The sequence below is a fragment of the Protopterus annectens genome, chromosome 7.part0 (genome assembly GCF_019279795.1).
Source record: "Protopterus annectens isolate FY-2018-M chromosome 7.part0, PAN1.0, whole genome shotgun sequence".
In the NCBI taxonomy this organism is placed as follows: Eukaryota; Metazoa; Chordata; order Ceratodontiformes; family Protopteridae; genus Protopterus; species Protopterus annectens.
The window spans coordinates 348280389-348352477 of record NC_056739.1 but is presented as its reverse complement, the minus strand read 5'-3'; positions in this window follow the sequence as shown (position 1 = coordinate 348352477).

The window sequence follows — 72089 nt, the reverse complement described above, 5'->3', positions numbered from 1 at the left end:
GGAGGACTTTATATGCACTTTTTATTTAACAGCTCAAAAAAGTTTAAATTTGTCAGTAAAAGTAATTTGCAAACCTGTTGTATAAACATGTCAAGTAATACTTCTCCAGTTAGGACATCAGTAAATCTTTAGTTTAAATTTAAAGCCTGGATAAAGCAGTCTAAAAACTATGTTCCAGAAATGTTCTTTTAAAGTTAAAGGTGATTAGTTCAGGAATGTTAAATATTTCTAAACACAAAAGGGTTAACTCACAGAAGCAGGTTATCAGCACAGTTTCAGACTTTAATAACAAATATTCTTGTGTACATTTAATTCAAAGTGGTGAATTATGTTGCATTATTAAACATACCGATGTAAACACAGTTAACGTACATAGCAGTGTCTCAATTTCACAGTTTTTCACACAGTTTCTTGTTTCCAGAAGCAAGTGCAAATTTTGCACTGGGGGGGGGGGGATAAGATCAATCAGAGTGCAGATTTTAATAAAGTAAATTCCAGTACAACTGAAAAACAGACTTCAGCGCAAATAAAATTGCTACCATTTCAGAGCAAAATAAAGAAAGAATGCATTCCATAGCCATGTATAAAGGGTGCATCAGTCTAGCACAAACCAGGGCATTAATCTGTCATTGTTTAAGGTTAAAAGAAATGACAATATTTCATTGTTTACAGACAAATCAATTTCAGTTACACATAGATCTTTATTAGGGGACGCAAATGTAGTTTTGTCAGGATTTAAAGGGTCAAGGATTACAACAGCTAACAGTTCAAAGTGTAACAGCTCTGTACTAGGTATGAACATGTCATTAGAGTTATGGATTCACTTCAAATTTCATATGATCGAGACCATATGATTGAAGTTTCAAAACTTCGAAATTCTGAAATGAATACAAAAAGAACACAAAACTGTATTCCTTAATGTTTTTGTAGGGGGGCAAGCCCCCCTGCACTCCCACACCACCTGCTATTTAAATATACCAACTCCGAGATCGCACTACAGCGAGGAAAAGGGAAAATTTCCCGTTCCGTGCTGCATGGAGATCTCCGTTCAGAATGTTCAAAGTTTTAAGACTTCGATCATATGGTCTTGACCATATAAAATTCAAAGTTTTCAAACTTTGACATTCTGAAGTGAACCCTAGAGTTATTTGCTGTTTTAGACTTCAGTGATAAGATTTGTGCAAATATACAGATTTTAAAGAATTGGTTACGATGGAAACATTCAGATTTATGGGTTAAAGATAAAATAAATTCCAGTTCAGTTGACACAGTTAAAGTGCTCAGAAAGACACATTGAGTATGGCCAGTTGGACAAAAAGGGCAACCGTATACACCTGTGTCTTATAAGGTATATCAGAAATGAAAGTCAAGGTAATTAGCAGAATAAAGGGTTTACAGTTACAGATTTGGCAAATTAATTTTTTGTGTTTTGTTTAGCAGTCATTAGTTAAGAGCTTTGTATTGGGCGGCCACGGTGGTGTAGTGGTTAGCATTGTCACCTCACAGCAAGAGGTTCTCCGGTTCGATTCTCGGCTGGGGGTGCCTTCTGTGCAGAGTCTGTCCACCCTGTGGTCACGTGGGTTTCCTCCGGGTGCTCCGGTTTCCTCCCACATCCCAAAGACATGCTGCAGGTGGATTGGACACTCTAAATTGGCCCTAGGTGCGAGTCTGTGTGTGTGTCTTCTGTGGAAGGTTGGGCGCCGGGCTGGCAACTCGACACTGTAAAACTCCACTGCCAATCATGAGCGGACAGGTGATCCATTGTGGCGACCCCTAACCGGGAAAAGCCGAAAGAAGAAGAAGAAGTTAAGACCTTTGTATTAAAGTGTTGCAATGCATAAACAATATCTTAATACAGACCGAGACAAAAAAACATTCATGAATAAAAATGGTACATCATGTGTGTCATTAAAGCCGCAGGTTCAGCTCTTATGTTCTAAAAGAACAGACAAGTAAATGCATAAAATCAGATCAGTTTAAATCTGGTAATAAATGTGTTCATGCAATCAGTTTAAGAATGTATATATTTCATACAGAAATGGCAGTTTACCAAGCATGTCAGATCAGATTACAGACAGCTTAGCAAGCTAAATTAAAGACAGTACTGTATGCCATAAGGCAGTATGGTAAAAATCAATTTAATGCTTTTACAGTTTTACTATATATCCAAGAAAATTGTAGGCAGTAATGATAAATTCTTGCAGCATTCAGTACTACTGAAAAGGTAAATGGTTGTCCGCTAAAGAAGCAGTTATGGTGAGACAGTGGATGGAGTTTCACTCACAGAACAGTATGTTAAAATCTGAGGGTCACAAGAGTAATTGTCCCGGTCCCCTTCAATAAATACATCACACCGAATGACGCTTGATGAGCTTTATTAAACTTCCATAACATAGCTTTGACAACCAGTATTTATTAATTACAACTGAACATAGTATAGCTGATTTTAATCACAGCATAAACATCCATGTAATGTTAATTAGGACAGCGTGACCTTACTCATCCTGAACCAGTAAGCAGCGTCCCACCACTCACTTCATATACCATTTATTGAATTACACATCCAACCAAATAAGCACCGTCCTTACCTCCGCTCGCTTATATTTACCACTTATTGAATTAATCATCCAAACCAATAAGCACCGTCCTTACCTCTGCTTCCTTATTTATCAAGCAACCTCCAACTGCTCACTTTCTTTTCCCAACTCATTGAAAGGAACATCCAACACCAGAGAGGGAAAAGGAGAGCGTGCCTGTCCCTCTTCTCAACTCACCAGCCTGACCAGGCTGTTCCCCCTCTGTCCTACCAGAATTTCAGCAACCTAATGACCCATACAAAAGGGGAGAGGTGGTTCAGCCAAACATCATTCGGTGTACCCGTCTTCTGTAAACCCAACTGGATCCCTATCAACAACACCAAAATCTGCCACCTGACTAACAGTTAAACCCAGTGATCCTTTTCCAATATTAAAATAATAACCATATCTTAGCATAACTTCTGTATATTAACTTCTCACTCATTCCAATATTAAAATAACAACCATATCTTAGCATAACTTCTGTAAATTAACTTCTCACTCATTCCAATATTAAAATAATAACCATATCTTAGCATAACTTCTGTATATTAACTTCTCACTCATTCCAATATTAAAATAATAACCATATCTTTGCATAACTTCTGTATATTAACTTCTCACTCATTCCAACCACCAATATTAACCTTGTAATGAACCCTGGGACATTACCTGCCATAGGCAACACCAAAACATTAAACCCAAAGCCACTTGAAACCACACAAGGGCAATTATCTACCATCATCCTAACAGCAGCCCCACATAAAGTCCAAAAGCAATCCTGCCATCCCTCCACCTATCCAGTGCAAGCGTAGCACATAATGACCATCCTAGACTTTGTTAACCCTCAAAACACTTTCAGAATGACTAAATACAGCCATAACATGAATGCCACAGAAACTGTAACCTGCTGAACTCCGTGATTATTGTGACTATACCCCACCTACCCCAAACCCCCACCAGTACTGACATGCCTTAATGAGCAATAAACACAATTTACCTGTAACCTCATTGTGCACCACTCCAACAACCGGAACCTTCACCCCAGCAGAATCCATTACCATAGAGATCCACTTCCTTCAAGCCAGTAGCTGTTGCCTACTTAGCACCCCCGCCCCCAGGTATGACCTCATAGCTCATCACTGTAGCGAGTGAGACATCCACTACAAAACCTGCTTCCATCATCTGAGACTTTGTTGGGAAATGCTACAGCTGGAACACCCATCACCATCTGCAAAAGACAAAGTAAAACTTTATCTCTCCCTGTCAGCCTTCCCCTTAGGAAATACCATCAAATATAACTCCCCCTACTTTCACTAAGGAACAGGTCTTTAATGCTCTCTATAAGACCAAGAACACTGCATCAATGGGCCCAGACAATATCACAAGATGGCTTCTAAATATCATGAAACATGACCTATCAGGCCGTATGGAATTGCTGTTTAACTGTAGCATCCAAACAGTCTTCATGTCTCATGAATGGAGAACAGCAACAGTCATCCTTCTGCACAAAGGTGAGCCATTTACAGACTCTGGATACTACAGACCCGTAAGTCTCAACAGTCTGATATGTAAATCCATGAAAAGAATTGTCATGGAAATGATCAATATAGATATAGTAAATCTCCGGATACTGGACCCAACCCAGTTTGGTTTTGTCAAATGCAGGTCATGCCTACTCAGCCTGGTGGACTTCTTTGAGAAGGTTACCAAAGCAATACGTGAGGGAAAAATGGTTCACACTGCCTACCTTGACCTGGCCAAGGCATTTGACACACACAAATTATGGGTCAAAAAATGAGTTGGGTACAAACCCGTATGTCACCCATTGGATAGTCAGCTGATTCACAGACAGGACCCAGGAAGTTAGAATTGGGGAGAACACCTCTACAAAGAGGCCAATCACAAGGGAAGTCCTTCGGGGATCAGTCCTTGGATTTCTCCTTTTTGGCATTTACTTCTCTGAAGTCAAGGCCAATGTCAATTTTCTCTGTCTGGCAAAATTTGCAGATGATTGCAAATTAGAAACTGTCATTGAACCATACACTGACACAAATGTTCTCCAGGAAGGGCTGACACAGATAAACAACTGGTGTCAGAGCCATGGACTAAAACTAAATGCCAAGAAATGTGTAATAGTATCCTTTGGGAAGTTATCCACCCCTGGTAACTATCATATTGACAACCCACCCCTAAGAGTTGACCCTGTAGTCAGGGGCTTAGAGACACACACAAACAGTAATCTAGACTTTGACAATTATATGTCTTCAGTAGTGAGGAAATCATTCTATGCTGCAGAACTTATAAACAAAGGTATGGCATTTAAGTCCAAGGAAGTCATTGTTCCACTGTATTCGGCATTCATCAGACCTATCATTGAGTACAGTGCCCTCTTTGGTATGTACCTAACCAGGCAAATCCAACAAATGGTTCTAAATTGGCTAGAGCTTCCTAATTATCTCGACTACCTTCAACTGAACACAGCCCACAAACTATTATTTAAATCCACTGCATGCCCTGCTCTAACAAACATATTACCCTCCTACACCCCACTCAGACCCCTTAGATCTGCCCAACAAAACCTACTCTCGGTATATAAACCTAAACGTCCCCCCAGCCAGCTTCTCCTTTCCCACTCACTTGCCAAAAAATGGAACTCTCTTCCATCCCTGCTAAGAATCACCTCAAACTCTGAACTCTTCAAATCCCAGCTCCATTCCCACCTCGCCCAGACCCGAAAATGCAATTGTAGTTTTCCTACCTAATTCCCTTAACTTCTACACTTATCTGTTCTCCCTTCTGTACCTTTACTCTTGCTGTTCCCTCTTCTGATGACCCTCTTGCGTCAATCGCATTATAAATCTAAATCCGTGAACAGCTTTCTGCAATTAATGCTTACACTTTCCAGTCCTAATCTCTGCTACTTGCTCTCCTTGCTAATAGCTCTTCCACTTCGTATGCTTGCTATGTAATGCCCTTCTCTCTCAAATCTTATGTTTTCTATATGCTTAAATCTATGAATAACTGTATAATAACTTCTGTTTCAAAATGCATAGTTCTATATATAACTGTATAAATCTAAAATGCTGGTATAATTATATGTATAACTTTACAAGTGTATAATGCTTATCAGCTGTATGTAATGCGGAGCTTTTCTCCCTGGGCCTCCACTGAAAACGGGCCCCCTGGTCCCAGTGGACCTCCCCGGTTATCAAACTGGAAATAAATAAAATAAATAAATGGCACGTCCACAGAGGTTCCTTGCTAAAACAATACAGGGTGTAAGTAAAATATCCTATGTAGACCGCCTCAGGGCCCTATCCCTGTATTCAGTCTTCTACAGGCTGTTGAGGGGAAATCTATGCCTGGCATATACAGGGCATTGTCAGACCCCACACTGATCGACCTTCTGCATATACACAAAACAAACAGCACCAGAATAACCCATTCTAAAGACTTAAACCTTGCCTGTGTAGGACCTGCTGGAGAGACCGGTATATGTATCCCAGAGACTACCCTGTCTCTGGAACAAGCTCCTCATCCATGTGAAGCAGAGTTCTTCTCTAACCCAATTTGAGTTCAAGTGCAGCTTGGACAATTGGATGGGAACCTGGAAATTCATTCCTGGTTTGGCACCTGTGTCTCTAATGGACACAGGTAACCTGTAAATGGTTCATCTCCCAGGCTCATGCTTATACTTATCAAGGGTATCAGAGCTTGTTATAGATTTGGGATGCATGGCTAGGCTTAAAAAGGCCCTTGTGGTTATTAGCCTAGTAAACACCTATGAAACTAAACCATCATCTATACTTTCTACTTTCACTTTCATCCACTCCTCTTCACTTTCGGGAATCAGGGTAGTATCTCCTTCATATCTGAGGTGGTTGTTATTTTTCCTAGCAATTTTGAATTCAGCATCTATTCATTTAACCGAGTATTTTCCATGATAGTTTTGCCTTACAAATTAAATAAGTAGGGTGACAATATACAGCCCTGTCGCATTCCTTTCCCATTCTTGAACCAGTTTTGACTTTGTATAGATTACGCAGGAGACAAATAAGGTAATCTGCTCTCCACAGTACAGTAACACCCTGACACTGTTTGTTAGGAACAAGCAAGCATCATGCTTTAGAATAGTCAACAAAAAAGCATAAGTAAATGTGTTTCGGTACTCCCTTGCTTTCTGTCTTATCCAGCAGATGATCACAATTTGATCTCTGGGGTGTCTGCTTCTTTTAAAACGTCTACTCAACTGTCATTTCTTTGTCAATATACTAGTGTAGTTTAGGTTGCAAGGTCGTAAGCATTATTTGGCTAGCATGTGAAATAACTACAGTTTCATCTGTCTTTATTAATACCCTTTTTGGGAGTGGAATATAAATTGATCTTTCATTCTAATGGCTAGTCTGTTATTTTCTAGATTTGCTTATAAGTTGCAGACAACACAGTAGCAATATAATTTTCTTTGTTTTATAAAATTCAGCTGAAATGCCATTTGTTGCAGTCATGTTATTGCTAAGGGTTTTTATTACCCCTTTGTGTTTACTGTCCAGGATGCCTGACTGTATATCAGACAGCAGAGATCTGTCATGAATATCCTGTGTGCTAAACATTTTGTGTGTTAGAGATGTCTGATGTGGATACTATTTATACTGACTTGGGTATGAGGCTTCGGATGCAAAAACACTTAGTTTTGCTTGGTGTCAGCCCTGGGTAACCATTTGGCTCACTCCTTTCACCACAGCAATAGCTCAAAGACCCATTTATTTGTTTCATGGTGAGAGCTAAATCCTCTCCACAGATTAGGGTTTCTTATAAGCTGTAAGTTCTTGAATGTGCATGCCCATTGACACTGAGAAGGGTGGCATTCAGTGTGCCTTATTAAGGACACATCATCACCTTCTGTGATTGACATATACCCTCAGAAGTATCTCCATGTAATCTTCATCCGCCTGGGGAATCAGGCATGACGTGTCCCACTGCATATGCATGCTGCATCCTACTTTTGAGAGAGATTTGCAGGCATTTCCCTGTCACTCCTCTCCCTCCTTTCACTAGTTCCACTTGCATACAGTTCTCCAAATAAACCAAAGTAACTGGGGCTATTCTCAGAGCTAAGTAAAGGAAGTCATACCTTCACATACTCTTTTACCCCAACCTTAGGGGACAATACTCTCCCCAGCAGTCCTTCTATTCTACATATTAACACTATATTTTTCAATAAACAACATCAGCCTACTTGCTATACATTACTAGGTGCTGTAGCCATCCTACCTGATTGTTTTTTGAACCACTCTAGCCTCCTCCAGTGGGGGCAAACCCGCTCCATTCGCCCTGGATATGCTTGAGCTCACTCCACTCCCCTACCCTACCCCCATTGCCACCCACTCCCACATCAATTACCTTTATACCAACACACCACACCCACCTCATTTGCACAACTCCAGCCTATCAAATCTCACCAAATAATTACCCTACACACACAACCTGACCCAAGCATCATCCATCACACCTATCCCTCCCCAAGCTAACCTCTCAATCATCAAACTAGTCAAAACAAACCATACCATTACTACACTACCCAAACACACATACATACACATCATAATATTGCTCTTATGTATATCAATCCTTCCACTGTTAACCTCTATCACCAACTGTCAAACACAGCTTAATTACGTCTATATACCAAGAAAAAACACCTCCACTAACATTACTACCACTCACCCTCTCACTCATTTAGCCCCATACCTCTACCAAAGCTCCTTTATTAACCACATTGCACATAGAATACAACCATCACACTACCAGTCCCAAACTACTTTAAAGTACTAATGAAATAAAAAGAAAGTGGTGGAACCAACAAACCCAAAAAATAAAAATAGTAAAAAATAAAAAGGAGTGGTGGCTGGAGAATAAAAAAAACTCACTTTTATTACCAATAAAATAAATAATTTAGGTAAGCACTTTCTATGTGACCCTCATCTTCAGACCTTAATAAAAACTTCTACAAACATACAGTTTAAATACAAGCGACAGCCAATAAAAATGCATAATGAGAATTAATGTGCCAAACCTCTTTTTCTTAACAGAGGTTTTAAAGAAACAGCACTGTTCAGACCAGGTGAAACATAAGCCTTAAAATCAACAATCCATCTCAGCTCTATATATTCAGTTTCATTATGTAGATCATCTCCTCTTAAGCTCTCATCAATTTTTTGTAAAACTAAGAATTTAAAGTTATGCTGTGTACCATAATCTGATAGATGTTTAGCCAGTGCATTTGTTGATTTATTATTACGTATGTCATTCAAATGTTCCATGACCCTCTCCTTCAGCATACTATTCATTTTGCCTATATAAAATGCGCTGCATGAATTACACTTGGCCAAATAGCCTATGTTCTTAGTACAACAGTCTGCCTAGAAAGAAAATTCTACTGGTTTTAAGTGCATCGGATGCATAACCATGCAAGTTGACCATATGTTGCAACAGATTTTGCAAGCCCTACATGCATATGTTGCTTTATGCTGTGAAATAAACCTTTCACTTATTCTGTTGTTCTTGTAATATAGCCGTTGCTTCAAATTCTTACTAATTTTGAAACTAAAGTGAGGAGTGGACCCTACAACTCTACTAATTTGAGGGTTTGTGAGTAAAATAGGCCAGTTCTTTTTAATTATCTCTCAGGTCCTGCTAACATCACTGGAAAAAGTTAAACACAACCTATTCACCATCTTAGCACATTTTCTCCCTTCATCATGTACATTTGCAGGGAGTTCTTCAGAGAAACAGTTTGGTTAAATTACTATCAAGATAGCTCACTTCTTTCATAGCCTTATCAATCTCATAGGATTTATAGCCCCTATTCATAAGATAAAAAAAAAACTAGGTCTACTCTGTCGCAATAAAAAATTGTCACCGACCACTCCAAAATTGCAATTGCCAGGACTCACCTATTATCCACCTTATTGTATGCCTTCCCAATACTTACAAATCTCCGCAAATCTGACCTAAACAAACTTGATAGTTGTTGCAATAAGATAGCTAAATTCACCTCACCCATCAGAACACACCACTGTGACTGCCTAAAATAATTCAACGGCTAGAACTACCACTACTACTTCAATCAACTAGCATTAGCCCACAAAATAATAAATTACCCTGATAACACTCCAGCCCTACAAAATCTCCTTCAACCCTATACCACTACCACAACCTTAAGGTCTAGCACACAAAACCTCCTCAAATTACCGAAATATAACAATGAGGTTGGCAAGTCTGTCTACAGCCACCGTATAGCACAAACCTGGAACTTCCTTCCTGCCCATATAACTAAAAGCAAATCCCACACCCAGTACAAGAAACTAGTCAAAACTAACTTCATGAATAACAGACTATTCTCCTGCATCACCCCTGGCTAATATCTCATTTCTGAAATTTCACCTTACTTAACTAAGACTGCAAACCTACCAAGTCAGAACTCTGCACCCACTTAGACTGTTAAACAATTGCACATCCTGATTGTCTAGTAGTTATTGTAAACTATCCCAGGAATGTTGTGCTTTCCACTATCTCCTAAAGTCAATACCTTATTGTACCAAGCATACATATCCTAACTTTTAAAACAAATTCCACATCATACTGATATCCTTCACATCTCTGTCCTGAAACACCTGCTCGCATGGACCTTCTCTTCTTCTCTTTTATTCTTTCCTGTGAACGTAAACTATTCCAGGAATGTCGTGCTTTGTGACATCTTCAAAAGCTAATAGTATACAGTAACAAATGAATGTATCTTATCTTCTATGAAATATTGTATGGCAAAGTCTTGTCTTTACATTTTTGTCTGTAATAAATTGTACTCTTCGAGTTTTTCTCCCCGGGCCTCCACTGAAAATGGACTTGTATCCAGTTGGACTCTCCCTGTCAACAAATGTAAAATAAATAAATTATCACAATACATCAAACTAGCAAAATGAGAATTTCCAACTTGCTAGAAAGACTCTGGGGACCATTCTTTTAGTGCAGAAATGTTTTCATTATGGAACAAATTCTGAATATTTTTAAGTAGAAACATTATTCGCTTGCACTAAAGAGAAGATACTGTTGATATTTTTCTTTTCAAAATAACTAAGGTCCATATAACAGGCGCAGAATGTCTGGACACTAGGCATAAATAAGGTCCTTATTACAGGCATATATGCACAGCACACAATGTCTGGACACTAGGCTTTACTAAGGTCCTTATTACAGCCTTATATGCTTAGCACACAGTGTCTGGACACTAGGCATAACTAAGGTCCTTATTACAGGTTTATATGCTCAGCACACAATGTCTGGACACTAGGCATAACTAAGGTCCTTATTACAGGCGTATATGCACAGCACACAATGTCTGGACACTAGGCTTTACTAAGGTCCTTATTACAGCCTTATATGCTTAGCACACAGTGTCTGGACACTAGGCATAACTAAGGTCCTTATTACAGGTTTATATGCTCAGCACACAATGTCTGGACACTAGGCATAACTAAGGTCCTTATTACAGGCGTATATGCACAGCACACAATGTCTGGACACTAGGCTTTACTAAGGTCCTTATTACAGCCTTATATGCTTAGCACACAGTGTCTGGACACTAGGCATAACTAAGGTCCTTATTACAGGTTTATATGCTCAGCACACAATGTCTGGACACTAGGCTTTACTAAGGTTCTTATTACAGGCGTATATGCTTAGCACACAATGTCTGGACACTAGGCTTTACTAAGGTCCTTATTACAGGTTTATATGCTCAGCACACAATGTCTGGACACTAGGCATAACTAAGGTCGTTATTACAGGCTTATATAATCACCACACAATGTCCGGACACTAGGCATAACTAAGGTCCTTATTACAGGCTTATATGCTCAGCACACAGTGTCTGGATACTAGGCTTTACTAAGGTCCAGCCTTATATGCTTAGCACACAGTGTCTGGACACTAGGCTTTACTAAGGTCCTTATTACAGGCGTATATGCTCAGCACACAATGTCTGGACACTAGGCATAACTAAGGTCCTTATTACAGGCTTATATAATCAGCACACAATGTCTGGACACTAGGCATAACTAAGGTCCTTATTACAGGTTTATATGCTCAGCACACAATGTCTGGACACTAGGCTTTACTAAGGTCCTTATTACAGGCGTATATGCTCAGCACACAATGTCTGGACACTAGGCATAACTAAGGTCCTTATTACAGGCGTATATAATCAGCACACAATGTCCGGACACTAGGCATAACCAAGGTCCTTATTACAGGTGTATATGCTCCGCACACAGTGTCTAAACAATAGGCATAACTAAGGTCCTTATTACAGGCTTATATGCTTAGCACACAGTGTCTGGACACTAGGCATAACTACGGTCCTTATTACACTCTTGTATGCTTAGCACAGTGTCTGGAAACTAGGCATAACTAAGGTCATTATTAAAGGCTTATATAATCAGCACACAACATTCGGACACTAGGCATAACTAAGGTCGTTATTACAGGCTTATATGCTCAGCACACAATGTCTGGACACTAGGCTTTACTAAGGCCCTTATTACAGGCTTATATGCTCAGCACACAGTGTCTGGACACTAGGCCTAACTAAGGTCCTTATTGCAGCCTTATATAATCAGCACACAATGTCTGGACACTCGGCATAGGAAGATGTATGACTTTGAAAATTATAATTTAATTTCCTTAGGAGATGATTGAGCCTACAGTAGTAATTTGCCAATGGTGTAATTGAGAATTCCATTGAGAACTTAATAATATTTTACCAAGTATCATTTTTGATGACACATTTATGACTTCCATGGCAGCGTAAAAAACACGGACTGAAGCACAGGTGTCTATTGGAAATATTCAAGAGGGAAAAATATTTTCTGGGAACCACACAATTAAGAGACTTTAATAGAAAGCAGTAGTATTAATTAAGGCAATATAGTGAATTTTCTCCAGATATAATGAACTTTGACAGTGATCCAAGTGCTTTGTCAGAGAAATAAATTATATTGGGGATCTGAGGACTACTAAGCCCCCAGACGCCATGGTGTTTATATGGTCTATGGTGTATTTTAGAGCAATTTTCCAATCTGCTGATGTGCCTCTCAAGTTTAGATGTCTGATAAAGAATTCTGCTCAGGGTATATATACGGTTATAGCTCTGAAAATAGTTTTACATTTTTTTGTCAACTTTTTGGACACAACTCTGATTATTAATTTACAGACAATAGTTACATTATGTGTTTGGATGCAGAGGTAGTTGATTTCTGAGTGCCAAGACACAATTTCCAGTAAGGTTTCCTGTTTTTCTATAACATGTCAAATGATGAAAAGCTTTACTTTCGGGGATAAAAATTTTAGTAGTGGTTAGTTCTAGTATTAAAAACAAATGTTTATGATTTTACAAAGTATGTGGTATTATGTGACAAAAGGCAAAATGCGCATGTTTTTTGTGAAATTACTCTAAAGGCATTTGCATTATAGGCTGTACATTTAAACTAAATTAACAGTTTGAACAGAAAAATATTGCTTGTGTCTTCGATGGGCTTCTAAATCTCCAACAAACACAAACATTGACTTCTGATATATATATATATATATATATATATATATATATATATATATATATATATACACACACACACACATTATCTCAGTGGAATGTGTTCCTTCTAACAGGGTGCATCAAATGTGAATAGGAAGAAGCCCCATAGAAAATGATCATAGGTTCATACTAGGCTATCTGCCCTAGGGCATTTATAAGCCTAGCCAGAGTGTGTTTGGCTTTCGCCACCCATTTTAAATTAATTTTGCTATGCCCTTTTTCGAGGTTAGTATACTGTGCCTCTGTCTAACAGTGACACAGAAGAGATACCCGGGGTAAACCTACGATCTCCCATCCACTCATCAAGATTCCTCCTGAAGAGCGTCAATGAGGGATTCTGCCTAACCTGGACTGGGATTTTATTCCAGAGTGAAGGGAGCCTCTGGGTTATGAATCTGTCCCTTCAGCATGTCCTATTTATTTCAGTGCTGAGGTTCAAGTCTCTCGAGCGCATAGCTCGATGGGATTTGGATTTTCTGAGGTGCAGCATGTCCATTAATTCCAGGTTGGACATGGCTTTATACATCAGGCACAGATCGCCTCTGAGCAGGTGGTATGCCACTGAGTAGAGCCGGAGTTTCTTTAACCGGGCAGCATATGGCATCTGTTTGAGCCCTTTGATCCTCTTGGTGAGGTACTTTTGGCGTCTTTCCAGTTGCTGCAGGTGTCTGGTAAGGTACATCCCAAAAGGGGCATTGTACTCAATTATGGGCCTGATGAGGGATGAGTAAAGAGGCATGATGACCTCCCCTGGTCTAGATGTGAATCCCTTCATGATTAGGTGGGCTATATAAAATGTTTTTCTAACCACTTTGGCCACGTGGTTGTCAAATGAGAGATTGCTATCAACTTGGGTCCCCAGGTCCCTAATTACTTCTTCTGTACTTAATGGATTACCACCTATGTGGTAATTTGTGGGCACTTTGTTTTTGACAAAGGGGATGACTATACACTTTTTGGCGTTTAGCTTGAGGCCATGGCTCTGGCACCAGTTGTCTGTTTCTATGAGGCCCTTTTGGAGGATGCTTGTGTCGGCTGGAGAGTCGATTATGGTGCCCAGTTTGCAGTCATTTGCGAACTTGGTCAGCCACAGTCCTTCTGTGTTGGCCTGTAACTCTGAGAAATATATACCGAACAAGAGAGGTCCCAGGACTGAGCCTTGTGGGACGCCACTTGTAACTGGTTTGGAGTCTGACATGGCTCCAGCAATTCTAACCATGTGGGTTCTGTCCTTGAGCCAGTTTGCAACCCATTTAGTGACATAGGGGTTTATATTTAAGCTGGTGAGCTTATCTATAATGCCTGAGTGGGGTATTGTATCGAAGGCTTTTGCGAGGTCCAGGTAGGCTGTGTGGACCACCTTCCCCTCGTCAATGCCCTTGGTGACTGTTTCAAAGAAATCAACCAGGTTTAAGAGGCAGGATCTGCCCTTAACAAAGCCGAACTGGGTAGGATCCAGTGTCTGCAGGTCCCCAATATCTTTATTTATGAGGTCCAGGATGATCCTTTCCATAGCTTTGCAGACCAAGCTAGTCAGGCTTATGGGGCGATAGTTTCCAGGATCCGTTGAGGCACCACCTTTGTGGAGAGGGACCACTGTTGTTGTTCGCCACTCTTTGGCTACATGTCCTGTAGTAAGGCTGAGATTGAACAGTAGTTTTATGTTGGGTTTAGCTCTTCTTGGAGTTCATGTAGGACGCAGCCCGGGACAACGTCTGGTCCCATTGATGCTGTGTTTTTTGCTTTGGAGAGGGCAGCTCTTACCTGAGCATCTGAGATGTCAGGGGGGCAGCACTCTGCTGGGATAGATATTTGCACTTTTGGTGGGGGGGGGGAGTTTGCGCTGAACCTGTCAGCTAGGATGTTGGCAATGTCTGTGGGTTTGGTGTATTTTTTGTTATTTTGGACTAATTCTGAGCATATCTGGGAATTCCCACCCAGGTTCCTAACATAACTAAAGAAAGCCTTGTGATTATCCTTAGTGTCCTGTGCAATTTTTCTCTCGAAGCTGGCCTTAGACGATTTTATGAGTGCCCGTAGTTTTTTGCTAATACTGATCAGAGATGCCTTCCCTTTTTGGGATTTTTCTCTATCATGTAGCAGCTTCCTCCTTCTATTGTGTAGTTTGTTTATGGCTGGGGTCCACCAAACAGGACGTCTGCCTTTGGAGGATTGGGTCTTGGTTTTATTTGAGATTGCATGATCCATGCATTCCTGAAGGTGTTCATAGAATGCGTTTATAAAGGATTCTGCGGTCTGGGCCGTATTTTCCACAGGCCCGGGGGCTTTGAAGGATTCCACCTCGGTTTTGAGGAGTGTGAAATTTGCTTTAGAGAAGTTTTTCACTGTGGTTTTCAGGGCAGGGGGTGGAGTCGGGATGTGAATATCCAGTGAGATTAGTTTATGGTCTGATCTTACCAGTGAGGGATACACTTCTGGTCTGGAGCATAGAGTTCCCATGTTGGTGATGATCAGGTCCAGTATGTTATCTCCTCTTGTGGGAGTGGTAACAAGTTGTTCCATAGCATTTGAGTTTATAAATTCTAGGAACCTTTGGGCTAGGGTGTTGGAGCTAGAGTAATGCTCCCAGTCTATGTTTGGGTAGTTGAAGTCACCCAATGTAATGGTGTTTGGAGAGACCTTCATATTTTCCACTGTTCTCAGAAAGGCCGAGTGGGGTTCCTGGGTTTGGGAGGGATGTCTGTAGCAGGCTATAAACTGAAAGGCAGTTTTACCCACTGTTAGTTGCACATGGATAGTCTCTGATGCTTCGTGCTGTGCCACCAACCTGGAGGTGTGGGTATCTTTGACGAATATTGATACTCCCCCTCCTTTTGTGGTTCGGGCCAAGTTTTGGGGCCAAAATGCATGGTATGAGGTATAATCTGGTAGTGCTGGGTGCTCTGGGGAGCCTTGAACCAGGTTTCTGTTACTGCACAGATATCGATGTTCTCCATGCTAAGGAGAGTTTCGAGCGCGTGCATCTTGAGGTTTAGACTTCTGGCGTTGAGTAGCATTACTCTTAGTTTCTTATCCCTTGTGATATCTATGGAGATGGGTTTGTCTTTTGAGCCTTGCCTAAAAAAGGCACTATTGGGGTAGCAAGAGCCTTTGCCAATATCCGAAAGTCCAGGGGGTGACAGGTGCAAGCCGTCCCTAGCGAAGCATTGTGGCTTGTCGAGCATGTCATCCCAGGCTGACAGGCATTGGATCCCCTTTGAATGACACCAAAATTTTAGCCAATTGTTAAAATCGATCATTTTGTCTTTGTACTGTAGCATCATTCTAGGTGAGGGTAAGATGCTGCTCAAGGTCAGGCTCATACCGGCCTGGGCTACATGCTCAGAGAGCTCCTCTATGTCTCTTTTCATGTAGTCCAGGGAGGTACGTTTCAGGTCATTCACACCAGCATGGACAATGACTGAGTCATATTTGTACTTGCCTTGGAGTGACCTGAGTGCTTGTGTTATGTGGCGGACCCTAGCGCCCGACAGGCAGCTCACCGTGACCTTCTCCTTGTTCAGCCTGGTGAGCGGGACATCTGTGTGCCTGACGATAGTCACCTTTTACAAGTGTATCAGGTGTGTTGTTTAGCCTTAAGGGCTGTGACTGTTTGGCACACTGGCTTTGTGAGCTATGTGTTGCATGTGTTTTGTTTTGGGGTAGCGGTTGCTTGGGTGTCTACTTTGGAGGTCTCTGCTGCTTAGGCAGATTTTTATTTAGAGCCTCCAAGTATGTTTTTGTGCGTTTGTGTTTGGTTTGCTGTCGTGGTAGGTCTATGTGAGACTGGAATTGTAGTGAGTGTGGTTTCCTTCTCCTCCTGACTGGTTTCTCCAGTACTGATTTGAGAAAGCGTAGCCTCCAGTATGGCTATATGGTTGCATCTCTCACATGTGTTGGAGTTTGTTGGGAGGAGGAGAGGGTTGTCTGTGCACATGAGGCAGTTGTAACATTGCCTCAAGATTCCCAGATTCACCAGCTGGACTGGAGAGGAGATTGACAACTGACCTTTGGACATTCTAGAATAGTATTGGGAATTCCTTTATATTTGAAAAAAAAGGGCCAATGGGGAACGAGGTACTCAAGGGGAGTTTGTGAGGGTGTAGTGCTTTTAATATTTTAGTGCTGACTTATATAATTGCTTTAGTGAGCAAGTGCCAGGTAACTTAAATGCAATGTGTTACAGGTAACTTAAATGCAAAAATGACAAACAGTAACTTTCTTTCAAGTGAAACAAGGAAATAAGTACAGTAAGCAATGCAGATATCACTAGGGATCCACAGAAGCGCTGAAAAGCCGCGTTTTAGGTGGAATTAGTGTTTCAGGGAAATAACAAGCAAACAAACAACAAGCATACAAAGAAAGCTAGATTCAGCAGGCCTGGATCTAGTCTATGCTACAGCAAACAAGGTGTACCAATTTCAGTAAGAAACAGTTCAAATATGCAGGCACTATAAGCCTTTAACCAGAAATTCCCAGCTCAGAAGGGCAGAGTCCAGCCTCTCCTCCCACAAGAGTGCAGACCACGAACCTTCTTAATGTAAAATAACTGGCCTGAAGCCCAAGTGCTTAAACCAGAACTAATACACTTTTAGAATAACAGACACTGAGACCTCAATCAGCAGTTCACAACTTAGAAGGATGTAAGCTACCTGTCCTGCCACCACAGTGCAGGCCACAAACCTTCCTAATGTGAAACAACTGGTCTGAAGCCCAAGTGCTTAATCCAAAAAACTTAGAATGATAGCTACACTTTAATCAAGTTACTACCAAGCAGTAATAGATACAATTGAATACTTTAAAGAATGCCTGGATTAGTGCTCAAGTTATACAAACAAAGCTAGATTCCACAGGCCTGGATCTAGTCTATGCTACAGCAAACAAGGTGTACCAATTTCAGTAAGAAGCAGTTCAAATATGCAGGCACTATAAGCCTTTAACCAGAAATTCCCAGCTCAGAAGGGCAGAGTCCAGCCTCTCCTCCCACAAGAGTGCAGACCACAAACCCTTTTAATGTAAAATAACTGGCCTGAAGTCCAAGTGCTTAAACCAGAATTAATACACTTTTAGGATAACAGACACTGAGCCCTCAATCAGCAGTTCCCAACTTGGAAAGATGTAAGCTACCTGTCCTGCCACCACAGTGCAGGCCACAAACCTTCCTAATGTAAAACAACTGGTCTGAAGCCCAAGTGCTTAATCCAAAAGACTTACACTTTAATCAAGTTACTACCAAGCAGTAATAAATACAATTGAATACATATAAATAAATAAAGACATGCATCTGGAGCATTTCTCCCCGGGCCTCTGCTGAAAACAGGATCTGTGGAACCTAGTCGGACTTTCCCAGTCAACAAATGTTAAATAAATAAATAAATAAAATAAAGAATGCCTGGATTAGTGCTCAAGTTATACAAACAAAGCTAGATTCAGCAGGCCTGGATGTAGTCTATGCTACAACAAACAAGGTGTACCCATTTCAGTAAGAAGCAGTTTAAATATGCAGGCACTATAAGCCTTTAACCAGAAATTCCCAGCTAGAAGGGCAGAGTCCAGCCTCTCCTCCCACAAGAGTGCAGACTGCGAACCCTTTTAATGTAAAATAACTGGCCTGAAGCCCAAGTGCTTAAACCAGAATTAATATACTTTTAGAATAACAGACACTGAGCCCTCAATCAGCAGTTCCCAAATAGAAGGATGTAAGCTACCTGTTCTGCCACTACAGTACAGACCACAAACCTTCCTAATGTAAAACAACTGGTCTGAAGCCCAAGTGCTTAAACTAAAAGGCTTAGAATGAGTTGCACTAAGCAGTAACAAATACAATTGAGTATTTTTAAGATGACACAAAAGCAGAAGAAACACAAATACAGTAAAAGCAGATAATTTTTTTTTTTTGAGTGAGCAAATGAGATGGGCCCAGGAGTTACAGGACAGAAACAAGTGCAAATACAGGCCTTCAAATCAGAAAGTTGAGAGAGATGGAAGACTGCCCAAACAGCCAGTCACTACAAATTCTGGGCCAAACGGCCAATAACTACAAATTCTGGGCCAGAACCACTTCTTATGTGGTAGACAAGTTACCTAGTGCTTACTACTCTGATAAGCTAGAAGGCTTCCCTCCAACACATAAAGGCTTGGGGGCTCAGAAGCTTACAAATAGTCCTGGATAAAGCAAAGCTGTATCTGGAACACTAATTACAGGAAAGGTAGAAAACAGGCTTACAATTTTTTTTTCAGAAAAGTAGCAAAAACAGTAGTAAAAACAATTCACATGCAGTGCAAGCTGGCACACGTGAGTATGTAGCAATATTAGTCCACACACAGTTTGAAAAAATGTAATTAAATTAAAAAGGACTAAAAGCAAGTGCAAAAAGGGCTTATTAGGTAGAATGTGGTAAAAAGATGGGACTGGGGGAGTGTCCTAGATCAAATCTACAGTGGGGCGGGCACTGCAAAAGCCACCAAATTTAAACTACAACCAAGAACAGGGAGGGGGGATGGGGAAAAGTTTCAACAGAGATGTGAGGTATCAGAGTGCAAATTATAAAACCAATAAAATATATACTGATCTCTGTATATTTGCAGAACACTAAGACAACAGATATCTAAGCAACAATTTAGCTCTATAATACAGAATAATACAGAAAAATATACTCAGCTCTATATATTTGCAGATAGTCTTGTAAGGCTGTCTCTCAACACACAGGTCCACTTTAAATACAGACTGCTGCTATTAACAGTTCAAATTCATAGTAATGCAATCAACTTGTTGCTTTCAGTGGCACGTACCCCCCAAAAAAAGTGAATACTGCTCTTTTGTTACATTTCCCTTCAAAAGATGATTATCTGAAAGATAATAGCCTTGTTTATATGTTCATAAGTTTTCTTATAGTGTATACACCTATAGGTGACTGAGGAACACTGACACCTTTAAACTAGGATCATAAGGTAACTCATCCACCCAATTATCAAAATGCTTCGTATAAATTGTTAAACCTTTGCTCTTCTCATGAAATATGAATACTGAAATTTCATTTTATTTGGTTGCATATAAAACTTAAGGTTATATCTATAAGTTAAGGTATTTTACATGTCTAAGTCAATGATTGCATGTAAGCATGCATTACAGAATGCGATGCATGCTAGGATCAATCTGCATTGAATACACCTACACTGTAATGTGAACTAGATACCTTAATAAAATTTGCATTCATCATATTCTCCACTGGCTTTTACAAAACACCTGGGAGATTGTCTGTCACAAAATAACCCTGACAACATCAGTGAGTTCTTCCTAAGTGTGCTACTTCATCTTCATCGTAAATACTATGACAATACAGAAAAATCGCTTGTTTCACTCCTGACCCAACGAGACAAAGCCTGGAAAAAGTGTAAGTTCAAAGGCATAAACTCCATCTTCAAGAAAAATTAACAGTTAAGAAATGAATTCAAGCTGCCTCTGAAAAAAGGCAAAGCTTCCCTCTTAACAACAAAAACAGATAAATTATTTTGCAGAACATGGAAAGTTTCTTGATAGAAATGCAGTCACTAGTAGGACCATTGCCAGTACCAGGCTCATTTGTTTATAGAATGACACTGTAGTATCTGATCCTAACATTATTGTGTAATTATTGTATTTTTGTGTATCTTTACTTGCATTTTTCCGGTAACACTATACTTTCACATAGTTTATTCCTCATGATTTACAGTATCTTTCATCTTCAAACCTATAAATATGTCCATCATAAATGAGCTAAACGAAATTCCAGACTTCATTAGGCTGGCTATATGGTCTCTTTCCTAGATTATCAACAGTTCTAGAGCTTTCATTTTAGTCCACTTTGACGCATCTTTTGCCTTTCTCTTATCACAATAGTTTTCTTCATTTTAGAAAGCACTTACATTACACCAATCCCCAAGGAAAAATACGGAATCTGCTTTCCAGACTTATGGCCCAACTCTTCTCTCCCCCACCAGGCAGCTCATTGAATATCTGTAATGTATCCCATCCCACTCTTCTCTGAGGAGACCTGTATAGAACAGGGTCATATATGCCATGCCCTCCCTCCCTCTACGTGCCTGCCCATCCTTTGTTGCCAGTGTAATTCACATTGTCTGGATCATAGTCAATACTTTATTCCTCTATAGCTGGCATAATGGTTAAGGTGTTTACCCACAAACATAAGTTATAGGGTGTGATTCTTTCTTTGGGAAGCATGGCTATATGCTTAAAGCAGTCCCCCAGAGCCATTAGCATAGTAATCACCTATGAACCTATATCCAGCACAGGTATCTATCAATGTTCCAGTGACTATTGCAGTACAATCCTCATAAACATTCTGCATTCTAGTTACATTTACTCTCCAACCTTTTTAAAGAAATGACAAAACAAGCCATTTCTGCATCATTTCAATCTTTTGTTTAAACTTAAGAATTACTGGACTTCATTAATAACATCTGGATCCGTTCTTAGAACCTGAAATCTAATTAGAATTGACTGTTTCACATGACCTTCTAGTCTGAAATACTTTTACATTATGAATAGACTTTCTTCAACCAGTAAATATGAGAAGCTTTACCATTCATTTCTTGCAATTGTCAGTTTTCCCAGTAATGTTTTACTTGCCTTTGTTTCCTTGCCTTTTCATTATAGGCGTTTAGTTTTATATGTCCATTGTCAGCCTATTTCATTAACTAGGGACTAATTTGTTGCCAACATTCAAGAATGCATGAGGCTATAAATAAAAAATAAATCAAATCTACTTCATTCCCTTGTACTGTATAGCACATTTAACAGCTTAGTCCTTACCTCAAAAGGTTTCCAGTCTGATAAAATCTTTTGGAAATGCAGAAAATGTATTGTACTACTCATGAGTAATTTGATAGGTGCCTATTGCTGGAAATAAAATACCCCTTATAATATAAATAATACAAATTTGTTACATTATGATTTGAAGTGTTTCGCTCGAAAATTCAAGTAAAAATAACATGCAGTATCAAATTCACATAGCTTAGACTATCTTTTGATTTGTACTTGGCTTTCAAGAAGAACAATTTTAAAGATGTGATGTTCTGCAGACAGCTTTAGTTTACCTACAGATAAGAAATACTTTGTGATTTTATATTGTGTTTCAGATGTCCATATGGTTACAATTTTAGTGCACTGTTAGATATTATGCCTAGAAAAGTCTTTCTAAGCAGTAAAAAGAATTTTAAAGAATGCATAAGCTTCAACCTGTTAAGTTAACTTGGATATCTTTTGAAATAGATGATAGGAAGGTAAACCATCCAACTGCAGAATAATTCTGGAACAATCATTTATAAAGTATGTAAAGGAATTTAGTGAAAAAAAGTCTAATTTAAGTAGTGTTTAGTGCAGAAGTTGTGTTTTACACTAAATTATTCCAATTATGTCCAGGTAATTATTTTACCAAATGAAATATTAATTTAAAAGGCTGTGTTCCTGTAGCAGTTATATATCAATATATCTGTAATGTGGATGCTTCCTACTACTACTACTTCCTACTACTATCCTACCTGCCCATAGTACCACTACAGCTCTCCTCTGCTTCACAGACACAGTAAACCGTCTCAAAAATGAAGGCCTGCAAGTGTCAACTCTTTTTTTGGATATGTCCAAAGCATTTGACACAGTCTCACACCAAATCCTGCTAAACAAACTAAACCAATATCATCTATCAAATTCCACTCTTACCTGGTTCCAAAGCTACTTAACTAACAGGTACCAAGCTGTGAAATGGGAAAATTCTCTCTCTCCTCAGCTGCCCATAACTATAGGAGTCCCACAGGGTTCTATCTTAGGACCACTACTATTCACAGTCTTCACAAATGACCTCCACACCTCCACACAGCATGCATCTATAATTCAGTATGCAGATGACACTACCTTAATCTGTGCTGCACAAAACATTCCCACCCTCCTGCAAACAACTCAACTAGCATTCTCTGACATTGAAAACTACCTTACCAAAGCCCAACTTATCCTCAATCCAAAGAAAACTCAGCTTATGATTATAACCAATTCTAACAAAAACACTAACAGTCAATTCACTATCTACTCCACAAATGCTACTCCAATTGCTCCAGTGGCACAGGCTAAGCTATTGGGAATAACCATAGACTCCCACCTAAAATTTGATAGTCATCTGAACTTAACTATTAAAAAAGTACATGCCAAACTGGGGTCACTCTACCGTATCAAACCATTTCTTACCAACAACACAAGATCAGCCATTGCTCGCTCCCAACTTCTATCCACCCTACTCTATGCATCTCCCATTTTGACTAATCTCAACAAAACTGAACTAAGCAAAATGGAAGCTTGCTATAACAGAATTGCCCGTTTTGCTGCAAATTGCTCATATAGAACTCATCATTGTACTGCTTTGAGACAGCTCCACTGGCTTGAAGTGCCCAACCTCCTAACCTACAATCAGCTCTGCCTCTGTCATTCTATCTATTACCTCCCCAATAAGTGTCCTGCCCTCAAAAACCTAGTACATCACTCAGCCAAAAGGCCTCTTAGATCATCAAGCAAACTACTACTAGAAGTCACCAACAGCTACAATAGCTTTGGAGATGCACTATATAGTAGTTCGGTGGCTAAAAATGGAACTCTGTCCCTACTAGCATTCAAAACACATCATCCAAAGCCTCCTTTAAAGACCTCATCAGGCAACATCTCAAGCAAAGTTGGCAGTGCCATGATTGCTCCCCAGGCTAGTGAAAGCGGATAACATATGCATACTAAATCTAGAGCAATTTATAATAGTTTTTCAATCTTACTCACAAACACTGGCTAATCTACAATGTATGTACTGTACCTGTGTACTATGTATGTATTCTACCTACATTCCAAAGTTCAGCTGTACACCACAAATCTATTACTTACCTTTATTTTTAAAATTAATATCTTTTTTGATTGTTCTCTCCACTGTAACTGTTTGTGCCGCATACCACTGTAAAAACATGTCTCTTGTAATTTGTGTGTATACTGATTATGTCTAAATAACTAAATGTGTCTGTAATTTTTCTTTGTGGAGCTTTTCTCCCCGGGCCTCTGCTGAAAAAGGGCCTTTTCGGCTCAGTCAGACACCCCCGGTTAACAAATGTAAAATAAAATTAAAAATAAAATAAAATAATAAATATTTACTTAGTAAAAACAATTTGCATTTATGAGCCTGTTCTTTCCCGACTTGTGTTGAGGAAAAACACAACTTCAGCTTCTAGGAATCTGCATATACAGGACAAAAACATATTACAATGTATGGAAAATATGCATGAGAAAACTTTTCAATGCATTGCAACTCTGAATAAATTAATAGCAATTTCCAGAACACAATTAGTCTCCCTGCTCTGAGATTACTGATGGAGCTCAAAGAAATGACATCAAAAGGTGCAGAATGAGGTATATGGGGGGGAAGAACAAATGGTATGTAACAGTTGTCATACCATAAGTAGACAGGCAGACATAAAGGTGCCACAAAAGAGATGATACACAACAAACACAAATGTTAGAAAATTAAGTTGTTTACAATTGTCTGGCTGCCCAAGACACTCCGACATAACATAGAACTATACAATATAAAAAAAATGGTGCTATAAGTGCTCGAGCCAAACCAAGAAAAATAAAAGAGTACAGCGTTGCGAGTCCACAATCCTTATTTAATGTTAAAAAATAATAAAACAACCAGGTTAAGTGCTTTCATCAATTAGTATGACTTCTTCAGAACAAGTTGTCATTGTGAATTTTACATTCAAATACATGTTGCTGGTCTGCCATTGGTTCTAAACCAACCAATTCCATTGATGGAAAATGAACATACTGGAATATACAAGCAGGAGTTAGGTGCAAAAAAACAGATAATTTCATCAGAAATAACCATATCCACAAAACATAAGCAAAAAAGCATACAAGAATATTATCATAAAAGCACTTGGATATAACAAACATTGTTAACACTACTAGACTAGATTTGCCTTTTCTTTAAGAATTGACATTATAGTAATATGCTCATTAAGCCCTGGTGGATAATCAGCAGCTAATCTTAACTGCCACAGTAACTCTTTCTTGTATAATGCATTTTGCCAATCACCACCCCTTGCTTCAACTGTTACAAATTCAAGTATACCAAACTTAAAACATAAATAACCATTGCATACAATGCTATGCTTATATAAAGCATTAGTATCTTTTTTATTTTTGATATCATAGAGATGTTCATATATTCTAGTTTTAAACATTCTCTCTGTCTTATCTACATAGAAGGAAGAACAGGTATTGCAGATGGCTATGTAAACTAACTTGCTGGAACAACAACTACCACTTTTTAAGAAAACATGACTTTTATTTTTATTGTCAAGGGAAATAGAAGAATCTTGTAATATATATGAACAATAGGAACACCTCCCACATGGTCTACTTCCACATCTTTTGCCATGTTTAGTACTACAACCACTACCTGTCTCTAATAAAGACTTGAGGTTAGACCCCACCTTTGTAGAAAAGATCGGTTTGTCACCCAAGGTATGAAAAACCTCAGTATTAGTTTTAAAAACGTTCCAATTTCTTATCAAAATTCCTTTGATCTGGGAGTATAAAGGATTATACTGCACTACACATGCTTGTTGAAAATTGGGCACAGACTGCACTGTTGTCTCTGGAGGTTTATGTTGAATGTTATCCCCACCAGTGCCCAATAGAGGTACATAAATGTTACCCCATTTATCAAGAACATCCATAAGTATAGGCTCGATAAAGTCACCTGGGTACCCTCTTTCTAGAAACATTTCCCTTAAATTTCCAAATTCTGCTATAACATCATCTCTAACCGTTGTCATCCTAGCAATTCTTATGGCTTGACCCTTTATAATACTTTTCTTCTGATAAATAGGATGATGGCTAGTATAATGTAAGTAATTGTTACAAAATGTATTCTTACGGTAGATTTTGGAGATGAAGCCATTCTGGTCTTTGATAATCTTAGTATCTAAAAAGTTAATTTCTTGTTCATCAAACTGATATGTAAACCTCGGATAATCTGTAGTTAGATTTAAATACTGAACAAACTCTGTTATTTTTTCTTTACTTCCTTTCCATAAAATAAAAATATCATCCAAAAATCTGCCGTAATAGGTAACATTAGTGGAAAACAACTCATTTTGGAAAACATACTTGTGTTCCCAGCCCAACAGGACTAGGTTCAAGATATAAGGGGCAAGCTGCTTCATAGCCACACCCTTAAGCTGCTGAAAATATTCACTTTCAAAAAATATGTAATTGTTTTCCAATATAACACTCATCAGTTCACATATAAGCAAATTTTCATCAGTAGTCAAGGATGAATAATGGAAAGTACCTCCTCAAATAGGCACAAGCCTTCTGTTTTAGGAATACAGGAGAAGAGCTCCTGCACATCTATAGTGAGAAAAGAGGTATCCACTAACCATAAGTCTTTGCTAATTTGTTCTAAAAAATTCCATGAATCCTTTAGTAAATGGGGAAATTTGTTCGTAATATGCTTTAATTTCTTATCCACATAAACTGCTATGTTATGGGTTTTGGAACCTGCAGCTGCTACAATAGGTCTGAATGGTGGTTTCTTTAGACTTTTATGCACCTTAGGTATTCCAAAAATCACTGGAATTTTTGGATATTTATTGAGCAGAAAATCATAGTTATCCCTGGAAATTCTCTTATCCATTAAGTATTCATAAAGATAACTATCTATTCTACTATATGAAATGTGTATCTCATTTTTGGAACACAAAGAGTAGTGGTCTATTATAAATAATATACTTTGCATGTCATTGATATAATCCTCTGACCTATATAAAACAACTCCACCACCCTTGTCTGGAGTCATAATTCTTATACCCTTGTTATGCTTTAAATAATTTAATAAACTCTTCTCCTTATAAGTTAGATTATTAAATAGTCTTCTTTTCTCTCCCCATACTTTATATAAGTCATCTTTTACTAACTTTTCATAAGCAGCAACCAAAGGATGCAAAGGAGGGTTAAAGGTGCTACTTCTCTTAAGAATATCTTTTGACACAACACTGGAGGGCTTCCCTGAAAACAGAATACTCAGATTCAATTTTCTTAAATATAACTGCAAATCAACCATTACTCCAGCTATGTCAGGTATTTTAGTTGGAACAAATTTAAAGCCCTTGGAAAATAAGGAAAAAAGATCTTTTGTAATAGGAACATCAGAATAATTATATATATTGAAGCCATTGAAACTGAATTGGATATTATCTAAACATTCTATTTCAGCTACAGGACCTTTCACTTGACATATTACTGATTTTACTGCATTGTCCTGTTGTAAGTTTTGTACATACCCTGTCTGCGATTTGCTATTCTCTTTGAGCACCTGGGAAGCGGAAAATCCTGCAAATCAACAGGATATTCAGGATCTAATTCACCACTGCCCATTTCAAAATTGCAGTTAATGTTGGGTACTGTCCTGTTGTTACCATCACTTTTAACATTTCCATATTCTCCTTCCTGAAAAACTAGATTATCAGTAGGATATACTTTATGGGCTTGGTACTGTTTAACATCTCTATCTAACTTCTTAGTTTTTTTCTTAAAAATACCATCACATTTTTGGTCCACCCTACTAATAACTTTGTAATACAATTTTTCATACTGCTCAAACAGCAAATCAGTAACAATTTTTTCATTTAGAGTATTTACTTCATCACATAACCTAGTTTCCATTGCCTCATAAAAGGAAACAGTATTGTCTAATAATTCCAAACCCCATTTGTTAAACATGTCAGTATATATCTTGACAATATCAGCATCATAATATATTCCATAAGGAAATTTAAAGACTCTTAGTCCCTGTGGAACTATTTGTCTTTTGATATATTCATTTAAATAACACACATCCATTTGGCACATTTTTAGTTTAAACAATTTCCTCTCAAAGGCATAAATCATGTCTCTTAATGATTCAAAATTGTATTGTCCAATTTTCCTGTTAACAGATACTCCATTACTCCTTTGTGGACTTGCACCAGAAAAAATAAAATGTTTATGAAGTAGGTTACCAAAATGTTCATAATATTTATAAGTTACAGCTTCTTTTACAGTTGCATGACCCACAATTTCTATTAGAATTCGAAAATTCCTTTCTTCCAGTAACCTTGCTACTGGTGCACAAGTTGTTACCATTTAAAAACTTGCTATTTGTGTTATAGAACTATGGTAAGTTTATAAACATTCGAATGCACAAGAAAAAAATAAGGAAAAAATACAAATCTTCTAAATGTTATGTACATATCTTGATCTGTACATGTGTGTGTGCATGTGTATTTTTGTTTGTGTATAAAGAAATCTCAGAGCAGTTTTACAATACAAATAAGTATGTCTCTATGAGCAATGTCTGAGGTCGAGCCAAAATGGTATACATATATGGAAACAACATGCTCTTATCTATCACTTAATATGTGTTCTAGCATACACTATCTGGTGACTAAACCCTTTCCTTTACCTAGTACAAATTCCCTAAGTCTTTTGGGTTTCAAATACCATGACAGGAATGGACACTATTCTTAAGCCAAAGTATGATTAAAATTCATGAAATTAGTATTGTTTCAGTGTTTGATGTTAGCCAGAAGTGCTCTTCACAGCACCTGCATTGTGCCAGGAATTGAATCCTCTTGAAGTTTATATGGAGATGCATGTTTTACCTGTGAAGGGTCACAGATGCACATGTTAACAGTTGCCATTCAGCTGGATTTGTCACAATCATTGGAATCGTTTGCATTCTTCATACCCCTGCTGTATCCATCATTGACATATCAGCCATCTGCCATTTCCATAGTCTTTCAGATTGGCACATTTTACTGGTAGCCCCACCTAGATATTGACAGTAATGCAGGACATGAAAAACTTATAGTATATTCATCAGATTGGTTAGTTGCTTTGTTAATTTTTGAATTACAACACCCTTCTTTTTTATAAATGTTGGAGTAAGACCACACTGCATTCTGCACACCTATACTATATTCAGTTAGGTCATATATAAAAAAGAAGAGTGTTGTTATTCAAAAATTAACAAAGTAACTAACCAATTTGATGAATATAGTATACGTGTGCAGAATGCAGTGTAGTCTTACCGACCATTGTTTCTATTTTGCGTTTATCATTCTGTCTTCTAAAATCTGTAGGTGGGGATAATGTGTGTAAAAGACAGTTTCCAGCACTCCTGTTAGAAGATCAATTCTTTCTTTCTTGCCTCAGAAAAGCTATTCATAATTCTAGTACTGAACATATTTATTCTGTTTCTCTCACTATTATATGGGATAAGTTTGATGCTAATATATAGTCATGTGTTCCGACATTACGTATCTATAAAACTGCAACATTGTTTAGCAAGGTAAGTGAAGTATGCAACTGGAACAAGTTTCTAATTATTTTATGTAAGTTATATAGATATTGGATGTTATGTGATCCTATCTCGCCTACATTCTGAATGATGGGTTCGGAGCCGATCCCTCGGCTCCGACTCGGCACGCTTATGCCAAAGAGCGAAGTCTCTTATTGGCTGAGCTTACTATATCCCAGGATGCACCACCATCAGTCCCCCAGATCTCGTTTGCCGCTTAACTGCAAGGACGTGGTCTCGAGCTGGCTGGGCTGAGTAGCTTTTATTAACTACTTTTTCTGTCAGTTTTTGTGCTTGTATTTCACAAAAGCCGTTTTAACGGCTATTGCTGCCTTTTGCTGCCTGTTGTGTACGATTGAGTAGTGGTATTTCTTGTGGGTGATTGAGTAGAGTTTGTTTCGCCCCCCTTTCAATCCAGGGCCTTTTCGGTCAAACTGTATAACTGAACTTTTTAGTGTTTTAAAGTTCCCGGTTATTACACCCAAGGTTGTGTTTTACACTGTTTCTGTAAGCCTTCGGTTTTTTGTTATAAGCGATTCTACAGTTGTTAAATTTCCTGTCAGAAATTGTTTAACATTATGTCTCAAGCCCCTAGGCCTTCGGGCTTTAAAAAATGTACTAAATGTGCTTTTAAGATGTCTGTTACTGATGACCATCTACTTTGTGTTTATTGTTTAGGGGCAAAGCACTTGCAGGAGTCATGCAGCGTATGTCACGCTTTTTCCTCTAGGGTCCTCCAGGAGAGGAAAAATAAATTAATTCTTAAAGGGTTGATTAAACCTTCTTTTGAAGAAGCCTTGTCTTCCGCTCCGACTCCTGCCAAAAAGAAAAGGGCTTCGGCTCCGACCAGTCCGTCGGATCCGACTGCCAAGAGACCTAGGCAGGCCTCTCCTTCGGCTCCAAAGACTTCGGAGCCGAGGTCAGAACGGTCTGCCTCGATGCCTCCAGTATCGACTCCTCGGGCTTCGGAGCCGATGGCTGGGGCATCGAGAGGCGGGTCACCTTCGTCGGCTCCACTGCTCTCGGAGCCGACAAGGGTCGCCCGCTCAGACACTTCCTCCTCGGCGCCGAAGTCTACCTCGGCACCGGTGGAATCTGGTGTGTGTCTTTCCTCGGCGCCGATTCTCATCGAGTCGCCTCGGAGCCGGTCCCCTAGTCCCTTGGGGCCGAGGAGAGGTCTTCTCGAACCCGTTCTGTTTCCTCTCGGTCTTGAGAATGTCGGATTCTGATATAGACAGGGTGCTCCAAAGACTTTTCCAGTCCCCAGTCTTCCAAAATTTGTTTCGGCTCCGACCCAGTTGGCTTCGGAGCCGATGGCCATGACCCACCCCATTGCTATTCCTCCTCCGACTGCTTCGGCTCCGTCGGAGCAGGTGCTTTTGGAACCGGTGGAGATCTCAGGGTCGGCTCCGACCCTTACTCCAACCCGGGCCCTCGGGTCCGAGTTTGGTACGCGGACTTCTTCGGCTGGACCCGAGGGTGATGTTTCGGGACCGATGCTTTCGGTTCCGAGCCTCCCTCTCGGTGCTTCGGCTGCGGGACTTCCGTCTACTATCATGGCCCCGGAGACTGGACGCTCCCAGGATTCTGGAGGTCCGGCTTTCAGAGCCATGAGGAGTGCCTTGGCCAAATCCTCTTGGGCCATCTCTCCGGTTTTACCAGCACCTTCCCTGGGCGTGGAGACTGGGTCTTTGGCAGTTCCCCTGTCCGTAGCCAGCGGAGCCCCGAGGCCTGAGGTTACCCCCAGTGGGGGTTCCCCTCTTCCTGAGGGTTCTTCGGAGTCATCTCCAGAGGAACCCCCAAGGAAGAGATCGTGCAAGAGGAAGCACGTGGACTCCCCCGAGTCTATCACATCGGACACGGATATGGATGATGCAGAGGGATCCCGTAAGTCGTCCTCGGATGATGTCTCCTTTGCAGACATCTTAGAGATCCTCAAACAACGAGGCGGCTGGATGTCCAAACCCCCCTCTGCGGACGAATCAGTGCTCCTCAAGGCCTTTGGGGCTCAGCCCTCCGCCTCCTGGGTATCTCCGCCCTTCGACGAGCTTCTGGATTTAGTTTGTCGAAGGGCGTGGGAACACCCGGATACTGTGGAACCAGTCCCTTCTCGTCCAAATAAATTCTTATCTGCTCCCCCCGAGAAGGAGTTCCTTACTAAAGGCGTGGCTGTAGATGCCATGGTGGTGGCATCTGCTACACAGCAGGACGTGGCAGAGGCTTCAACGTCCATCCATCCTCCTAATAAGGAGTCTAGGAGTATGGATAGGTACGGGAAGCGCACCCTGACTTCAGCGGCCTTTACCTTAAGGTCTCTGAATTATTTGGCACATTTTACCAGGCTTCAGAGGGATCTGGTCAAGGAGTTGTCAGACTCCCTCTCGGGTAACCTACCTGAGCAGCTAGCCCAGTCCGTTAGCTCTCAGTTGGCTATCCTTACGTCAATTGCTAACTCGTCCATGAGGCTCATATCCTATGCGGCCGAAGGGGCGGGTAGAGCGGCAGGCACAGGCGTGGCTCTACGTAGACAGGCCTGGCTCCGCTTGTGTCAGTTTGCGGAGGCCTTCAAGTCTTCCTTCGCCGACGCTCCCTTTGATGGGTCCTCATTGTTTGGACCCAAGGTGAAAGACACCCTTACCCGCTGTGAGCAAGAGGGAAAAACGTTATCTGCCGTAGGGGCCCGTTATTCCACCCCCTTTCGGCCTTACCCCAAGGCCAAAGGAGGGGGGAAAATGTGGTTCCGAAAATCTCGCAAGTTTTTCTCCCAACAGCAGGAAGATTCCCCGTCCAGAGGCAGAGGGCGGGGAAATTTTTCAGGGAGACGCCGTCCCAGAGGCGGCAGAGGGCCCCGCAATTCTGGAGACCGCGAGTCCTTTCGTGGCTCTTCAGCCTCCCACACGACATGAGGGATTGCCCGGCTGTGCTGCTCCGGAGCCAGTCGGGTGTCGTTTCGCCAAGCACCTAAAAGCCTGGGAGTCAATCACTCAGGACAGATGGGTGCTTCGGATAATTGCCGGAGGTTACATCATCCCATTCAATTGCTCACCCCCTCCGTCCAAGAGAATCCCGGACCCACCACCCAGTCAAAGGGAAATTGCAGCCGCAGAAGCTTCAAAGCTGCTACAAAAAGGAGTCATCCAACTGGTCCCCACAGACCAAATCGGATCAGGAATTTACTCAAGGTTCTTTTTAGTGCCAAAAAAGACAGGGGACCTGAGACCAATATTGGATCTCAGCAGACTGAACCTATCCGTTACGAAATCCAAATTCCGAATGGTCACATTGCAATCCATTCTCCCGTTGTTGGAGAAGGATGTTTGGATGTGCTCCATAGACCTCAAGGACGCCTATTATCACATACCGATACATCAGGCGTCCAGAAGGTATCTGCGCTTCAGCCTGGGAGCCAGTCATTACCAATTTTGTGCTCTGCCCTTTGGTCTCACCACAGCCCCCAGGGTGTTCACCAAGTGTTTGGCAGTAGTGACGGCTCACCTGAGGAGCCTTGGATTCCAAGTGTTTCCCTATCTCGACGACTGGCTCCTGACTGCCACCACCAGGCATCTACTTATGGACAACCTCAAAGCCACCATCTCCTGGGTGTTTCCTGGGGATTACATTCAATTGGTCAAAGTCTGTCTTGCTGCCCTCTCAGCGCATAAAGTTTATAGGAGCAGAGATAGACTCAAGATTGATGCGTGTCTTTCTTCCTGCCGAAAGGATCCGAACCTTACAGGGCCAAGTTCAAGCTCTGATCTCGAGATCCAAAGCCCCAGCCAGGATGGTCCTACAGGTTCTAGGCTCAATGTCTGCCACGGTACTTTTAGTTCCTCTAGCAAGGTTACACATGAGGATTCTCCAGTGGCTCTTATCAACTCAATGGTCCTTTCAAGATCTTCCCCTCAATCATCACATCATGATTACGGAAACATGCAAAAGGGACCTGCGCTGGTGGCTTCAGACATCCAACTTGGATCAGGGAAAACCCTTTGTTCTCCCCCCTCCAGTGGTTACCCTGACGACAGATGCCTCCCAGATAGGGTGGGGGGGGGGCATTGTCTGGGCAGGCTAGTTCAGGGCTCCTGGCTTCCGGACGAAGCTCTTCTCCACATCAACGTGTTGGAGATGAGGGCTGTACTTCTATCCCTACAGGCCTTACACAAGTTCCTTCCTCAGGGCATCATCGCCATCCACACAGACAACATGTCGGTGGTTTGGTATCTGAACAAACAAGGAGGGACCAGATCGTATCCCCTTTGCAGAGAGGCCATGAGAGTGTGGGAATGGGCTGTAGCTACCAACCGCTTCTTGGTAGCTACCCACATCCCGGAAAGTCAAATGTATTGGCGGACAAATTAAGCAGGACAATTCTCTCTCCTCACGAATGGTCTCTAAACCGCACAGTAGCAGCCCAGGTTTTCAAGAGATGGGGGCCGTGCTGCGACCTATTTGCGACTCCACAAAACACCAAGTGCCAAAGGTTCTTCTCCTTGATTCCACATCAGGAAGTACCGGCCATGGATGCTCTAGCACAACCCTGGCCAACAGGGTTGCTTTATGCTTTTCCTCCAATTCCACTCCTTCCCAAAGTCATTCAAAAGCTTCTCAGCTAAGGTCTTCAATGATTCTGATTGCCCCATACTGGCCTCGTCAGATATGGTTTCCTTACCTGAAAAAGCATGCAGTGGACGATCCGTGGACATTAGACCTGATCCCGGATTTGCTAATCCATCAGTCGGGACATTGGCATCAGTCCCTTCAATCTCTGAAATTGACAGCTTGGCTCCTCCACTTCCGACCTTAGTTAGAAGACACACACTAGACCCGGAAGTTGTTCACATTTTGTCTTCGGCCCACAAACCCACCACTAACAAATTGTACCTCAGTAAGTGGAAGAGGTTTGCTATCTGGGCTCAACTCAAGGGCTTAGACCCTATCACTGCTCCGGTCCCAGAGGTTTTGAAATTCTTAACATCCCTATTTAATCAGGGATCTTCTGTCTCAACTATTAAAGTTCAACTAGCTGCTATCTCTAAATTCCATGAATCCACGGATCCTCCTTTGATGAGCAGCAGGCTATGCAAAACATTCATTAAAGGTGCGAGTCTGTTAAGGCCACCAGTTTTTCATCCTGCACCTCCGTGGGATCTTGATTTAGTGCTTCGCGCATTAACATCCCCCCCTTTTGAACCGGCTGCTACATGCGAATTAAAATATCTGTCATGGAAAACGGCATTCTTAGTGGCTATTACTTCGGCAAGAAGAGTCTCAGAGCTTCAAGCCCTGTCTATTAAACCACCATATCTGATTTTCCACAAAGATAGAGTATCTCTTAGGCCTAATCCATCCTTTGTCCCGAAGGTCTGCTCTAGTTTCTGTCTTCAACAATCTCTAGAACTACCAGTTTTCTTTCCAAAATTCTCTAATGAAGCAGAATACACTCTCCATAAATTGGATGTTCACAGGCAATTACGCTTCTATTTAGACAGGACTCAGCAACTTCGTAAGTCAGACCAGTTGTTTGTGTCCTTCTCAGATAATAAATTGGGCCAAACCATCACAAAAGCTACAATCTCAAAATGGATCAGAGATTGCATAACTCAGGCCTATTCTTCTTCAAATAAGCAACTTGCATCATCTATCAAAGCTCATTCTACCAGAGCTATGGCTACTTCTATAGCTTTTCATTCCAAGCTCGCTATTTCGAGATTTGTGCTGCGGCTACTTGGTCCAACCCGCACACTTTCATTTCCCACTACAAATTGGATGTGGCATCTAAAGGACGAGCTTCATTTGGTTCCACGGTACTCAGGAGTGTTTTCCAGTGAGCCACCCAGGATTCAGGTGCTAGGACGCTGTCCCATCATTCAGAATGTAGGCGAGATAGGATCACATAACATCTTTTAGTTATGTACTCACCATAACTTCAGATGTTTGGGATCCATCTCGCCTACATTCCTGATACCCACCCTCCTTCCCCCTGCCTTGCAGATCAGAAGAGATAGAACGGTTTGAGTTCCACTGTTTTTATCTTGTTTCATCTGACGATGTTATATAAGCAGGGTATGCATGTGTGCATGTATGCGGACAAACTAGATCTGGGGGACTGATGGTGGTGCATCCTGGGATATAGTAAGCTCAGCCAATAAGAGACTTCGCTCTTTGGCATAAGCGTGCCGAGTCGGAGCCGAGGGATCGGCTCCGAACCCATCATTCAGAATGTAGGCGAGATGGATCCCAAACATCTGAAGTTATGGTGAGTACATAACTAAAAGTTTAAGGCAGTATTTAAGGATAAAAGGCGAAAACAAAGCGAAAAGTATATGCAGCTTTGTATTTTACAAAGTAATTGCAGATAAAATGTAGAACTTGGTTACCTAATATAAACAGATTTAGCTTCAAAGTGCAATAATGTGCAGATACAATGATAACTCTGGTAAAATATTACAGATCTTGATGACACTGGGCAGCAATGTTGTAATTATGAGTTTATATCTTCAGTGGCTCACATAAATGGATGTAATTAATGGATGGCTAAATCAGATGAGAAGGAAGGAAGTAAAGTTAGAATTTCTTTCAGTTTACCCTTAAAATAAAAAAAAAAAATTTGACTCCTAAAAAATAGAGTTTCCAGTCATGGCAGATTCACTGTTGAATTATATTGGGCATTTATAAAGAATGTTGCTTATAATGATTAAAATTATTTGATTGTATTACCATTTCTGGCTAAAAGATTTGGCAGACTATGATTTGTGCAAACTAATATCAAGACTCAAATTGCTGTAGTACTTTATTAATTTTGTATAAAGGCCAAAATGGCTTCTTCCCTGCAAGAAAAATGAAGTCTGCAACTAAATATGTATGGTAAACACCTACAGGTGTCTGATCATTTGAACTACATGTTCTGCATCTGCTTGCCTAACTCCACATGCAGATGAGCTGTTTATAGTAACTCTGTATTTTTATATATTGCTGGAAATATGTAGTGTATAATGGAGGTCACAATGATTATCAAACTGAAGCTGACCATGACTGTTTAATTCCAGTACACTTCGATACTCAGAATCAACTTGAAGTAAGAATGATGAATATGTGACTTCCACATAGAAATGAATAGATATGTATTTAACTATGTTTTCTTTTGTCTTTGATATGTAATTAACTGTTTTCATTTGTCTTTGATATGTAATTAACTATGTTTTCTTTTGTCTTTGATGTGTAATTAACTATGTTTTCTTTTGTCTTTGATATGTAATTAACTATGTTTTCTTTTGTCTTTGATATGTAATTAACTATGTTTTCTTTTGTCTTTGATATGTAATTAACTGTTTTCATTTGTCTTTGATATGTAATTAACTATGTTTTCTTTTGTCTTTGATGTGTAATTAACTATGTTTTCTTTTGTCTTTGATATGTAATTAACTATGTTTTCTTTTGTCTTTGATATGTAATTAACTATGTTTTGTCTTTGATATGTAATTAACTGTTTTCATTTGTCTTTGATATGTAATTAACTATGTTTTCTTTTGTCTTTGATGTGGAATTAACTATGTTTTCTTTTGTCTTTGATATGTAATTAACTATGTTTTCTTTTGTCTTTGATATGTATTTAACTATGTTTTCTTTTGTCTTTGATAGGTAATTAACTATGTTTTCTTTTGTCTTTGATATGTAATTAACTATGTTTTCTTTTGTCTTTGATATGTAATTAACTATGTTTTCTTTTGTCTTTGATATGTAATTAACTGTTTTCATTTGTCTTTGATATGTAATTAACTATGTTTTCTTTTGTCTTTGATGTGTAATTAACTATGTTTTCTTTTGTCTTTGATGTGTAATTAACTATGTTTTCTTTTGTCTTTGATATGTAATTAACTATGTTTTCTTTTGTCTTTGATATGTAATTAACTGTTTTCTTTTGTCTTTGATATGTAATTAACTGTTTTGATTTGTCTTTGATATGTAATTAACTATGTTTTCTTTTGTCTTTGATGTGTAATTAACTATGTTTTCTTTTGTCTTTGATATGTAATTAACTATGTTTTCTTTTGTCTTTGATATGTAATTAACTGTTTTCATTTGTCTTTGATATGTAATTAACTATGTTTTCTTTTGTCTTTGATATGTAATTAACTATGTTTTCTTTTGTCTTTGATGTGTAATTAACTATGTTTTCTTTTGTCTTGATATGTAATTAACTATGTTTTCGTTTGTCTTTGATATGTAATTAACTATGTTTTCTTTTGTCTTTGATATGTATTTAACCATGTTTTCTTTTGTCTTTGATGTGTAATTAACTATGTTTTCTTTTGTCTTTGATATGTAATTAACTATGTTTTCTTTTGTCTTTGATATGTATTTAACTATGTTTTCTTTTGTCTTTGATATGTAATTAACTATGTTTTCTTTTGTCTTTGATATGTAATTAACTATGTTTTCTTTTGTCTTTGATGTCATTAACATCATCAGAATATTCCTTTTACCACTATGTTTATTCCTACTTCAACAACTGTGACTATAAAAAATAATAGTGAATAATAGTGACTTTTTTGGTCAGAGTATGAAAGACTTGAAGTTTGCTTTGTTGCAATCCTTTTCATTTGAGCATTATACGATTCAAATTGAATGTCAGTTATATCATCAGAACAAGTGTGTGTATATGAGTTTTCTTTGGATGCTTCTGAAGGCTATTCCAGGTCCCTGGGCCTAATTTTTCTCCATCTATATAATGAGATATACTCAGAGTAATACAGCTGGACAGGTTTTTCCTGTAATGTACATCATGATACTTAACTATTTTCTTGGACACTTCATTAAAACTGAGGGAATACCAATTCCATATATATATATATATATGTCGTTATCCTCAAATAAAAAAAAGACATAAAGAGCTCCATTAATTTTAAGACATTGGCCACAATATGGCTTAATCTACATTTAGTATTTTAAAATAGGGCTTTGAAAATAGTAAATAGTCTTAAAATCATTGAGTGTCTTGGAAAGGTATGATAACCAAATTAACTACATGTTAATTTTCCATTTGTCTTGTGGTTGAATATATATATATATATATATATATATATATATATATATATATATATATATATACACACACACACACATATAAATATCTTTAAGGATCATTTATCTCAACATTATGCTTCAATTCCAGTGAATTTTTCTTTGCTATAAAAGTAACAACTTTCTTTAGCATTTTCTTGATGTATAATCAAGTGGTTTTCCTTCCAGGTGGGGTGGTCCATAGCCACATGGTTTTAATGATCAAACAGTAAAGTTAATTTAGTAGTGCCGGAATATTATTGTTCAATAATCAATTTTGGAATTCCATTTTGATCAAAATAGTGATTATGGAATCCCATAAAAATATAACTATTTCAAATTTATAATCAAACAAACACTGAATTTTACCTTACTGGAAAGAATATCATTTTCTGGTATTTCCATTGCAAGAACAGTGAGGTCATTATATAAAATTGTTGAATGTATTTGAAGCTAAGGATGATAACTGGTCTTGTCAATGTATTGCTAGACTTTTTTTTCCAACCTGGTGATCTATTTATTAATTTGTCTGTCGCATTTTTTCATGTACTGGTGTCAGTTTCCCTTTGGTTTTATATTAACTGTATGGTATTCTTACATTAACAATAATAGAATAGCTGCTTCATCTATTTATCTCTAGCTTGCATTAACTAGTTAACATACATTTCATGTATTCCTTCCTGTTTTTCCTTTTTTCAAATCTTTTCCTTCCCTGCATCTCTTTCATTTTTTCCAAGTTTTTAGCCTTTATTAATTCCATATTTATTGTATTCATCTGTATCATGCATATATTATCATGACAGTGGTTTCATTTTACCTCCACAGTTGTCAGGCTTGTAGGTTAAGTAATGATTTTGCTTCAGTCCTCCTCTTTCTGGTCCACAATTTTTAAAAACATCCCCTTCATTTCCTGAGTCTTCTCATCTCCATGATTAGTTTATTCTGTCTTTGCCCACTTATTTTCCTTCCTAATGTCTCCTCCTTTATCTGTTACCAGCAGTTAATTCACTTTTATTTTCTCTTTTCCATATTCTACTTTCTTTCAGTGAGTACCCCAGAAGAGCCTATGATGACAGAAGAGGAGGAGCCCACCCTAGAGGAAGCCAGAACAGCCTATCATGACAGAAGAGGAGGAGCCCATCCTAGAGGAAGCCAGAACAGCCTATGATGACAGAAGAGGAGGAGCCCTCCCTAGAGGAAGCCAGAACAGCCTATCATGACAGAAGAGGAGGCGCCCACCCTAAAGGAAGCCAGAACAGCCTATGATGACAGAAGAGGAGGAGCCCACCCTCAAGGAAGTAAGAATCACACTAAGGAAGGTAGCAGGCTCAGATGAGGTCACAGCAAATATGATAAAGATGGCTGAGATAGGAGAGAAGTGACTCTTGGGGGTACTCATAGCAGTATGAAGAGAAAGGCATATCCCAGATGACTACAGAATAAGCATGCTCATGCCAGTGTTCAAAAACAAAGGGGACATTCACAACTATGGGCAGTACAGAGGTAACAAGGTCCCGTCACATTGCATGAAGGTTCTGGAGAAGAGGATTTATAAATGAATGCACAGAGCAGAGAAGTACTAGAAAGAAAGATGCGAGATGAGCAGTTTGGAGTCTGATCAGGATGCAGCACAACTGACCTGATGTTTGCAGTGAGATGGATACTTGAGAAGAAGCTGGAGATGAGGAAAGTGCCCAACTGTGCATTCTTAGACTTGGAGAAAGAATATGACAAGGTCTCATGAAAGCTGATTTGGGCAGTCCTGCAATGGTTGAACATACCAAAAACATTGGTAGAATTAGTGCAGGCTATGTACAAGGACCCAATATGTCAAGTATGAACAGTGTTTGGTCTAACAGAGGGGTTCCCAGGGGGAGTGGGTGTGCATCAGGGTTCAGCTCTTAGCCTACTGGTGATCATACTAGTGATGGACTAAATTAGCAAACAGGTTGGAAGGGGACAGATCAACAAAGTTGCTGTATGCAGATGACATGGCATTACAGGCAGACTCTGAGCAAGAACTCAACAAAGGATAGGGGAATAGAATGGAAAAGTGAAAGCACATTAGATGAAAATACATACAAGTAAGAGGGTTGCAATGGCAGCAAATGGGGGAAATAAGATGCTGAAAATTGGGATAGAAGGCAAAATTTTGGAACAGGTTAACAGTTTCAAGTATCTGGGAGGGGTGCTAGAAGACAAGGTAAGTCTGAATGAGGAGATCAGTGCTAGAATCAGAGTGGCTGCAGCCAACTGACAGTGTGTGTCAGGGGTAGTATGTAACAGAAGAATGGAAAAGTAAGGTGTGCAAAACAGTGGTGAGATCAGTACACCTGTATGGTACAGTCACTTGCACAGTAAAGGCAGAGCAGTTGAGGAAGCTGGAGGTGATGGAAATAAAGTGCCTGAGACAGGTAGGATGAGACAGGTGGGACACTCAAAGAAATGATATAAGATCAGAAGCCAAAATAGCTCCAATTGGAGAAAAGATTAAACAGAACAGATTATGGTGGTTCGGGCACATATACAGAAAAGTAGAAGACCATCTGTTAAAGAAGAATTTGGGACAGACAGGAAGAAGGCAAGAGGAAACAGCATCCAGCAAAAAGGTGGATGGATTATGTGAGAAAAGATGTGCGTCAGTCAGGCATGAGTGTTGAGGAAAGCAAAAGAGTGGCAGTGAATCGAGAGAGAGATGGCAACAGTTGACATGACACCGCGACCCCATTAGGAAAGGTGGTTGATAATGACTGCAGCAAGTGAAGTCCCATTTCTTTCCCTTCCACTTCACATGCTCTGTACGGTGCATTAGGATTCTACGTTTTGCCTGTCGCATCAATGTAAAATCGTTTCACTGTTTTGTATTGTGTGTCTTACAGGTGACTGAGAATATCTTCCCAGAAGTGCCTGCTCCGTCATCCTTTTCTAACTTTAGGCCTTTCTTTCCTACTGCTCCTCCTCACTCCCCTTCTGTCTTCCTCCTAACGTATTATTTGGATTCCTGCATTTCTTTATAATTCACTGTTGATATTCCAAGGATATATCATCAGTCATCCAAAGTACAGAACTAGAAATATGAAGTAAGTTTGCTATTATTTTCTGCAATCTCATTTTAATTTTCACAGGCTCAGTATTCATATAACTGGGCCTTGCATATCTGATTGATGGTCTCTTTGTGCATACCTTCTCATCTCCTCTTTTCTACCTTCTCATCTCCTCTTTTCTACCTTCTCATCTTTTCTCTTTTGCATCTTCACTCCTTTGCACTTTAAGCAACTCTTTCAATCTTTACTTGAGTTTTTAATCTCATAACTTGTCTTTATCCAGTTGACCACTTCTCTTTCTATTTAATTACATCATTGTATTTCCCCTCATGTTTTCTTTTCATTAGTCTGTGTACATTTTGTACAGTGCTGTTTTACTCTGCCAGTTCAGTCAGAATACCTAAGCTTCTTGGCCCACCCTAATTATTATTACTAGCGTTCTTACCATTTGTCCTTATTCAGGGGCTTTATTCAGGTCCCCTGTCTCGCTAAGGCTTTTATTGCCCTTACTGTTTTCATAACTTTTAGCTTATTAATCCTTATCTTTTCTCTCTAGCTCACACCAGTGCCTTTGGACCTTCCTTAACCTGTCCATTAATTACATTTTTTACACAAAATATACTACTTCTCAACAAATTCAACATCAAAAACCTTTCCTACTCCCTCCAAAATTTAGACTTTCTATAACTTCAAAGGCTATGCTATAATATTCCTAACTGAGTGAGTCATCCTTTTCCAAAATTGCTCCTGCAAGCTAGGACTGAAAGACTGAAACTATTGGGTAAATAGACCACCTCAAACTGTTAAATAAGTCACTTTGTGCACATCTAGTCAAGGAAAGAAATATAACTGCTTCAGAAATGCTGCTTAACTAAAGCTTTTCTCCATGGGCCTCCACTAAAAATGGGCATGTTTGTCCAGTCAGACTTTCCAGGTAAACAGAAATAAATATTTCCACTTCAGATTATTAGTTGGTTTCGATTCTGTGCTTTCAGATTTTACTTGGATTTCAAATTCTTAATAAATTCTTGTCAACCTTTTCTTAAATCACATGAATTATAGTTCTGCATTTGATCTTATAACAACAAATGACGTCTGTTCTTGCTGCATATATTTTTCCAGTTTTCTACATGATGAATTATTTACTTCTATATACACGCCATTGAAAGAAATTGTATTTTTTGTATTTATTTACTTTGTTTTATATGTATTTGCTACAGTTATTTGCCATTGGTGCTTTACTCTGACCCTTGACCTACATGTTGTGTCCGTGCTTTTGATGTTTTTTTGCGTTTAAAGCCTGGATCATGGCTAAAGAGAGTTCTTGGCCCATTCCACTTACCTGGTAAACAAACAAACAAAAAATCAATAAATAAATGAATAGGTAATAACTCAACTTTACCCAGGTGAAATAGCCTTCTCTTCCTCACCGGCTCTCCTTTTATTTTCGATTCTTTGATCACCATCTGTGTTCCAAGTTGTGACATACATCTTCAGCTTCATCTTCTTATTCTGAATATATCTGCACCTGCCTTTCTACTCCAGCGTTACACTGCTTATTGGACTGATGTCCTACTTGCTGGGTTTTGTTTCCTCACCTGGTCATTATTCTGGGTCATGCCCCTTCCCTTTCAGTCTGGTTTGTCAGTTTATGTATTTGGTCATGTTATTGCTTGTTTCTGTCACTGCAGTTGGTTCCTCATTACTTCCCAGACAGCTTCGGATGAGTAACACTAGGGCATCCATGGGATTTTTTCTTAGTGTCTTTTTTTTGTTTTTTCTAGTGACAGAACTTGACAGGCAGACATCCATCATTGCATTTTCTAGTTCTTGGTAAGTAAACTCTGGAGTTTCTCCAGTGTCTTGCAGTCATTTTACAAAACTGACAGGTTTGCTGGACAAGGAAGGCTAGTCTAGATGCCTCACCTTCTAAGCTTGCCACAGCCTTCCTCAGATTTTGCTATGTAATCTGGAATTAATTTTAACCTGTCTTCCTATAACAGTGATCTGTATTTTTGTTGGCAACTGTAATGCAATCATTTGTGGAATATCAATACACGTGTCAAACTATACACCTAATCAGACCGCTCTTTATGTTAGATTGCCATCTGCGACTCCTGTCACTCTGAATTTCTAACAAGGTAATGTGCAATATCTTATAATACTTTAGTGCGTAAAAGTTATATAACTTTCTGAGATATTCTCAGGAATTCTAATTATCCTGATATTAAGTCTATGTGACTGTTTCTTCACATTATCCATTTGTTTTAGTTTTTTTAAGCATCAAAGTAATTTGTAGTTCTGATATTATTTCCAGATGTGTTCTAACCACTATTTATATGTCAGTGATCCGTTGCTCTTGTTTCTACTTGTAACCACTATTTTCATGTCAGTGATCCGTTGCTCTTGTTTCTACTTGTACTTTCTGTCTGCATTTGATGATTAGCTGCCATGCGCTTCAGTGTTTCAATATTTTGGGCCATAGCAGTCGGCATCTTTTTGCATGTTTTCCACTTTCAGTGCCATTCATTCCTCCTTCATTGTCCAATTCTTTTCGCTTGTCATTAATTGTTGGTTTCTATTCTCTAATAGGATTTTGAGCCCACAAACTCATATTTTATAATGCATCTGAAGCAGGAGATGAAGTATTTTGCCATCTTAACAGTCCGCTAACTTATACAGCAGGCCCAGTGGTCTAATGGATAAGTCAGTGGCCTCCTAAGCAAGGGATTGTAGTTTTGAGTGCCACCTAATGTGAAATAATCAGGGGTTGGGGATGCCATAATGGTTAAGGTATTTACTCGATAGAAACAAGGTACATGGTTTGCTTCTCATCTTTGAAAGGAAAATTAGCTTGGCTTAAAGTGGCCCATTAGGTCAGCTAGATTAGTACTTATCTATGAACCTACATATACCAACTCTACAGTCGCACAACAGTGGAGAAAAGTCAGCACCACACATTGCATTGTTGTCAGTTGAACAAACAACACTTGACTCAAACCTCACTTCCAAGTTTGGTGACAAGCCCAGATGTTTAGCTATTCCTAACAGGAAACACACAACAAAACATTGCTAAGTGCCCTAAGAAGTATTTGCTTCACTTGTTTTGTTGACCTTCTTATAGGTCACTTGACTATATATAGTGAAGAATCTGTTGGTGCAAAAATAGCATTTTGTATGCGATACCTTCTGTCTGCACTTGCTGATTTAGTAGTACTGCTGTTCACTGTTGCTCTATTGTGTGCCACAGCAGATAGCATCTTTTATATGTTTATCATTAGTGGCCGTAATGGCTGAGGGTCAGCCTGGGAACATAAGGAGAAGGAGACTAGTGATGAGTTTCAGGCTGTCCTAATTTGGGTGTTTATATCATAACAGTAAGCCTCAAGATCAACAGGGTGCTTTAACAGCCCTTGCACAGCAGGCTAACTGCTGCAAAGTAAATAGGAATAGTGTGTGCGTGATCTGTTTTGCAGCTGGTGGTACTTCAAGAAGATGAGAAAATGTGTAGTCTGTAATAAAACAACCACTAAATGTGCTCAGTCTGAATACATTGAGTCCAAACAACATTTAATTAGGACAAACTGTGTTCCACGTCTGGCCTTGTGCCTTAAGTGTTAGAGGTATTCAGTCTTCTGTGTATGTTTTAGCCTGCATAGTGACTAGTCTGAAGACAAGGGTTTCGGTGTCCTAGTTGGCAAGCAATAGCCTTATAGTCTGTAAACCCTCCTCCACTGATATCCTGCTGGTCTCCTTTTTACTCACTACTTCCTAACAGACACTGACATTTTTAATACTCAAACTATTTATTTCTATTATATTTTCTTAATTTCTTCTAGACTATTTTTTATCCCATTATTTACATCCTTCTGTCTGTCTTTAGTGGAACTGCATGCCTTCAAGGAAGTCACCCTGGCTCCCCCCTTCCTTTCTTATTTCTCCTTGCCTGAGATAGTTACTAAACCAGTTTCAGCTCTGAGCTATATTTGTGCACAGTCAACACCGATTCAGTGAACTCAACTGTCTTAGTTTGTTTTTATTTTTCTATAGCAATGTCCCTGCAAGCAAATAGATATGTATATGAGTGAAGTTTGCAGTTTGAACACCTGTCTGTAGGCTATATTTGTATATAAATTATAAATGTTATGGCAGCCTAAAACAAAGTACTTTGGATAAAGGATACAATATACTCATGCATATCAGAAAAAACAAGCGTACAGGTGGTGTAGCAGTCATCTATAAAAATTTCCTAGCCATCACCTTACTTCCACAGGAAATACCCACATTTAACAATGCTGAACTACTAAAAACACTCCTAAAAATCAACAGTAGGAAAAATATATGTTTAACGATTTATATACCACCAGGGAATAACGATATTGCTGAAGGCATCCCAACAAATTAACCATGAAACTATTATACTTGGAGACTTAAATATAGACTGTCAGCTCATAAATTCCAATACCCTAATGACTCCATAAACGTGTACAACTTCAGACAATTGACAACCACACTTAATAGAATCAATAAAACTTCAGGAAGACATTGAACATTAGATGTGATTCTTACAAACAAACCAAATTAATAAAAGTAGGCCGCCTCTCAGCTTAAGTGACCACATACCAACGTATGCTATTAGAACTCACTATAACCCAGATAAACATATCTATAATTAAACATGAAATACAATCAATTTTAGCAACGATATTTTCAATGAAACACTAAAAAAAATATAACTGGAATGTACTTAGAACAATGTTACTAGCTACTGCTGTAGAACACTTTAATAATGTATTGTTACGAACTTTAAATAATCTAGCACCAGTACGTAATAAAAGAATAAAGTCCAACCCTGCACCATGGCTGACAAAGGAAACAAAGTGATCATGATAAAAAGAGATAAAACCTGGAAAAACTGGTATAAAAATAGAACTCAAAATGCCCTCCAGCAGTTTCAACATCTTAGAAACCTTGCAAAACTCCATGTCAAACAAGATAAGCAAACATACTATACCAGCCTACATGACAAACATATAAACAACCCAAAACATTTTGGTCATCAGCAAATAAATTATTCCACCCTGATAAGATCACTAGTCCTTCTCCAAAAACAGACAATATGACAGACTCCATACCCACACAGTTTAATTCCTACTTTATAGAATCAATATCATCTCTCTTAGACACGAACATGTCTGCCCCTCATTCTACCCCTGTCCATTCAAAACCACCACAGCTCTTTTAGTTCAGTGCCTACCTCACTTTTTAAACTAAAAGGCAGATCCAAGGTACCAAGGAGTCAAAACCAGCCAGCAGAGTCCATAAACCAATTTTAATAAAAAATAAAACACATGAATGCAGTCACATAAACATAGCGTTTTCGTTTTAAAATTTCATCAAATGTGGATCTAACAGTCAAACACAGGGTTATATAGCATCCTGACAAACTGACCAATACAAAAAGACAAATTGTTAAGACATCATTATCATACAACTCATAAATATTCATCATGCTATACAACCCTGAGTTTGACTGTTAGATCCACATCTGATGAAGTTTTAAAATGAAAACGCTATGTTTTATGTAGCTGCGTTCATGTGTTTTATTTTTTTATTAAAATTGGTTTATGGACTCTGCTGGCTGGTTTTGACTCCTTGGTACCTTGGATCTGCTTCTTGGTGTTTGTTGGGTGCCTATTTGCCACCTTTTTAGGATTTTTAAACTAAAAACTACTTATGTAGCTGTAGATCAACTACCACAAGACTACCTAAAAATGGTTGTAGCAGTTGTAGACTTCCCTGGATCCATACCAATTAATAGGCCCATAGCAGAAAGATACTTTCCATCATTGTGGAAAAAATTCTACACAGTATCCCTGCAAGATGGTGGCATGTCTACTGAGTTTAATAGCTGCAGACTGATAATGATTCTCTACCCCCTCTTAAAAATATTAGAGAAATGCATCGATATGCAGCTGATGCCATACCTAAGCCCATATAACCTGTTCTCAGAAACACAACATGGTTTTAGGCCCCAGCAGAACGCCACTACTGCTCTACTACATTTTACCAATATAATAAACCATCATAGAAACAGTGGTCTGTTTGTGTCCACCATGTTCTTAGACTTGTCAAAGGCATTTGATGCCATCTTGCACCAGCAACCACTCATTCAACTCTCCTCAATAGGACATTCACAATACTCGTTGTTGCGGTTCCTTGGTTGCCTATCTCAAAGGCAACAAGCCATTAAATGGCAACAAACCAACTCATCCTTTCAACCAGTTGCTACAGGTGTCCCTCAGGGCTCTGTCTTGGATTCTGTACTATTTAATATATTTATTAATGATCTCCACACCTCCACTCAGCATCCTAGATTAGTTCAGTATGCAGATGACTCAACATTAATATGTACGGCCACAACAATAAATAAGTTCCAAGGTATTACCCCAAAATCCTTCTTCTCTGTAGAAACCTGGCTCAAAGAACTAAACCTTCTACTCAACCAGAAGAAAACTAAGTTAATGCTTTTCACTTCAAAAAGTTGCCAAAATCAAAAGCAATGTTTTACTATAAAGTGAGCAAATAATACTGTCATTGATACTGTAATTCCCAGAAAACCCCTAAGCATTATAATAGATAATCTCAAATATGACCACCACATACTGCACACAAGAATCTAGGCTCCCTATATAGGATCAATGGATTCCTTACAGACACTGCAAGAAAATTTCTAGCCACCACCTTCTTACTGACGACTCTTATATGCTGCTCTTATCGTAACAAACTTAAACAATATTCAAAGAAACAAACTTACCTCCTGCTACTTAATACAATAGCTAAATTTGCAACCAGTCTCTTATAGGAACCATCATTGTCTTAGCTTAAAGCAATTAAACTGGCATGAATTGCACAACTGGCTAATACATTTACAACTACAGCACACAAACTCATTTACCATCCAGAAAAATGCCCTGTGCTACAAAACTTATTATTACCCTACTGTCGAGCAAGGGACCTATGTTCTAGTAACAAATGCTTATTACTTATAGATAAGTCAAATAATGTTGCAGGAGACTCTCTCTACTGCCAATATATTGCTAAACTTTAGAATAGTATCCCCACACAAATAAAACTCTCCGACAAACTTGTTAGTTTTAAACTACTGCTTAAACATCTTAACAAATCCTGGTCCTGTACCCTCCTCATTACAGGGTTAAAACTTTTTCACTGTACAATACTATCCAAATACTTTCCTTAAACATTTACACATAATATTCTCAACCTCTTACTGACATAACAAAATCATTTTTATATATAACTGCTGCCTGTACAATCCACTAAGTTGCAAGTGTGCTTTTCTCTCTAACTTCTACCTCTGTAAAATCTTAGAATGTACATGTATAAATGTAACCCCCGTTTGTGTATAAATGTAAATAGAAACGTATCTACTGTTTATGTATAAATGTAAATAGAAATGTGCCTGCTTTGTGTCTGACTGAAACTTAGCATAATGCAATGTAAGCAAATGGAGCTTTTTTCCCCCGGGCCTCTGCTGAAAACAGATATTACCCAGTCAGACCTTCCTGGTAAGCAAAGACAAATAAAAAAGTATATTTCTCCATCTGCTGCACACCTGTCTTATCTAAGGACCATTTACAGCCCTTCAGACTACATGAAATAATTCACTGAAACCAATTTACATGGTCTATTTGTCAGATATAGTCCCTTCTGAGTCTTATTATGATATTAACAAAACCCCTGATACAAAATCCTAGAAGTAACTTGTGACATGAAAGTTAAAAACAGCTAGTTATGGAATAATTAACAGAAAATGTGCATTATTAATGAGGAAAAGTGATATTAAGATTTGGAATATTCTGCTTGGTGTTACAGTGTATCTGCTTACCGCAGGTCATTTTAAACCACTAGTTTGAGAGAAATGATGTAAACAGAATAAAATAATGGCCTGCAAATAAAGGTCATTATCTGTGGCTTGGCATCAAAGTAAATTACTTGTTTTTAAAGAAGGTGAAAGTCATTTTATCTGTTTTCCAGCATTGCAGTCTGAATGAAAAACACTGAAAAATATTGGTACAGCAGTCACTCTCAAAGATTTCATCTTGCAAACATAAAATTAAAAAAATGCACTTTGCATACTGTATCCAAATGAACAAAATAATGCATTCAGACAATATTAACTGTCAAGCCTTTGACAGAGAGAAGGAAATCTGTATACACGTCATGGATAAGTTCTATATCAGCCTCCTTCTCCTTTTCGGACGTTTTTGCTAATACTAGCCTTAGGATGTATATAACAAATGAGCAATATCTAGGTTTTATTTAGGAGAAATTACTAAGCACCCCTGTAGGTTATGACAGCGCATTACTGGACATAAAATTCATTAGGCAACTTCCCTGCCTGCTACTTATGACTGTGCAATAAAATGTATAAATTACCTCAGATGAGAAAACTCCATCTCTCCAGTTCTTTTAATCCACAAAGGCTACTTTGTTCCTTTTCTTCAGTTCCTGCATCCAGTAAATTTCAGTCAAAAGACAAGACAGTTGCTGAGAGGAACATAAAATACATTTTAAAATCTAAAGATGAAAAACTAAAGCAGTGTGTGTGCGCCTTTCTGATGGCATTTGGAGCTAACAGTAGTTCACCTGAGTATCTAAAATTATTGCGGGTATACACATGTGCAGTTACAAAACATATTTGGCTACATACCTTTTCTTTTCAATGAAGGCCTTACAGGAAATAAGAGCATGGTTTCAGAGATACATTGAAATATACACCTTTACCTGCATGAACCAATGCCCAATGCTCCAGGGAGAAAGGTATGAATTTACAGACAATAAAGTAGAATTATATTTATATATCAACTGCGAAATATTTGTGCACTCATAGTTTCAGGAAGCTGTCAAGCTGTGAATAACCAAAGGAAGAAATCCTTTCTACAGGCAAGATCCTAAGGCAAAATGAAGTTACAGGAAGCATCACTGTGGGATGCATAAGCCAGTGACCGTGAGAAACAAAATCGGCAGTTAAATGTGATGCAGCTGAATTACCCGATAACAAACGGATAGTATATTCCAAGGTATTGCGATAACAAACAGCATATCCCAAGGTGGCATGCTTTTTAATGACAAAAGCAATATTTAAATAATTTAACTGCAAATTATTAATGTCAGTCCTAGAAACCTCTGTAAAACAGACTATATTAAATTTACAACTAAGATGTTATAGCAATCATCATAAATACAAAGTTCAGTTCCAGTATTAGTACGTTCATCCTCATACCTAGTACCTAGGATCTCCCTATTAGCACCGAGTGCAAAAAACAAAACAAAAAACAGGATGCATAGGAAAATTCAGACTGGATGAAATTGTTAGCTTTATCACTGTGTCACAAATGGAAGTCAGTGGTCTGGTGTAGTAAATGATTGCATCACTCACTGTGTCACAAATGAAAGTCAGTGGTCTGGTGTAATAAATGATTGCATCAATCGCTGTGTCACAAATGGAAGTCAGTGGTCTGGTGTAGTAAATGATTGCATCAATCACTGTGTCACAAATGGAAGTCAGTGGTCTTGTGTAGTAAATGATTGCATCAGTCACGGTGTCACAAATGGAAGTCAGTGGTCTGGTGTAATAAATGATTGCATCAATTGTTGTGTCACAAATGGAAGTCAGTGGTCTGGTGTAGTAAATGATTGCATCAATCATGGTGTCACAAATGGAAGTCAGTGGTCTGGTGTAGTAAATGATTGCATCAGTCACGGTGCCACAAATGGAAGTCAGTGGTCTGGTGTAATAAATGATTGCATCAATCACTGTGTCACAAATGGAAGTCAGTGGTCTGGTGTAGTAAATGATTGCATCAATCACGGTGTCACAAATGGAAGTCAGTGGTCTGGTGTAGTAAATGCATCAATCACGGTATCACAAATGGAAGTCAGTGGTCTGGTATAGTAAATTATTGCATCATGAGCAGCACCGATCTGGCTAGTAACCCAAGAGCTGAAAGTTTAGGTTAAAGAGCTTCGTATTGAAGTCTCTCTCTCTCTTTTTTTTTTTTTTTTTTTTTAAATGTAGTGAAGGGGAAGCTTAAGGAATGAGCTATTGTGGATTTAGAAGAATAACTTATGGCCTTCACCTGAGCATCAGGAAATGTGAAGACATACAAGTCACACCTCACACCATACAAAAGAGTAAAGTTAAGGGGGAGGAGCCAAGATGGCTTACTGAGAGCAGTGAATTTTGAGAGCTCCATAAACTAGTATAATGATATAGGAAAATGTTATTATCTTCAAGTTTAAAATGTCAGAAATCTATAGATAAACTACAAAACTACATAAATATCAATTTTGGTGGAGATATTCAAAAATGTTCCTGTCAAGTAACTTGGAGATATACTGAGTCACTGAATATGAACAACTCAAGGAATTCTCATCCAGATGCTGCTTTGTAAAAAGAACTGCAATTGATGACATCTAACTTACAGGAACTATCTTTGAAGATGGATGGCTTTAAAAATGACTTTGAAAACCTCAAATTAAATTCTTAAAAACAGACTGATACTCTTAAGGAACTATTACAGCAACACCATACAAAAATAAATATAGAGACTTCTCTAAAAGACATTAAAGGGAGACTCAAAGTGGAAGAATTCCAAAAAGAATTTATGCTTAAACAGAATACATGTCTGCTTAACAAAATAGATGACTTAGAAAACAGGGAAAGGAGAAACAACATAATCTTTAGTCTGCCTGAAAACACTGAAGGAGAAGACATTATTTCATTCTTAACCTGGATTCCTGAATTTTTAGACTTGAAAGAGGGACTTTCATTTGGAATTGAAAGGGCGTATAGACTATTGAGGAAACCTGCTTCTAGCTCAACAAATACTCCACCTAAATCCATAGTTATAAAATGTCTTTCATTTCTGGACAAGGAACTAAAATTAATATCTGCTTGGGGAATATCACCCTTAAAATACAATCAAAGCCTGATAAGGTTTGACAATGATGATTATTCCAGAATACTGGAACAAAGGAAAAAAGTCTGGGCAATAATAAAACTGTTGAAACAAAACAACATTAAAGCACAGCTGGCCTTTCCAGCCAAGATAAAAATACTTTTTGACAATGAGATGAGAACCTTTAATGAATTAGAAGCTACTATATTCATCAAAAACAACAACATAGTGTCTATCCCAGAAGAAATGGAATGGATGGCCCCTACTCTTAAAAGAATAAAAGTAACAAATCCTTGGACTGATGCTAGAAAGAAGAAACAAAAAAATGATTCCAAGATAGCTGTCCCAAAAAATAACTCTTGCAACTACATCTCTCAAAGAATCAACTGATATGGTACATCACTTGTCATCTGTTTTTTATTGAAAAAAAGGGGGGGGGGTTCTTAAACAACTGAGAAACAGTAATAATTTATTGAGAATATTCAAAGAATCCAATAATTCTTCACAAACAAAGGTAGGTCAAGATGGGTTACTATTTACATTATATATAAGCCAAATAAAGCAACATATAATACAAACATAGAAGTTTCTATTGCCTTACTTGAACTCAATGAATACTTATCTTGTTCATTTTTCATTGATTTTACTTATAATATAAGTAATTAATTAATTCAAAAAGGTACCATTCATCAGAGTTCAGACTCAAAGTAACACATTAACATCATATATAACAGCAGTAACTGTAGAGTGTTTTGAAAAAAATGTTGTCGTGGAGACTAATGCCTTCTTCAGTTAAAGTATGATTTAGAAATGTCATGCATATCCTGGTTAAATAACAGTAGCAAGCTCTTAGTACAAATGTCATAATTATTCTGTCTAAATATAGTTAATATCAATTATGGTAGGTATCACAGCTAATATGGTGTGCATGGATGCAGATGTGTCTGGCAGTTAGTACAAATGCCATCATTATTCTGTCTAAATATAGTTAATATCAATTATGGCAGGTATCACAGCTAGTATGGTGTGCATGGATGCAGCTGTATCTGACAGGTAGTACAAATGTCATTATTATTCTGTCTAAACACAGTTAATATCAATTATGGCAGGTATCATAGCTTTGAGCACTGCTTGATCAATCCTGATATGGTGTGCGTGGGTGCAGTTGTGTCTATCAGCTAGTACAAATGTCATTATTATTCTGTCTAAACATAGTAAGGTAACTAATGTTTTATACATGACATCAAACTGACAAAGTTGTTCAAGGGAAACAATAGAAGCCTGAACTAGGAATTTCACAGAATGTAACAATCACATTCTGAACAAATAGCATTAAATTGACAATAATTTATTTATTTATTTATTTTATTTTACATTTGTTGACCGGGCTAGTCTAGCTGGAGATATTTCCATTTTCAGTAGAGGCCCGGGGAGAAAAGCTCCACAGAGAATACATAAAGAAAAACATCATAGTGTTTGTAAGAAAGTTAGCAAAAGACAAAATCTAACAACTGTACAATATAATATTATTACTAAATGAATTAATTACTACCACACACAGTTGCAGTCCAAAAAACCTTATACAAAGATAAAATACTTTGTATGATAATGATACTAAATTAATTAATTACTACCACACACAATAATCACTCAGTCTAACCTTTGCTAATCATACAAAATAGAATGTTGCCATTTTAATCTAAAAACTTTTAGTATATGCCATAAAATGGCAATTTCGGAGTATGGATAGGGTACTTGTAATCAATCACAATAAGTGAATTTGTTATTTTTAACTTATATTTTCACTCATTTTATAATAAGAAATGACAGATATGAAAATCCTTATATGTAGGAAATGGGGGGGGGGAGGGATGCAACGACAATTAAAATGCACTAACTTTCATCAGTGTTTACATAAAACAAACTTTAAATTTAAATTTAAATTTTTATGCACCTTGGGTATTCCGAAAATCATAGGAATTTTTGGATATTTATTATACAAAAAGTTATATTCATCCGTAGAAATTCTCTGATCTAATAAATATTCATATAAATAACTATCCAGCCTACGATAAGAAGATGTAGGGGTGGATTAAAGGTACTACTTCTCTTGAGAGTGTCATTAGTTTTGATTAAAGGTACTACTTCTCTTGAGAGTGTCATTAGTTTTGATTAAAGGTACTACTTCTCTTGAGAGTGTCATTAGTTTTGATTAAAGGTACTACTTCTCTTGAGAGTGTCATTAGTTTTGATTAAAGGTATTACTTCCCCTACATCCTTTAATTGTGGCTTATGAACACCCCTACATCCTTTAATTGTGGCTTATGAAAAACTTGTCAAGGAAGATTTGTATAAGACATGGGGGGAGAAAAGGAGAATGTTTCCCAACTTAAACCCCGAAGAAAAGAGTCTCCTGGAGAGTCTCAGGCAAAACAAGAATCATGACTCCTGACAAAGGTGGGGGGGGGGGTTATATATAGTATGGTAGACTACAATAATGATATGCAACATATATTATTCCAAGAGGACAGGTATTCTGTATGTTCAAAAAATGAAATCAATATTTCTTATCGTAGGCTGGATAGTTATTTATATGAATATTTATTAGATCAGAGAATTTCTATGGATGAATATAACTTTTTGTATAATAAATATCCAAAAATTCCTATGATTTTCGGAATACCCAAGGTGCATAAAAATTTAAAGAAGCCACCTTTTAGACCTATAGTTGCAGCTGCTGGCTCAAAAACCCATAATTTAGCGGTGTATGTGGATAAAAAATTGAAATATGTTGTCAGTAAATTTCCACATTTACTCAAAGATTCTTGGGATTTTTTAGGTCAGATAAAGCCGGACCTGTGGTTACCAGATTGCTGGTTTCTTACTATAGATGTACAAGACCTTTTTTCTAGCATTCCAAAAGATGAAGGTTTAAGTCTTTTTGAGGGGGGTTTATTCACCTATTCATCTTTAAAATCAGATGAAGTTTTACTCTTATGTGAGCTTATGAGCTTGATTTTGGACAACAATTTTATATTTTTTGGTGGCGAATATTATAAACAGTTAAAGGGAGTAGCGATGGGTGCTGCTTGCGCCCCCCTTTACGTTAACCTGGTCCTCTTAGGTTGGGAGCAAAAATACATTTTTTCACATAAAAGATTTTCTTCATGCATTACTTACTATGGTAGGTTTTTGGACAATATTTTTATTTTATGGAAGGGAAGTGTAGATGAAATTTCAGAGTTTGTGAACTATATTAACCAGGCTACAGACTATTTAAAGTTTACCTTCCAGTGTCATCAGCAGGAAATTAACTTTCTTGATGTTAAGATTTTTAAAAATCAGAATTGTTTTCATTCAAAAATCTACTGTAAAAATACTTTTTGTAATGCATACCTACATTATAATAGTCATCATCCTGCCTACCAGAAAAAAAGTATTATAAAGGGTCAGGCTGTCAGGGTAGCCAGGATGACTACTATGAAGAATGATATAACAGCAGAGTTCAGGAATTTAAGGACTATGTTTTTGGAAAGAGGATACCCAGGCCATTTTATTGACCCTATTCTTGAGGAGGTCATTGGTAAATGGGGTACCCTTTGTAAACCACTATTAGGTGCTAGTGAAGGAAGGTCTGGTTTTGTAAATAATGAAGAAAATGTTCAGAATACCATAAATTTTCAGCAAGCATGTGTGGTTCAATTTTGTCCCTTATATTCTTACATTAAGGGTACCATGACTAAAAATTGGAACATTTTCAGAACCAACCCTGAGATAGTTCGTATTCTTGGTGACAAACCTATATTTTCCACCAAGGTAGGGTAGTAACATCAAAACCTTGGTGGAATCCAGTAGAAATCCAAACAATAGGTAGGGGAATACAATTGGTACTAAAGCATGTGGAAGGTGTCTGTACTGTCCCTACATATTATTAGATAGTGACATAATTTTAGGTAATTCAAATAGAAGTCACATTTTTTTTAAAAAATGGTAACTGTTGTTCAAATAAATTAGTATATATTGCCCAATGTATCACCTGTCCGTCTTTTTATATTGGTAAGACGGAAAGAATGTTGAAAAATAGGATATACGAACATCTTTATGACATCAAAAATGAAAAATATACCAATGCTTTATATAAACACAGTATTATGTGTAAATATTTTAAGTGTTTCAAGTTTGGTATACTTGATTTTGTTAAAACTGATATGAGGGGAGGTGATTGGCAGAATATATTGCACAAAAAAGAGTTGATGTGGCAACTTAGATTGGCGGCTGATCACCCTCCAGGCATAAACGAACATATTTCTATAATGCCTATATTAAAGGAAAAGGCAGAATCAGTTTAAATATGTGTATTATTATTATTATTATTATGTATTTATTATTATTATATACGATTTTGAAATATCATTTTTTCATATATATCAGATATATATAAATACAAAAATAATTTTTATTTTTATTATACAACAAGGATCTTTACTCAATAAATGTATTAACAGGGGTATATATATATATATATATATATATATATATATATATATATATATATATATATATATATGTATAAAAAATGTTTTTTTACCTATATTCAGTTATTTTAGTCAAATGAATTAATTGAACTCATTACTTATTTATTTTAATGTTTTGATATTCATAAGAAGTGTTATTTAATGTTGGGCATTGGTTAACTTTGCACCAATGATTTTAAAGTTTTGACTATTTAAACTGTGGAGTTTTAGGTTAATTGTTCTGAAGAAGTTATTCAGTTTGATGAAAGCGCTTAACCTGTGGATAACTTTTTGTTAATAAATTTCCTTCTATGGACTCGCAACGCTGTGCTCTTTTTTTGATTATTGGTTGTATTTTGAGTGCATTCAACACCATTGTTTTGGATAAAGAAAATCAATATCTAAACTAAGCTTCACTATATTCCTGACTAATCTAAAAGAGTTACTGTTTCCTAACTAAACTTCACTATATTCCTGACTAATCTAAAAGAATTACAGTTTCCTAGTTAAGTTATTTACTACTGCAAGGCAAGATGCTGAGGGGGAGGGTCTTTCTAATCAGGTTCCCCAAAACAGAATACTGAATACTCTGAGATTTCTCTTTGTAATATCTAAAATATAATTTCCAAGAGGGCTGGCAGAATGACCTCATCTGGTCACCTGACTCTAGTTTCTCACAGTAGTTCCCTTTGAAGCTGAGACAGGAATTTAGCATAGACAGCTACAATACACATCTAAATGTTTACACACTGCCTGGGACTTCCTCTCTTTTTACTGAGCTGATGAAAAAAGGCTTTTTCCCAGACCTAGTGTCTCCTATTCAGCACTGTGGGGTGCCATTTTTATGGTTTAACAGCTCATTTACATTTCCCTTATTTTTCTTTAAGCAAGCTAGCTAGTTAACCATTGCTGTCCCAGTATCCTCTATTAAAACATATATATTTAATTCAGCTAAAATAATGCCATGTACATTTCTCTTCATTTCAGCAGGGTGCAATGTTGATACATTTCAACACAAGCAAACATCACAAATACATTTTCAGCACAGGCATCTGTACAAATCAGTTTGATATACAAATGACATCACAGTTCTAATACATTTGTAACATGAACATTTTGTATAAATCAGTTTGATATTCAAAGGACATATCATGCTGGCACTTGCCCATACCATCACACCTTTGACCATCACATGTCTACAGCAGTGAGGAAATCATTTTATGTCACACAACTTATAAATAAAGGTATGGCACCTATGTCCAAGGAAGTCATTGTTCCCACTGTATTTGGCATTCATCAGACCAATCATTGAGTACAATGCCCCCTTTGGTATGCGCCTAACCAGGCATATTCAACAATTGATACATCCACATAGGTTCCTCACTAAAAGAATACAGGGCATACATAAACTGTCCTATGTAGACCACTTCAAGGCCCTATCCCTGTATTTTGACTCCTACAGGTTGTTGAGGCAGAGGTCTATGCCTGGCATACAGAGCATTGTCAGACCGCACTCTGATGGACCTACTGCATAGCCAGAAAACAAACAGCACCAGAATTACCCATTCCAAACATTTGAACCTTGCCTGTGATATGAATGGGACCTGCTGGAGAGACTCGTATTTTTCCCAGAGACTACCCAATCTGTGGAACAGGCTCCCCATCCATGTGAAGCAGAGTTCTTCCCTAACCCCATTTAAGTGAAACTTAACTGGATGGAGAACATAAAATTCATCCCTGGTTTGGCACCTATGTCTCCAGTGGACACAGGTAACCTGTAAATGGTTCATCTTCCACGCTCCTGCTTGTAAACATTTCATCTCCTGCACCTCTGCTTATACTTATCAAGGGTACCAAAACTTATTAGAGATGTGGGATGCATGGCTAGGCTTAAAAAGGTCAGTGTGGTTGTTAGCCTAGTAAAACACCTATGATGCTATAAGCTAATGTATGATAACTGTCCCCATGTTTCTATGCAAGCATTCCCTGAGCAAATCCATTTCTTTCATGACAACATAAAATGAAAGTCTTTCCATAATCTGATAACCCTAAGGCTGGAGCAGTAGCTACAGCTTGCTTTAAATTTGGAAATGTATTTTCCCATCACTATACCAAGGGAGAGGCTCTGGTGTATCCTGTTTTAAATTATTTTTCAAAGGTTTAGCAATTTCTACATAGTTAGAAATCCACTGTAACCATGTCCATCTATACTGCTGTCTCATATAAGTAAAGGCAAACAGAAACCAACTTTCAGGGTGGATAGGTATAGAAAAGAATGCTGAACACAGGTCTGTCACAGAAAAATATTTTGCTGTAGGTGGTATGGAACTCTCTATTGTTGCTGGATTTGGAACCACAGGAAAAGTTGGTAATACTGCATTGTTTCCAGCCCTCAAATCTTGCACAAACAGTATTTTCAAATATTTGTGGAGAACAAATTATTACTGGTTTGAAAAGGGTACATTTTAATAAATATTTTAATGTTAGTAGAAAGAAAACAAAACACTGTATGAGTCAGTGAACAGATATGACTTACACTTTATGAAGGCTGACAAGGGAAGGGGGGTATGGTAATTATGTATACTAAATAGATGAATTCTAGCACCACTTTTTAAAAGTTTGTTAAAAGTGGATGTGGGTCTATAGTACATTTTTGGGATGTCAATGTAGGAATAAATAGGGCAAAACAATCAGTGTGTAGTTCTACATGTAGGAATGATATTGTAGCAAATAACTATTTGTCATATAATAGTAATCATCCACTTCATATTAAAGAAAATATTCTAAAAAAAATATCAGTTTATTAGGGCCTGTAGGCTTACTACCAATGATGGTATACTGTTTGATGAGTTTAATGCTATCAAACATAACATTTTGGAAAAAGGCTATACAGGGCTCATATCTTAAACTGTAGCCTTCAAGAAGTTTTAAAAAAGAAAGACAAGAAATATTCCCCTTTTTGGGAGATGTCTCTTTAAGAAATTAATGTTATAAAACAGACAATTTACCATATATATTACTACTTGTGTTTTTGATACATCATTATATAACTCTTTATTAAGGTCTATTTTACAAAATAATTTGAATATCATAAGAGGTAATACAGAAATATTTGAAGTGGTGGGGGGAAAACCTCAGATAGTGTTTAAGAAAAATAATACTTTGAAAAATATTTTGGATCGAGATAGGTTTTTTAATTCCTAAGAAGGAAAATACAGTTACCCAGTAAGACTTTGGGACATTTGCTTGTGGTATTGTAAGGCATGTCGATATATGAGTAATACTATTTTTATTAAATTTCAACATCGAGATTTTATTGTATATGCAAATATGAGATGTACTTGTTCTGCAGAAGGGTTAGTCTGTGCTGCTATTTGTCAAGGATGATATAGGTATGATGTCTAGAAAGTTCAGTAAATGTATCCTATTGAATGTAAACATTATAAAAAATGTGAGAATAGATAATGCTATCGATAAACATTTTCCTCCAGAAAAATTGGATCTGCCCCTGTCAGCATCCTACCTGACCACTCTCTGACTTCACCAGATATACTTAATCTCAGCAATTCCTGAATGCAATTTGCAGGGTCTGTATTATAATCTTGAAGTCTGACAATATCGAATAGGATATTGTCGACACGAATACTGAAAGCGCACTACATTGAACATTTAAACGGAAAATCTCCTTAGGGGGAGATTTCCGTTTACTTCAATGTAGTGCATTCTCGGAGTTGGTATATTTAAATAGGGGGTGTGGGGGTGCAGGGTGGCTTGCCCTCTGCCTACACACTATTTAGATTTTTTTTAATTTAGTTTTTTGTTTTGTTTTGATGGTTTAAGACTTCAATCACTAAAGTTCGATTGTTAGTGATTCAAAGTTTTAAACCTTCAAGATTATAATATAGACCCCAATTTGCATACTCCTTGTTACATTTCTCAAATCAAATGTTATTCTACCTACTTATATGATATCTCTGTATGTCACAACTATGCTGTATTTTCTTTTTTGCTATACTTTGTAAATAAATTAACACCCTAATCTCTCTTTTTTTGTTGTGTCTTTCGGCTTTTCCCGGTTAGGGGTTGCCACAGTGGAACTCTGGTCCGCTAATGATTGGTAGTTGATTTTTACGTGCCGAGTTACCAGCCCTGACGCACAACCTTCAATGAAGGTACGCCCATTCATGCATGTCTCCACGCAGAAGACGCTCTAGCTGAGAATCAAACCGGACAGCGTCTTACTGTGAGGCAACAATGCTACCGCAGCACCAAAGTATTACTGTTGGAGCTTTTCTCCTCGGATCTCCACTGAAAATGGGCGTGTGCTCAGCTGGACCAACTCAGTTAACAAATGTGAAATAAATAAATGAGAGTTTCCTGAAAATAAGAAATTCTTATTTTATGGATTGCAACATGTTAATTCAAGTAGTAGGGCAGGAGATTATAAGAATATAATTGAACAAAAAGAAAGTTTATAGAAGATGAAATTGGGAGCAGATAAATATCCAGGACTTAATGAAGTGATTAATATTAAAAGTTTTCTTAAGAATAGAAGACCTAAGAAAATGCAATGTTTTTAAAATTCAATAATTTTATTATTTACTTATTTATGTATTTGATTATGTAATAATTTATGGTTTAAGTGTTAATTAGATAATGTATATAATGTGATTTATTTTAATGCTGTGTAAATGTGATGAAGTCCTCGTTCTGTGTGGATAAAAGCACTTAGTTAATTAAAAATGTAATAAGTTGTAAGCCCTGGGCTGTTTTATCTGTGCAAGTTTAGATCCCCCAATACAGGCAGCATATTACTTAAGATAAGTTGAGCAAAGTCGACGTTATGTTTCATTGGACAATGCATTCTCAGATTATGAAGGCTTGCAGCTCTCACCCCACTCCTGTTGCCATTTCTGTCACAGCAGTGGGCAGTTTACTGGGAGACCAAACAGTGAGAGCATGGTCATAAATTCACAGCTTTTCCTAAAGTACATAGTTACATCTTTGCACACTTAGTAGTAAAATTATCATCCTAGCATGGGTATCCCAGTGCCAACTGTGGAGGCAGTCAGGACTCCCAACAAAGACACTCTTAAGTGTTCCATGTGAAAATATCCAGCAATTTAAAGAACCCACAACCTCTTTAGGTTTTTTGTCTGTAGTACTACCTGGTTTAGTACCTCTCTAGCTCTCCAGATGCTTGTACCCCTGATCAGATTGATTTTGCCCTAGTTCTATTAAAGCAGTTTTACTGATGACTTCAGTAATTAAATAAAGGGCTGATTTAATCATAATGAGCTTTATCATTTGTAAAAGAGCTCTGCATTTATATTACTTGGTGTTCCCTTTACTGGTTACTTTGGGTGATAAAGTAGTAACCACTGATCATCTCCATATGTGTACTAATTTTGATGAGTGTCCATCCTATTGTAATATCATCAATTTGCTACTGTAATAATACTTAATGCTCTGACAGGAGTTCTCATTTAAAATCTTCACATAATTAAAGGAACTTGGAGAAAAGAAACACTAACCAACAAATGCTATCAAGGGCATCCTCATTACTGAGTGAAGGAGAACCTCATTTCACCTTTGTCAAAGCAAAATCATCAGAATGGGAAGATGAATACACACCTCTTATAATTCCAATTCAGTCTTCAGTGGGTAGGGGTAGCCAGATTGTGCTAAGCAAACATTAATGCCTGACAGTGTGTGTGTGTCTTATTGGGAAATAACAGACCCAATGAGGGGATTATTGCATTTAGAGAATGGGCTAGTCTCCATATATATATATATATATATATATATATATAGAGAGAGAGAGAGAGAGAGAGAGAGAAAATAGCACCATTTCATCAAAGTTTAGTTATTTAATTGATGCCACTCATTGGTCAAGTCCATCTTATAGGGCTTTAACAATGTAAGTGAATGGCTTCACATTCACTTTTAAGTTTTGGCATGGTGAGTATTTTTCTAAGATTAAAAAACAAACTGAGTAGCGTAGTACTTTAATCACAAGAACAAAGCTTTCAGGTTAAAAACCCTTCATCAGTATTAACTCAATATACCTACTAAAAGCAATTTATATAAACCACAATTAAGTCACAGCCAATAACATTCATCACATATTATTAAAGGAATACCACATATTTTTAAAAAACATATAAAAGCATTGCATAAACTCTGATATATAATAAAATAATTATATAAAAAATTAATGTAAGTAGTTCTGTCTTTGTTTTAAAACAGATTTCAATGCTATCATTTGATTTAAGCCAGGTAATTTATCTGCAGATAGGAGTATCCATTTATATTCACTCAACTCTAGTTCGGTATTTATGTCCCCCCATCTGTTATTCTTAGTTACAGTTCCAATAACCTTAAACGTAAAACTTTGATCCAAATTAGTCTCATTTATATGCTTTGCTAAGGCATTTGTCAGAACCTTCCGTCTGATATCAGAGTTATGTTCAGTTATTCTATCTTTAAGTCTTCTATTTGACTTACCTACATAGAAACACTGTTACAAGTTGCAGCACATCTAAATTCAAATCGTTTTCCAGTTGATGTGTCAAAGTAGTTCACATCTTTATTAATATAAGTGCAGCAACAACAATTATAACACGGGAAAGTACCATATTTTTTGCCTTAGCCAAATTCATGTTCCCCTTTATATCTTAATTGTTGTTTCAAAGTTATACTATTTCTATAGGCAAACTTAGGTATAAAGTCAATAAATCTCCTTAACTCTGGTAAAGCCTGTAGTATAGGCCAATTATCAGAAATAATTTTTTGTATTTGTAAGGTAGTTCTATTGTAGGTTGTTACATATCGAAGTTGTGTACGGGTAACAGGGGCACTAGATGTTATATCAATAATATTTATTTTGTCCCTAAAATATGGACTAGCATCACCATCTCATAACCCAGCTACTTCATTATAATAAAATATCATGTTAGTACCATAACCCCTATCTGTAAGTAATTTAGTCATTTCGTCTGCCTGCTGTCGAAAAAGGTCGATATCAGTATTCATTCGGCTAAAGCGTTTCATCTGGGATTTAATTATTCCCCTAAAGACACGTGGAGCATGCATGATTTTTTCATTCAAATATTTATTACCATGTATGGGTTTTTTGTATAAGGTAGTATGTATATCAGTACCATCAAAATACAGTGTCACATCCAAAAAATGAATTCTATGTAAGTGTTTCTATGTAGGTAAGTCAAATAGAAGACTTAAAGATAGAATAACTGAACATAACTCTGATATCAGACGGAAGGTTCTGACAAATGCCTTAGCAAAGCATATAAATGAGACTAATTTGGATCAAAGTTTTACGTTTAAGGTTATTGGAACTGTAACTAAGAATAACAGATGGGGGGGGACATAAATACCGAACTAGAGTTGAGTGAATATAAATGGATACTCCTATCTGCAGATAAATTACCTGGCTTAAATCAAATGATATCATTGAAACCTGTTTTAAAACCAAGACAGAAATGCTTACATTAATTTTTCATATAATTATTTTATTATATATCAGAGTTTATGCAATGCTTTTATATGTTTTTTAAAAATATGTGGTATTCCTTTAATAATATGTGATGAATTTTAATGGCTGTGACTTAATTGTGGTTTATATAAATTGCTTTTAGTAGGTATATTGAGTTAATGCTGATGAAGGGTTTTTAACCTGAAAGCTTTGTTCTTGTGATTAAACTACTATGCTACTCAGTTTGTTTTTTATTCTGTTGCATTTTTGTTTGAGCTGTGTTTCACTTAAATCTGTGATTGATTTGTTTGTTATATCATAGTATCAGGATTTAAGGTGTTTTTTTTACCTACAACCTCATTCTCACAGCCATTTACAGCTATTTTGCTGTGCTTTCAACTAGACATGAGCTGTACTCTGAATGACCTGCTGGGACAGAATAATCCTTTACTTTCTTTGATTGTCCTACAAGATGGTGTACAACAACAAACAGGGAGGGATGTTGACCCAGACTTTGCCACACTGTTAAAGAAGCTGGAACATAAAGTTGAGAAATACAAGGTACTACAGTGGCAATGCTTTAGCTTTAATGTATATTTCAACTTGGCATTATACCTCTGGGCTTGAGGGTATTGAAAATGCCCTTGTATGGCAATACGCACCCCATACTTCTTAAGAAATGGCAAGAAATCATTATTAAGCTGGGCCTTAAATATATGAATTTAATGAATGGATTTTTCTCAGATATTGAAAAACAAATGCAACAGGAGATAGTTGCACAAGAAAGTGAGATTTCTTCATTGCCTAACTTTGCTCTGCATACTATTGAATATGATAGAATGTTAGATGGATTGCAAAAATGTGATATGAAAATGGAGGCTCTTAAGCATCGCAACTTTAAGAGAGACATTAATGATTTTAATACTGGCCCTATCTTCTCATGGCCTAGACAAAGTACCTATGAACCATTGAGAAATACTGCTAACAATGTAAGCAGTTTATGTGGACAAACACAAGAATCAGTGGATACATTGGACATAATTAATGTAATGGAAACATCTGTGAAACCATTTAGGCTGCCCACTAGCTTGACGAGCAGAGAACAAGCAGTTTCTAAGCCTATCAATGAGCATAGTACCCTGGACATTTCACCTTCTGCTCAACAATTGGCTAGTTCACAAAATAGACACTCCTTTGGCTTTTCAGCCCCCCTCAGCAACCTGTTCATTTGAAACTACCGAAACAAGTGCAGGAAAGACAATGGAGCATATCAAGATGGCGTCCAGCAAAGAAGAAGAGAGGAGCCAGAGCGGGCCCCGTTCCAACTACAAGATGTGGAAGTGTGTACATCTGCACTTAAAACTATTGTTAATCTTTCAAATCTTGAGATTACACCAGCGATTGTACTGCTGCTACAAAAGGGCTTGAATTTTATACCGGCTGGCTTGGATACAGTGACTGATGCACTAACGGACTTAAAACTGTTTTGCAGAGAATTAGGTCTAAAATTAAATTTCTGTGACACCTTGAATACACAGCAGGTTGGATGTAAACACGAGTACATTTATCCCTTTAAGTCATCCAATTATTTGTGCATTTAATAATGTTTGTGAAATACAAATTAGAGAATTTTATGAGAAAGGGCATATTGGTAAATTGTGTAATCTAACTACTGATGAATGCGTAGCCTTAAAAGCACTGAAGAATAATGATGAAATAATCATATAAGAGGCTGATAAGGGCGGTACAATTGTATTAACAAATAGATTGGATTACTTCTCTAGTATGAATGCACTGCTGACTGATGGGGATACTTTTGTCGAAATATCTGGGTTAGGTATTAAACAAATGATAAGCCGAGTAAATATGATAATTTATGACCGGCAGCTGATGAAGGATATTGACTTAGATACATTTAGCTATTTTACAGTACCTGCACCTGTTATACCGGCTCTATATGGCCTTTCTAAAATACATAAGCCATTTGCAAACCCGCCCATGAGACCAATTGTCGTTGGACGTGGTTGGCTCACTGAGCCCATTTTAATTTATTTACAACATTGCCTTTCACCTTATTTGAAATATGTAAAGAGTTATTTCAAGGACACTCCAGATTTTCTAACTAGTCTGAGCACATGGTTTTATGATACTGATGTAACCAACTTTATCATGGTTGCAATGGACACCAAATCCCTTTTTACTGTAATTCCTAACCAATATGGAATAGCAGCCATTAGAAAAGTGTTATGCGAAAGAGAGCTACTAGATGGACGCCGTATTGAAACTATTTGTGCATTGCTTGAAGTGGTCCTTGAAAATAATATTCTCACATTCTATAATAAATACTATCACCAAATATCTGGTGTTGCTATGGGTACTTCGGTGGCTAATACCTATGCAACATTTGTGTTAGACTACTGGGAATGTGAAACTATCTTTAATAGCATTGTACCTTTGTCAGACAATATCTGCTTTTGTAAGCATTTTGTAGATTGTCTTTTTTATTTGGAAAGGCAGTAAAAGTGAATTGGATGAATATGCTGAAATGTTGAATGGTAGTACTGAATTTTTAAAATTTTCTATGGGCTACTATTTAAGTAGAATTAATTTTTTGGACATGACACTGTATTTTGATGGTACTGATATACATACTACCTTATACAAAAAACCCATACATGGTAATACATATTTGCATAAAAAATCATGCATGCTCCACGTGTCTTTAGGGGAATAATTAAATCCCAGATGAAACGTTTAAGCCGATTGAATACTGATATCGACCTTTTTCGACAGCAGGCAGACGAAATGACTAAATTACTTACAGATGGGGTTATGGCACTAACATGATATCATTTTATTACAATGAAGTAGCTGGGTTATGAGATGGTGATGCTAGTCCATATTTTAGGGACAAAATACATATTATTGATATAACATCTAGTGCCCCTGTTACCCGTACACAACTTCGATAAGTAACAACCTACAATAGAACTACCTTACAAATAAAAAAAAATATTTCTGATAATTGGCCTATACTGCAGGCTTTATCAGATTTAAGGAGCTTTATTGACTTTATACCTAGGTTTGCCTATAGAAATAGTATAATCTTGAAACAACAATTATGTTATGAAGATATAAAGGGGAACATGAATTTGGCTAAGGCAAAAAATATGGTACCTTCCCATGTTATAATTGTTGTTGCTGCACTTATATTGATAAAGATGTGAACTACTTTGACACACCAACTGGAAAACGATTTGAATTTAGATGTGCTGCAACTTGTAACAGTATTAATATTGTATATCTGGCTACGTGTAAAAAATGTAAGTGTTTCTATGTAGGTAAGTCAAATAGAAGACGTAAAGATAGAATAATTAAACATAATTCTGATATCAGACAGAAGGTTCTGACAAATGCCTTAGCAAAGCATATAAATGAGACTAATTTGGATCATAGTTTTACGTTTAAGGTTATTGGAACTGTAACTAAGAATAACAGATGGGGGGACATAAATACCGAACTAGAGTTGAGTGAATATAAATGGATACTCCTATCTGCAGATAAATTACCTGGCTTAAATCAAATGATATCATTGAAACCTGTTTTAAAACCAAGACAGAATTGCTTACATTAATTTTGCATATAATTATTTTATTATATATCAGAGTTTATGCAATGCTTTTATATGTTTTTTAAAAATATGTGGTATTCCTTTAATAATATTGGCTGTGACTTTTGTGGTTTATATAAATTGCTTTTAGTAGGTCTACTGAGTTAATACTGATGAAGGGTTTTGAATCTGAAAGCTCTGTTCTTGTGATCAAACTACTACCCTACTCGGTTTGTTTTTTATTCTGTTGTATTTTTATTCGAGCTGTGTTTCACTTAAATCCGTGATTGATTTGTTTATTTTTCTAAGATTGGCAGATGGTGTATAAGTTAATTTTCCTTTTCTCCACCATATTGAGATCTTAGAGTTGCTATACTTATAGTCATGAGGGTGTGTGTGTTTGGGGAGGTGCAGTGGGGCTTGTCCACTGCAAAAACATGTTGTTTTAATTATTTTTGTAAATTTTATGGATTCAGTGGATTTAATGTAACACTTTGAGTTTAATGTTTTGTGTTTAATATCATCAGCTGTTAATGTAGGTTGACACTGATGAACTGATACAGATCTATCTGTCTACCTCAGACCTCCTTATGAGGATGTCACCATTATCCATTTGGAGATGGACTAACAGAACCTCTTTCACTGATGTGTTTAATACTATAAATCTTTTATAGTATGGTATCTAGTTGTTGAAAATCTTGGACTTGCTCCAGTAGCCATTACTTGATAAAACAATCATCTGTATTCACCTTCTAGTGATTTTACTCTGTTTTCTACCATCTGACTTTTATGCAAGTAACTTCAGTCTTGTTTCACTGAGTAGAGTTTTGTACATGCTACAAATGGACTTTGTCCAAACACTGCATGCTTAGACTTTTGTCCTGCCATGAAATAGTATGAAATGCTGAAATGTCCATGGCAAAGTGCATTAAGTCTCCTATCGCTAAAATACTTGGACTTAGACAAGGAAATAACTGAATTATATATGCAACCTGCAAAAGCAAATACACACACACACACACACACATATATATATATATATATATACATAGACACACACACATATATATATATATATATATATATATATATATATATATATATATATATATACATAGACACACACGCGCATATATATATATATATATATATATATATATATATATATATATATTTATATATATATATATATATATATATATATATATATTATAGGCAAATCTCCCTTTGTCTGCACTGTTGCCAAAACCTGGAACTCGCTACCTAACCAAATAACTTCCACTACTGAATTTCAGAAACTCCTGAGATCCCACTTCTCAAACATTGGCTCTGTTCCAGGCTAATCTGCACCTTGTTCTTGTTCAAATTCTCTACTAAATATCCTTAATTTCTTTCTCTGCAAAGCTTGATGACCCCAGATATTTCTGTAAGGAAACTTTGAGAGTACTCACAATTTAGGAGAGAAAAAAAAAGTTTTTTTGATGTAGTGTCTGTCTATTTTTTATAATCTGTTACTAAATGAATTATTAAACTATACCTGATTTCTGTTTCCAAGGAACGTGTATCTCTCTAAAATATTCTGTTGAAATCTCTTGTATGTCATGCTACTGGAGCTTTTCTCACCGGGCCTCCGCTGGAAACGGATATATGTCCAGTCGGACTTTCCCGGTTAACAAATGTAAAATAAAATAAATAAATATAGGTTCATAAGTAGGTACTAGGCTATCTGCCCAAAGGCATTTATAAGCCTAGCTGGAATGTGTTGGCTTTCGCTGCCCTCTTAGATTAGTTCCCTGTGCCTCTGTCCAGCAGAGCCACTGAAGTGATCCCCGGAGTAAACTTCCTGTTTCCCATCCATTCGTTAAGGTTTCTCTTGAAGAATGCTAGTGAGGAGCTCTTCCTAATGTAGATAAGAATCTTGTTCCAGAGCATGGGGAAGTCTCTGGGACAGGAATCTATCCCTCACGCACATCCTATTTATTGTTGTGGTGAGGTTTAGATCCCTAGAGCGTGTGGCTCGAGGGGATATGGTTTTCTTGAGGTGGAGCATGTCCATCAGTTCTGGGTTGGACATGGCCTTGTATGTCAGGCAGAGATCACCTCTGAGTAGGCGGTATGCAACCGAGTACAGCTGCAGTTTCTTCAGTCGAGTTGCATAGGGCATCTGTTTGAGGACAGTGACCCTCTTGGTGAGGTACTTCTGTGGTCTTTCCAGCTGTTGCAGGTGTCTAGTAAGGTACATCCCAAATGGGGCATTGTACTCTGATGAGTCTGATGAGTGATGTGTAGAGGGGCACAATGACCTCTTTTGATCTGGATGCAAACCCTTTTGTGATTAGGTGGGCCACATAGAAGGATTTTCTAACCACTTTGGCAATGTGATTATCAAAGGAGAGATTACTATCTACTTGGGTCCCCAGATCCCTTATTTCGTCTTCCGTTTTTAGGGGGCTACCACCTATGTGGTAATTTGTGGGTACTTTGTTTTTTCCAAAGGGGATGACTATGCACTTTTTGGCATTTAGCTTGAGGCCATGGTTTTGACACCAGGTATCTGTCTCAATGAGACCCTTTTGGAGGATGTCTGTGTCAGCTGGAGAGTCAGTTATAGCCCCTAGTTTGCAGTTGTCTGTAAACCTGGTCACCCACAGTCCTCCCATGATTGCCTGTACCTCTGAGAAGTATATGCCAAACAGGAGGGGTCCTAGCACTGAGCCCTGGGGAATGCCACTTGTAACCTGTTTAGAGTCAGACCTAGATCCCACAACTCTTACCATGTGGGTCCTGTCTGTGAGACAGCTGGCAACCCATCTTGTGACGTAGGGGTTTATGTTCAGGCTGGTGAGCTTGTCTATAATACCAGATTGGGGAATGGTGTCAAAGGTATTTGCAAGGTCTAGGTAGGCTGTGTGGACCACCTTTCCCTCATCTATAGCCTTGGTAACTGTCTCAAAGAAGTCCACCAGCTTTAGGAGGCATGATCTGCCCTTAACAAAGCCAAACTGTGTAGGGTCCAGTGTTTGGAGGTTCCCAATGTCTCTGTTAATGAGATCCATGATGATGCGCTCCATAACCTTACAGACCAAGCTAGTCAAGCTTATAGGGCAATAGTTCCCGGGGTATGCTGTGGCTCCACCTTTGTGGAACGGAATAACCATTGCTGTGCGCCACTCTATGGGCATGTAGCCTGTGGAGAGGCTGAGTTTGAACAGTGTGTTTAGTTGAGGGGTTAGTTCATTTTTGAGCTCATGTAGGATGCAGCCTGGGACACCGTCCGGTCGCATTGATGCTGTGTTTTTGGCTTTGGAGAGGGCTGTTTTAACGTGAGTGTCTGTGATTTCAGGGGCACTACATTCTTCTGGTATGGTTATGGGCTCTTTTGGGGGTGAGAGGGCGGTGAAATTTGCACTGAACCTGTCTGCCAGGATGTTGGCGATATCGGTCGGTTCAGTGTATTTTGTGCCATTCTGCACTAACTCTGAGCAGATTGGGGAATTGCCACTTAGATTCTTGATATAGCTAAAGAATGCCTTGTGGTTATCTTTGAAGTCCTTGGCAATTCTTCTTTTGAAGCTAGCCTTGGATGATTTTATGAGGGATCGTAGTTTCTTGCTGATACTGATCAGGGATGTCTTCCCCTCTTGGGATTTTACTATTTTCTGTACTAGTTTCCTCCTCCTATTGTATAGCTTGTTTATGGCAGGGGTCCACCAGACTGGTTTCC